Here is a 56,797-nt window from a genome sequence, read left to right on the forward strand (position 1 = left end):
AGCCATGGGTCCAGTCACCTTTTATATTGGTTATTTACAAGGTAGGGTCTTGCTTTATGTCCTAGATTTCAATCCTCCTACTTGTGCATCCCCATATCACTGGGAATAACAGGTGTGTACCACTGTGCCCAGCTATTCGTTGAGATCAAGTCTCAACTTATATGCCTGGGCTGGCCTTGAAATGTGATCCTGCATCTCTGATCCCAAGTAGCTGGGATTACAAGCTTGAACCATAACACCTACCTAAAATCTTTTTTTTAACAAGACTGAAGAAGTTTATTGTAAATATGTAAAAACCATATCACACTTTAATATACCACAACTAATCATTTATTATACTGTTTAAGAATAAAAGCAATTGCAGTGGTATTTCAGACTTATCATTTAACGCAATATATGCTCATAGACTCTAGACAGTATTTTAAAATATACAATCTCTCTGAAAGAATTCAACTAAACATAACATAGATAACTTTTAATGTAAGTAAAATGTTACAAGATATTAAAATTAAAGTCATCATAGGTTTGTCACAGCACAATATACAGAAAATTGCAAGCATCCTGTTCAGAGTATACAATCTTACTCTTGAGCAAGTCGTTCAATAACACGTCTGTAATCTTCTACTAGTTCCTGAAAGCTTTGTTCCAGCTGTTCATGTTGCAACTCAATTTCTATCTGGTTCATCTGATTTGTCAGTTCTTCTGGTCTGAGACATTTTCTCATTTTAGCAAGATCTCTCTGCTTTTTCTAAGTAACAAACAATTATTTGTTAGAAGAAAGAATTTTTTTTTACATTCCTATGATTTTAAGTCTTCACTATTAAAAGGAGGAAAAAAAAAAAAAGGAGAAGGCAACAATGCTCGATAGGAAATGTACTTATTACCTTACTCATGTAACTGTAACCCCTCTGTACAGTATTTCTACAATAAAAAACATATTTTAAAAAAGGAGGAATATGCCCAAACTTCTGTTATATAGCTATTTTCTTAGGGAAGGTTAAACATAAAGATAACTATGAATTATAAACGCTGCAAAAAGAGTTAACATAAGAAGATTTGGCATTTATGTCAAATGACAGGAAATATAAACAGGTGACAATTAGCCTCCTCCAAAACGTAATATAACTCTGGACAGGAAAGGAGGTATATAGTTCATGACAGAGTGCTTGCCTAACATGTATGAAGCCAGAAAAACTCTCTCTCATGCTCATCAGTGTTGGAAAACATTTCTTTAATAAATATATCAACTGAGGATAACTGATATGAAATGCAGAACAACCACTAAGCTACCTGACCTAATTAGATTAATTTTAAATTCTAAGGTGGCACTCTCCTGGCATTATGCTCATTGCTAGGATACCTTATCAAACGATATATTTATGGACACACTAATTTGAACAAACTTCAGAAAGATAAATGAAAAGTGTTATATAGCATATATACACATATTTTCAACTTATTTATTAATTTTTTATTTTGGCATTACAAGTTTGAACTTAGGGCCTCATACTTGCTAGGTTGGCAAGATACCTCTGAGCCATACTTCCATCCTTGTGTTGCAATCCACCTAATTTTAGGCTTCTCATCACTGGGATCATAGGTGTAGCCAATGAGAAATTTTCTAGCCTCCTTCTGATAGGGGTAGGGAAGGAAGGTTGAAGTCTCACAAATTTTTTCTGCTGTGGCTGGCCTAAAACCACTAGTCTCCCATTTTCAGCCTCCCAAGCAGCTAAGATTAATTACAAGTGTGAGGTACTGGTGCCTGGCCTAAAAAGTATGTATTAACTGAGTTTCTACTAAATTCTAGCTATAAAGTATCTTATTAAATCCTCATTTTAATAAGGAGATATAATAAGCAGAGATGTTTGCAATAGTGAGCTGGTATCAATTTTTGTGCAGAACAATACATGCAAGTGATGTCTTATACATATAAATTAAGGTCTAAAGAACCAGTTATGGGGGCTAGTTAGGTAGCACAATGGTATAGTACTTGCCTAGCATGCATGAAGCCTTCGGTTCAATTCCTCAGTGCCATTAAATAGAAAAAGCCAGATGTGGCACCGTGGTTCAAGTGGTAGAGTGTTAGCCTTGAGCAAAAGCAGCTCAGGGACAGTGCTCAGACCCTGAGTTCAAGCCCCAGGACTGGCAAAAAACAAACAGAAAACAATAAAACAGCTATGGCAGTAGTTCAAACCAGAGATTATGAAAGCCTAAATGGAGCCCTGCAGAAGAGCTGGAGTGGACAGGTTAAATTTAGGGGAGAAAGCACTAAGAATAACAGTTAAGATTTTTATTTCAGGAATGTGGCACTACTACAGTATCTAAAGCATTCATATATTTAAGATAAATGTTCTAGATTATCCCAATTGTTTTATTTATATAATGGAGTTGATTTTACATGGAGATGAGTAATCATGTATATTAACTTGTGTGATCCTAACAATTCTGAGATAGGTATTACATGGAAGAGAACAGGGATAAAGGAATGATATCACAATTAAAACTCTAACAGAAATCTTAACTCTTCCTCTCTGTCTCAAACTGCTTTTCAAAAGACAAATTGAAAAGCTGGGGCTGGTGACTCAGGCCTGTAATCCTAGATACCCAGGAAGCTTGAGATCTGAGGATTAGTTTGAAGCCAGCCTGGGCAAAAAGTCTATGAGACTCTTATATTCAATTAAGTAGCAAAAAGCAGAAAGTGAAGGTGTGGCTCATTTAAATACTAGAGTGCCAGACTTTAATGAAAAAGCTAAGAAACAACACCCAGGCCCTGAGTTCAAACTACAGGATGAACCCAACCCTCCCCTGCAAATGAACAATAGCAACCAAAATCACGACAGACTATTTCTTGGATTAGTTAAGGGATTCAAAAACATAAAGTTTAAGTAGGACTATTATGGAGGATTTCTATAATGGAAAGCATATTTTCACTTTTAGTAAAGTTAATTTAGTAAAGTGATCTGTACTCTATTCAAATCCTGGCATGTACTAGCTTTATTTCTGTTTTATACAGTAACAAGAATATAATGCTTAAGACTTTTGAAAGTCCTACCTTATATGGGCTAATTAGTCTTCTTTTAATATCCATTTCATAGCTTGTGAATTGCTCAGCATCACTCATGTCAGTTACTAGAAGTCGAAGAATTTCATAAACACGTCTAGCATGTTGCTAAAAAAAATGAGGAAAATAAAAAAGTAACGTTTTTCCAAAAGAACACAAAATATATTAATTATCTGATATGAGGAATAAATTGTGTTGAATATGAGAGAAAAAGCAATGAAAGAACCTGCATACAAGGACTTAGCAGTATAATGGGGATAACAAATTATTGAGGATGGTTTATTTAATGACAAATATGCACAGCCTGAGAGTATGAAAAATAGTCAAAGCCATACCTAGAGGAAAAAAATATAAAGCTTGAGCTGAATCTTTTCCTTCTTTTGTGGTACTGGGTAATGAACCTGGGGCCTTGAAAAATGTTAAGACAAGTTCTCTACCACTGAGCTACATCCCTACGCTGTAGTTGCAATCTTTTTTGTTGCTGTTGTTAGTGCTGTGGCTTGAACTGAAAGTCTAAGTGCTATCCCTGAGCTTTTATGTTCAAAGTTAATGTTCTACCACAGATCTCAGCCTCCTAAGTAGCCAGGACTACAGGCTTGAGCCACCACTCTCAGCTCTGAGTTGGATCTTTTTTTTTTTTTTTGACAGTAATGGGTTAAACTCAGGGCCTGGGCACTGGCCATGAGCTTCTTTTGCCCAAGGTTAAAACTCTACCATTTGTGCCACAGCACCATTTCCAGTTTCTTTTTTTTTTCTGTTTATATGGTACTGAGGAATCAATCCCTGGGCTTCATGCATACTAGGCAAGCACTCTACCACTAAGCCACATTCCCAGCTCCCTCTGAGTTGAATCTCAAAGGGACAATATCATTCTAGAAACAGGGGAGTCCATTGTGCCTATATGTGCATACATGTACACAGAACAGAGTATTTTGACATTAAAGCACAAAATTGGAATACAGAAGAGATAGAACTTATATACAACATTAAAGAGGTAGATTTCAACCCAGTAGTATCATATTCTTGGTGTGTGTATATGTGCATGTTGGTACTAGAGATTGATTGAACTCAGGGTCTAGGCTCTATCCCTAAGCTCTTCTGCTCAACACTAGTGCTCTACCACTTGGACCCAGAGCTCCACTTTGGTTTTCTGGTGGCTAAATGGAGATAAGAGTCTCACAGACTTTTCTGCTTTGGCTGCTCTGAACTGCAATCCTCAGATCTCAGCCTCCTGAGTAGCTATGATTAAAGGCATGAGCCATCATTGCCTAGCTAGGTATCGTGTTCTTCAATAGGAATGGAATATATACGTGTGTGTGTGTGTGTATATGTGTGTACAGACATATATATATATATATATACACAGACACACATATAAATTTGATTTTTAAAAGTAAATTACTGAGGGGCTGGGAAGGTGGCTTGTGGTAGAGTGCTTGCCTCTTGCATGCATGAGACCCTGAGTTCAATTCCTCAGCACCACATAAAAGCAGAAAAAGCCACAAGTGGCGCTTGGGCTCAAGCAGTAGAGCACTAGTCTTGAGCTGAAGAGCTGAGGGACAGCACCCAGGCCCAGAGTTCACGCCACATGATCGGCCAAAAATAAATAAATACATAAAATAAATTATTGAATATAATGACAGTATTTGCTCACCCCTCCTCTCTCCATTCATGTGTTCCACTCTGAATGTGTTTCAGCTTCCTGGGATTTGTTTTGTTAAGCAGTTTGTTAGCTATTCAGAGGAGTTACACCATTGAACTCCTCCCCCTACGTATACCATCCTTTAGGAATGGGATGGGGAAAGATGGAAGAGAATGGTCATAACCTGACTTCTAGAATTGAAAGCCCTTTGTACAACTTAATAAAAATAAATAAATTTTGAGTGATCAGACCCTACACAGTGACAGTTAAAGGGCAAATAAAAGGACTGGGGGTTGGGAGAGAGACATAGCTAAATAGTAGAGCACAAGGCCTTGGGTTCTGAAGACAGAGAAAAAGTAGTCAAGAGAACATCAGGAGAAATCAGGAAGTTCTAGAAGCAAGCTAAGGAGTAATAGGGCTTTTCTGTTTGTTACTATGCTTGTGTATTTTTTTGGTGAGGAAGTGAGTGTGAGAAGGCTGAGAAGACATATTAACTTACTAGAATGAATATGTGAGTCGAGTCTGGAAAACTGAGCACTACTTGGCTAGGCAAACAGAAAAAGGAAGTGTTCTCAATAAAGGAAGCAGTGTAACTTGGTGGTATGGTATACACCTATAATTCCAGCAGTCAGGAGGCTGAGGGATTTGTAATCCTGGCATTTGGGAATCTGAGGCAGGAGGATTGTAAATGTGAGGACAACTTTTGCTACATAAGACTTTGTCTCAAAGGCAAAAAGAACAGAAAACTCCTCCCCTCCCAGAAAAAAACAATGATATGGGAGCACTGGGTATAGTATATGTAAAAGAACTCAGAAGAAAGCTGTAGCATAGCTGGGAAATGGCAACAAGTTCTACAAAGCAAGAGAATGTAGGGAAGTCACAGGAAGTTATAGCAAGGTAGGTAGGATCCAGATTACAATGGGCTCAGTAGCCCTTTCAGAGTTTGACTCCCCCACCCCCTGTATAAAAAAAAAAAAAAAAAAGCTAATTAAAGAATGTGAGCCAGGCACCAAAAATGCTCATGCCTGTAACCTTAGATACTCAGAAGACTGAGATCTGAGGATCATGGTTCAAAGCCAACCTAGGCAGCAAAGTCAGTGACTTTATCTCCAATTAACCAGCAAAAAACAAAACAAAAAACAACAACAGCACTGTACTAGCTGGTCACTGGTAGCTCATGACTAAAATCCAGCTACTCAGAAGGCTGAGATTTGAAGACTGCATTTCAAAGCAACCTAAGCAGTCCATGAGACTCTTATATTCGGCCTTATATCCAAAAAAAAGTTGGTAATGGAGCTGTGGCTTAAGTGGTAGAGTGAAAAACCTAAGGGAGAGAACAAGGTCCTGAGTCCATGTCAAAATACCAGCACAAAAAGAAAAAGCTGGACTGGAGGTTGGCTTAAGTAGTTGCTGCATATTTTTTTTTTTTTGCCTATATTAATTTTTTCTTTTTTAACTTGAAAATACTGTACAGAGGGGTTACAATTACATGAGCAAGGTAATGAGTACATTTCTTACCAAGCATTGTTGCCTCCTCCTTTGTTTCCCCTTCCCATCCTTTCCCATCTCCTCCCCCCTTGCATACTTTTATAATCCAAATCCTAGCTTATTCTTCAAAGTTTAGATCAAATGCTATTTTTTCCATGAAATATCTTCTTGTTTATAACTCCTTTTTCTGAATTCCACTATTTTCTATTCCTATCTTGAGATATTTACCTCTTAGAAATTAAACAAATGTATGTTTCAGCTCTTCTCCCTATCAACACTGTCTCTAGAAGTATAACCGCTTAATTTTTTTTTTAAGCAAAAGAAAAATATGACTATACATCTTTACATTTAGTACAGTGATCTAGGTTTGGATCTGGAAAGTCACGTGTGTGTGTGTGTGTGTGTGTGTGTGTGTGTGTGTGTGTGTGTGTGCGCATGCGCGTATGTGTGCACACGCATGCGCATATGCTGATCCTGGGGCTTAAACTCAAGGCCTAGGCACTGTTGCTGAGCTTCTTGCTCAAGGCTAGTACCCTACCATTTGAGCCAGCTTAAATGGAAATAAGAGTCTCACAGACTTTCCTGCGCAGGCTGGCGTCACACTGTGATCCTCAGATCTCAGCCTCCTGAGTAGCTAGGTTCAGAGTATGAGCCACTGGCACCAGGATCATACATGTATTCTTAATGTCTTTACATTATCTTTAAGCTAGTAAAAATATTTAAAATTTAAATGTTTTCCTCCTTCAGAATAAAATACCTTATGGGCTGGGAAGGTGGCTCAGTGGTAGAGTGCTTGCCTTGCATGCATGAGGTCCTGGGTTCAATTCCTCAGCACCACGTAAGCAGAAGTGGTGCTGTGGCTCAAATGGTAGAGCACTAGCCTTAAGCTGAAGAGCTGAGGGACAGTGCCCAGGCCCAGAGTTCAGGCCCCAAGACCAGCAAAAAAAAAAAAAAAAAAAGAATAAAATACCTTATTTATTTTGAACTTCTGCTGGGCTTGTATTGCCATATCTTCATTAAATCCTTGCATTAGCTTTTCCCGGGAAAAACAGGACATATCTTGACAAAGCTTCACAAGCACAAAGTCCCGTAATTTCACATAGCTTTTGGATGGATCTTCCGCTAATGAAATAAAGCAGAATAACATTCCCTTAACCAATGTAACTCTATCATGTTATCTCAAGGTACATTTTAAAATAGGATATTATATATACAAAAATTAGAATATGAAATGACTATTTCTTAAAATAATTATCTTTGTCAAATAAAATCACAAGTATATTTTTGCAAAGATATTTATTTGTGCTGGGCACCAATGGTTCACACCTGTAAACCTAGCTACTTAGGAGTCTGATATCTGAGGATCATTAAAGCCAGCCAGGGAAGAAAGGCCATGAGACTCTTATCTCCAATAAACTACTCAGAAAAGGCCAAGTGGTGCTATGACTCTATAAAGGAAATACAAATAAAAACAACCCTGAAATACTACCTTACCCCAGTCAGAATGGCCTCTATCCTAAATTCAGACAATAACAAATGCTAGTGGGGATGTGGGGAAAGAGGAACCCTACTGCAGTGCTGGTGGGAATGTAAACTAATACAACCACCCTGGAAAGCAATCTGGAGAATCCTCAGAAAACTACTACAACCCAGCCATAGCGCTCCTAGGATCTACCCTGTGCAACAGGAATTAGGATATAACAAGGGCACCTGCACTTCCATGTTCATTGCTACACTGTTCACAATACCCAAGATAAGGAAACAACCCAGGGTGTCCTATTACAGATAAATGGATCCAAAAACTGTGGTACCTATACACAATGGAATTTTACACAGCCATTAGAAAGGATAAAATAATGACGTTCACAGGGAAATAGATGAAACTAGAACAAATCATATTGATTGAGCAAAATAAGCAAAGATTGGAGAGCCAAATGGCTCATGTTCTCCCTGATATGCAGATGTTAAAATTAAAATGCAATGAGATATGACTCAAGTTACCCATACCCATCTCAGGAGAAAAGCACCAAATTGTAATACCCAAGCAATGCTTCATTTGTATATAAAATAATAGGCATACTGAAAAGAACCCCAAAGATAAGGAAACAAAGGACCTCGTCTTAATTTGTCCTATCATTTTTTTTAGATGACTCTGTATTCTTAACCACATGTATAGTATATACATGTGTACATCTGAGGAAAGGTGGGAGCAGAGCACAGAATCAGTGGAAAGAGGGTGAAAAACTACAGCAAAGGGGCCCATCAGCTGCACTGGACATTGATGAAAGTGAACTAAGCAACTCAAGAGCAGTGAGAGGAGGGAGAGAATGAGAGAACAGTTGGTACTAAGCAAAAGGAAAGAAATGTACATTATTACTCGATTTTTTTTTTTTTTTGGGTCAGTCATGGAGCCTGAACTCTGGGCCTGGGCTCTCTCCCTCAGCTCAAGGCTAGCACTCTACCACTTGAGACACAGCGCCACTTCTGGCTTTTTCTGCTTATGTGGTGCTGAGGAATCACACCCACAGCCTTGTGCATGCAAGGCAAGCACTCTACCACGGAGCCACTTTCCTAGCCCCTATTACCTGATTTGTTAAAAAATAGTTTTATTGTTAAAGGTCATAGAGTTCATAAGCAAAGTAGATTAAGATAATGACTATCATTTTGAAGACTAAAAGGTGTTTGTGACTTTAAAATAATTTTTAAAAAAAGAATAAGGTGAAGGCTCTCAGAAGTTTCTGGCATTAGTCACAAGGTATTGGAAAAGAGATGCTGAAAGGGTGGGCAGACAAATGAAGAGAGGAACGGAGTGGGGAGAATGTAGTCATACTATTGAATTCATATCCTATGAAACTAAGAAAACTGAGGCCAGGGTTCAGGAGGGAAGGAATGGCGTAGAATGATGAAAGGAGTGACATTAAGCAAGATGCATTGTACCAATAAATTATAAACTGGAAAAAAATTATAAAGCTCAGGGACAGTGCCCAGGCCCTGAGTTCAAGCTCCATGACCAACAACAACAAAAAACTTAATCTCACATTCTTACATAAAGTTGCCAAAAGTTTCCCATTTTAAATGAATGATTTTAAACTGCTAATATTATATTTGTAGCTTAATATTAGGAGCCATAACTCAACTCATTCTTTAAGCTCTTTAACTAGAAGAATTGGTCTGAAAAAAGAATAAAGGAAGACACTAAATAATTTGTAACTCTCTTCCTTTGTTCCTGTGCTCCAAAGACAATATAAAGAGGAAATTTGATTAAATATATTCTAGATATGTAGTCAGAGATTATTCTGAAATTAAACTTTCTAAAATTTTTGGAAAATTAGGGCCTGTGAAGGTGGCTCAGTGGTAGAGTGCTTGCCTTGCATGCATGAGGCCCTGGGTTCAATTCCTTAGCACCAAATAAGCAGAAAAAGCCAGGTGGTGCTGTGGCTCAAGTGGTAGAGCCTAGCCTTGAGCTGAAGAGCTGAGGGACAGTACCTAGGCCCAGAGTTCAGGCCCCACAACCGAACAAAAATTAATAATTTTTTTGAAAATTAATTTTTGAAATTTCTAAATTTAAAACATTCTTATTTTCAAATATATCATATAATAACATGTGTTTACTTATCTTTTAAATTTTTTATTGTTATCATAAAGATGTTATACAGAGAGTACAGTTAAACAAATCAGATAAAGAGTACATTTCTTTTTTTTGGGGGGGGGGTGTCCGGTCCTGGGGCCTGAACTCTGAGCCTGGGCGCTGTCCCTCAGCTCTTCAGCTAGCGCTCTACCACTTGAGCCACAGCGCCACTTCCGGCTTTTTTTCTTTTTTGCTTATGTGGTACTGGGGAACTGAACCCAGGGCTTCATGCATGCAAGGCAAGCGCTCTACCACTGAGCCACCTTCCCAGCCCCAAGAGTACATTTCTTTTTGGACAATGTTGTCCCTTCATCTATCTTTATTTATTTTATTTTTTTGGAGGGGAGGGTAGGTTTGGTTGTGAGGCTTGAACTCAGGACCTGGACACTGTCCCTGAGCTTTTCTGCTCAAGGTTAGGGATCTACCACTTGGAACCACAGCTCTACTTTCTGTTTTCTAGTGATTAATGGGAACTAAGGGTCTCAAGAACTGCCCAGGCTGGCTTTGAATCAGATCTCAGCCTCCTGAGTAGCTAGGATTAGAGGCATGATCCAGCAGCGCCCCCCTTTTCATGTATCATTTTTAAAAGCCTCGCCATTGTTAGTAGACTATGTTTATGATAGAAAAATATTATATTTTAAGCCAGGCATGGTAGTGCTTGCCTGCAGGAGGGTGCTGGATGATTTGGAGATCAAAGCCAGTGTGTGAAAAGTTGGTGAGACCCTAACTCAAAAAACAAAAGGTGTGAAAAAATCCACATATAATAGTCTATAAAGGGACAAGAGCTAGGGACATTTAAAGCACAAATATAATTGCTCACAGTACGCTACTGATAGAGTAATTAATAATATGTATATATATGTATGTATTTAAGCAAGATCAATTTCTATTGCCACATGACTCCTTTCAGAATTCTGGAGGAAACAGTTGATTCTATCTATACAGTTGACAACCTTAAAAGGAAAACAATACATTTCATAAGGAATTCTCTGCCAATATTTTTACCTCAAAAATGAGTTCTTAAAAAAATGGGTGGTGCTGGGTGCTAGTGGTTCATGCCTGTAATCCTAGCTACTCAAGAGGCTGAGATCTGAGGATTGTGGTTTAAAGCTGGCCCCGGCAGGAAAGTTCATGAGACTCTTTATCTCCAATTAGCCACCAGATAACCGGAAGTGGCACTGATACTCAAGTGGTAGAGTGATAGCCCTGAGCTGAAGAGCTGAGGGACAGCGCCCAGGCCCAGGGTTCAAGGCCGACAACTTTACAATTTTGTTGGGGGGTGGGGGGAGAGAAGGATTGGATGGGGGGGCAGGGGGGGAGGATGGGAAGAGATGGGAAGGGGAAACAAAGGAGGAGGCTACAATGCTTGATAAGAAATGTACTCATTATGTTGCCCATGTAATTGTAACCCCTCTGTACAGTATTTTCACAATAAAAAAAAAAAAAGGTGGTGCTGGACACTAGTGGCTCACCCCTATAATCCTGGCTACTCAAGAGGCTGAGATCTGAGGATCATGGTTCAAAGCCAGCCTGGGCAGGCAAGTCCCTGAAACTCTGAGGGGCAGCGCCCAGGCCCAGAGTTCAAGCCTCACGACTGAAAAAAAAATTTAAAAATGGGTGGCAATTATATCACTAACAACCTAAGCCCCTGACTATAAATTTTAATTATTATTATATCTGCCTATATCAAGTAAGTCCAGTCAATACAAATAGCAAAGGAGATACAGCCAATGAAAATACATCTCAATGAGAACAGCTGATAAGCATTCTTAGTATTTTACAATGCTAAGAAATGCTAATACCAAGAAGAAATGCTAACCAATACCCAGTTGTCAAATGCAGAAGTCTTTTGGCATGTTTAGCTTTACTCTTTAGACTTCAGTTTCTACTGAATAATAGCAATGAATAAAGGCTACCATTATTGATGACTCTTCACTGAGATTTAAGAAATAAAATTCTTTATCTGCTAATTGGTGCTAAGTATCAAGGATTTTATTGGCTGGAGTAGACAGAAGAAAGTGGTTAAGAGGCTTCAGAGAAACAACCCCTGCTGGCACATTACCCACTAGAACAGACAAAGGCTACTTATGTGAACTCCAGACTAAAATCCCTCCAAATGTCCCTCATGTAGCACCAAGTCTAAGCTCTGTAACTAAATAGAAGCTAAACAACTTCAGCTCAGCTAAAAGAAGTGATATAGTTGTACCGTTTTAATATACTTTTACATGTCACTAGACTAGTAAAGGTGTCACATAATTTCAAACTTTGGATATAACCTAAATTTACTAATTACTCTTCATCTCCCAAGGTCCAGCCCACTTAACAGTAGCAGGACAACAAGAGGAAAAGGTTAATTCCACTCTATACATGTGGATCTCCCTTTAAAAACAACACTCTGAGTCAGGGGTACAGCTCAGTGCTAAGATGCTTGTCTGGCATTCACAGGATTTTGGTTAAATTTCCAGTATAGCAAACACAGCAAATATAACAAATACAGACAACTTCCTTCTAGTTTATAAATCTACTCAAACAATTTACTGTTCTAGGGAAACACTTTCCATTAGTCTATTTACAACTTGCTAGTCTCATAGTCCCTATTTTTTTGGTGTCTTTAAACAAATTAATAAAATTCCAAGCCAGGCAATGGTGGATCATGCATGTAATCCTAGTCACTAAGGAGGCTAAGATCAAAAGTCCATGATACTCGTGTGTGTGTGTGTGTGTGTGTGTGTGTGTGTGTGTGTGTGTGTGTGTGTGTGTGTGTGTGTGTGTGTGTGTGTGTGTGTGTGTGTGTGTGTGTGTGTGTGTGTGTGTGTGTGTGTGTGTGTGTGTGTGTGTGTGTGTGTGTGTGTGTGTGTCTTGGTCATGGGGCTTGACTCTGGGCCTGGACACTGTCCCTGAGCTCTTCAGCTCAAGGGTAGTGCTCTACCTCTTGAGCCACAGTGCCACTTCCAGTTTTCAGGTGGTTAACTGGAGATACGAGTCTCACAGACTTTCCTGCCCAGGCTGGCTCTGAACCTTGATCCTCAGATCTTAGTGGCTTGGTGAGCCACTGGCGCCTGGCTCCAAAAGACTCCTATCTCCAATTACCACTAAAAAGGCCAGAAGTGAAGCTGTGGCTCAGATGGTAGAGCACTAGCCTTGGGGGGTGGAAGGGCTAAGCTCAGGAATAGGCCATGATTTCAAGACCCAGAACCAGCACAAAAATTAATTAATTCCAAAACACTATAAAACAAGTTAATATTTCAACACATGTTTACTATTGTAGCTTTAGAAACAAAAAAAAAATATTCAACTTGGATGTGGCAATGTAAGCCTAGAATCCCAGCACTCAGGAGGCCAATGCAGGAGGATTACAAGTTTGAGGCTAGTTTAAATAGTAGGTTGAGGCTAACCTGGAAACAACCAAACACAAACAAAAGAGCAAACGTTTTGTGTATGTCTATGTGTAGATGCACTTGGAATTAAACTGAAGGTCTTATGCATGATAGACAAATGCTTTGCCACTGAGCTACAACCCTAGCTCACAGTGTACTCAAACTTTTTTTGTGTGTGTAGTGGTATTGCTCACTAGGCAGGCACTTTACTTAAGACATTCTAGCCTATATTCAAACCTAATTTGGATGAATGTCTGGTACAGGTTGAATAACCTTTTCTGAAATGGGTGAAGCCAAGAGTGTTTCAGTTTTCTGAAATTAAAAAATGGTAACCTCCCTGTTCACCTTTATAATAACACATACACACACACACACACACACACACACACACACACACACACACACACGCTTTGTATATGTATGTGTGTGTGGGTGTGTTTACACAAACTTTACCAGTTGAACATCCCTAACCTGAAAATGTAAAATAGTGAAGAAACTTGAACCTTTTTTTTTTTTTTTGTTCAGTCATAGGGCCTGAACTCTAGGCCTGGATGCTGTCCCTCAGCTCTTCAGCTCAAGGTTAGCACTATACCACTTGAGCCACAGTGCCACTTTCAGGCTTTTTCTGTTTATGTGGTGTTGAGGAATCAAATCCAGAGCCTCATGCATGCAAGGCAAGCACTCTACCACTGACTGAGTCACCTTCCCAGCCCATTTGAACCTTTTTAAGTGTCTTAGATTTTTGGAATATTATAGAATTCAGATTTTAAGATTAGGGACTTTCCATCTATACAGTATTTTTCATGAGGGAAGACAAAGTGGTTTTTCATATAATTAGCAACTTTATTTTGCTGTTTTGTTTGCTGGCAGTCCCAGAGTTTCAACTCAGGGTCTTATGTTTGCCTACAGGCCCTGCTAGACTCTTTATCACTTGGGCCAAACGTCACCCATGTTGCCTTTCAGATATTTTTCAGGTAGGGTTCTTTGCTTTTCTTGTACAGACCAGTGTGGAATGTGATTCTTCTACTAGATGCCTCCAGAGTAGCAAGGGTGACAGACAAATACTACCACATTCACATTATTTATTGAGATGGGAGTCTCAGTAACTTTCTGCCTGGGCTGGCCTCAAGTCTGGATCCTATTGAATTCTATCTCTCACGTAGCTAGGATTAACAGGCATGAACCACTATGCCCAGCCTTAATCAGAAACTTTTTTTGGGGGGGTGGTGGTGGTGGGATCAGTTGTGGGGCTTCAACTCAGGGCCTGGGTGCTGTCCCTGAGCATCTATGCTCAAGGATAGTGACCTACCAATTGAGCTACATCTCCACTTCCTTAATCGGAAACTTTATGAGCAACAGGTCTGAAACTAAAATGACAACATAAATGTTCCTAAGGCCACTGTGTTCCTTAGCAGCTGGAATGCTAGGGAGGGTAACTCCTACCTACTTCTTATTTACTTATTTACTTTTTTGAGACAATGTCTTGCTATGTATCCCAGGCTATCATCAATTCATGATTCTCCTGCCTCAGCCACCCAAGTGCTGGGATCACAGATTTATACCATCAGGTCTAGCTCTTAATACTACTTTTGTGGCTAACTCATTGTGAAAGGTATTTCCAAAATAAATAGGTCTAATTTTGCCTTATCTACTACAGTTATGAAAGTACTTATTTTAAGACTATAAAACACTCACTTTAGGAAATGTATATTCTTTTTTATTTTATTTTTTTGTCGGTCATGGGGCCTGAACTCTGGGCCTGGGCGCTATCCCTCAGCTCTTCAGCTCAAGGTGAATGCTTTACCACTAGAGCCACAGCACCACTTCTGGTTTTCTGAGTGGTTTACTGGAGATAACAGTCTCACAGACTTTCCTGCCTGGGCTGGCTTTGAACCTCAATCCTCAGATCTCAGACTCCTGAGTAGCTAGGATTACAGGCATGAGCCACCAGTGCCCAGCTTACAAAATACATATTCTACTCAGGAACTATTTACCTCAATTTTTTTCTCCCTAAGGTTTAAAAAAGTCTGTCTCTACATGAAAATGAATGCACGGGCACTTTTTACATGATGCAACTGTTTGTCAACTAAATTGAGCATAGTAAATTAGACCATACTTGCAGTGTATTTATACATGATCAAGATTTCCCCAAAGATATTTAGTTCATTATCTTCAGTTTGTTCAATTAAGCACTTCACAGTTAAAGATGCAAAGCAATCTTCACCAAGGCTCATGATCTAAAATGTAACCTGGAGGCATCTTTAACCACCTAAAGAGACCTGAGGGTATTGCTGTTAGTTTAAATGGTTACATCTAACAAAACACATAAAGAACTTACATACCTGTAATATCAAGAACTGAAGGAGACGTAATATAGTATCTATGAACTGTTTCAAGAAGTTGAGCACCATGGCCTTGACCTTGAAATGGAGTTAATATCAGCATCTGACTACAATAAAGAAATTATTTTAAAATTAAAATATCATGACAGCCAGTTAAAAATTACTGTATATTATGATCATTTTAAAGGTTGTGATTTTTTTTTTTGAATCAACCTTCAGGAAACCCAAAAATTGAGATACTCAAAATTGGTTTACTATGCCATACTGTTTCAAAGGAAACAATGAAATAAATCAGTACATAGGCAATGAATAATAGTGATTTTTTTAAACAAATCAACACTATTATAACAAGTATTGGAAACTTCAGCAGTTCCTTCTTCTGAAATAAAAGACAAGGCACGTGTTATACTGCCAATTACCTTACACGTGGCCGGGTTTTGTCTGGGTACACATAGTAATTATAGACTGTCATGTAGCCTACGGTCGCAAAGAGCGTAGCTCCATCCTTATTATACTTCTCAAATCTGCAGATAAAACAGAAAGCCAAGCAGGTCAATTACAGTCGCGCTCCCATGCAGTGTCCATTTTCTTTTCCATTCTCTGACTGAATTTTCAGTGTCAGCAAGCTACTCTGTGAGGGCCCAATGGGTACACCTGCTATGTTCTGAATGTACAATTCACTTAATTGGTGTGCAGCAACTTGGATAAATCAGACCTCTTTACATCACTTCAGTGCACTTGCCTATTATAAAGATGAATAGGTGGCAAGTAAAAGAAAACACAGGCAAAGCTCATTTTACTGTTTAAGCCTACATTCAGGGCCCTAACGGACAACAGCATTTAATTCAGCTCTATTCTCAAGGTCTCCCAAAGCATAATGAAGGAAAACTCAAGCCTCATAAACAATAGTTTTTCTTTCCTGGGAAAAATATCATTATACTGTCCCAATAATTGGACTGCCACAATTAAAATGCTGCCTTTGTGGAGGTAATAAGGTCTACTGTTGCTTTAGAACTGTACTTACACTAGAAAGTAGTGCCATCTTTCATCATCCACGTCAATAAAGCTAGCAGTTTCAATAAACCACATCAAAAAGGTCTGAAGCCTTTCATGATATTCTCGAAAGCCTCTACATGTCATGTCAGCCTAGGGAAAAAGCCAGGAAAAGTCAGGTGAAACTCATCACAGAGGTAAGTGAAAGTCTGTGGAACACAAAACTATCCTGTGGGAAAATGTTTAGAAGTCTCAGATTAAATGTGTACACAGACACAGACACAGACACACAGACACAGACACACAAGACACACAAACACACACACAATAGATGTTTTTAATGCCAACAAATCTTGTTTCCCAAAGCTAGAATACATCACTGAAAATAACAACAAAACTGCACACTGGTTTTAGGCAAATGGAAAGACTTTGCTATTTATATTTTTCTTTACCTTGTATATCTGAAATGTAAAGTTTTCTCCTCCCGTTGGACTGAGAACTGAGTATGTATGGAGTAAGGTTCCAAAGGGCTTGAAATCAACTTCCTTTTCCAGCAGAGAAAGAAAATCATTTGTGTTTGTGCAAAACCCAGGTGGAATGATTTGTCTGATTTTACCCTCAACATCATCGGCCTGCCATGAAGGATAAAGAACACAAAAGTTAGCAGTAAATTTGATTTTAGTTGAACATGTTTCTTTGCAATGCACATTACAAAATTTTAGTTCACAAATTAAACATGCAGTGAGTTTGAGGTGAAGTTTGTGTGCACAGACTACTGTCACATGAAACTGAGATAAGCGTAATATAAAAGTAGGTATGAGTCAGGTGGCCTAATATCAAGTAGAGAAACAATGGCACTGCTACTGAAATTTCTAGATCATGTATAAAAACACTGACTACCTCCTTCACAAAAATCTGAACTGGACAAAACAAAAGGCTGCCTATTATTTTATGTGTGTCAAAGAGACCATATTATTCAGGATACAAAAAGATCACCAGCAGTAGTGAGGTTAAAGCTAGAGTATGACTAAATGAGTATCAACTTCACAGTGAACAAGTAGACAGGTAACTCTCTCATATGTCAAACTAAGATGATAATTTTTAAAATATCCCCACTTAAGAAATATACAAATTTATGAATGAACATATTATCCACTCATCCCTATAACATAACAATTTTTATAAACCTAGATTTGTGATAGTATAAAAAACACAAGACTGGACAACAAAATTAAACCCCAAGACTAAAATTACCCTTGTTAAACGACCTCAATGAATGTTTAAAACTATCAGCTGAGCAGACTTCATAATCCTTTTCAAGACCCCAAAAGACCACTTGATTGAATACATTTACTACTTCTCTTTAACCATGAATATTTGATGAAGTCTTACAATAAAGTATTACTTCTTCTCACCAGGCAATAAAACTTAATGAATTGGTCTCAACTTAACAAAACCTTATCCCTCAATACAGTCCCTAAAAGCCTGACATTACATTCAACAAAATGAGCTAGCATTCTATTCAAACTTTTTCCTGAACAATGAAGCCAGGTTTTTACTTAATGGAGTTTGCCGTGAGTTCAGCTGTAATGTTTGTATTGTATCTATTTCCACAAGGACTGACACAAGAACACTTTGTGTTAACTTACTAAGCAGCTCTTTCATACCGTTTACATGCATGATGGGTATTAGTTCTAAACCAAGACCCTTGCTACTTAGCATTCAAAACAGGGAAATTAAGATGCTTAGAACAAAATACACTACAAAAGGCTAATACAACATGCTACTAATTCCTGTCCTTTCAACCATCTTAACTAAGTAGAAGCAATGCACCTGCAGCTGAATACACTTTATTATCATTCAGTTACATTTTAGGAGAGAGAACGAAGGATTGAGTTGATCACAAACAAGTTTTATTTTCAGTGCTTTGGTACCACCAACATTTATATGTAATTTGTTTATAGCTATAAAAATAAGAACTATTATTTAAAATGTAGTTCTTCACCATTCTGCCCAGCAGTTTATTTCTAATACATACAATCAATCCATTTATTCTCATGATCAAATAAAGTAAGTCTAACAGTACTATTTTTACTTGTCCTAAAGTATACACTATTTGATAAATATTCCTTTGAAAGTGTTATCTAATGTAAAGAGACCACCTTAAGCATATCCTTAATAACTGTACCAGGAAGTTATTATGAGGGATGGTTCCAATGGATTTGTGGTATAGAAGGTAAGTCAAAAGTGACGGATAAAAGTAATATAATTATAGCTCAGGTTTTTAAATGTCATAAAAACATTTTTAAATAAAAGGAGTTTATAATCTGTTAATTTTTTAAAAATCTGCACAAAACATTCATGGCATGTACCACTTTAATCTTCAATAACTTTCTTTATATGTCCTGTCTTCTAACCATGATCATTCATGTCAAGCATGATCAAGTCACTTTACCTATCTTGCATCAAATGTACTTCAAAGGCTTCTCAGAAACAATGTTAAGTTTCAAGTGGCAGTTCTGGTGGAGGAGAGAGCTACCCAAAGGACTAAGCTCCAGAAAGTTGAAAGAGTTAACATTTAACCTTCATCCTTCAAAAAATACTTATTGGAATAAACATCTTCAAATAAAATACTCCACTCTGGGCAAATCTGTATGTTATTTTAAGAACTTTTATGGGGAGCAAAAGCTAAGTTTTAAAGCAAGGAATCTGTTTATGGGTATGTAAATGTCTTATTTGTATGTATCTCATTTATTGATATAAAACACAACTTAAAATCAAATCTAGAATTAAGAAGCTGGCCTTATTAAAAAAAGTCAACTAAAGAAAAATGTCTGTGGAGTTGTCTTTTATGACGTTCATTCTTCATTTTGGATATACTTGTCAGATAATAATAAAAACAACACAGGAAAAAATATAATCAATGTAGAATTAAAAAGAACTGAAACTTTTAGATCCTACGCTTGTGATTAAAAAATTAGACTCTAGCTGGGAAGGTGGCTCAGTGGTAGAGTGCTTGCCTTGCATGCCTGAGGCCATGGGTTCGATTCCTCAGCACCACATAAGCAAAAAGAAAAAAGCTGGAAGTGGTGCTGTGGCTCAAGTGGTAGAGTGCTAGCCTTGAGCTGAAGAGCTGAGGGACAGCACCCAGGCCCAGAGTTCAGGCCCCACGACCGGACCCAAAAAAAAAAAAATTAGACTCTATGTCTGAAGTGTTCTTGTGTCACTACCTTCAAAAATGTTAATTCTAAATTTCAGTTAAAATCAAGTAAAAATACAGAAAGAGTGGCTGGGCACCAGTGGTCCATACATATTCAGGAGGCTAAGATCTGAAGATCAAGGTTTGAAGTCAACCAGGGCAAGAAAGTCCTTGAGATTCTTCTCTACAATTAAGCACAACAGAAGCTGTAAGTGGCTTAAGTAGTAGAGAGCTAGCCTTGAGTAGAAAGTCTCAGGCAGAGTCAGCTCTCAGATACTGAGTTCAAGCCCCAGGACTAGCACTCTCCCTCCCACCCCCCAAAAAAGGAAAAAGAAAAAATATATAAAAACACTAAGAAGCTGGACACTGGTGGCTTACGACACCTTTAATCCTAGCTACTCAGGAGGCTGAGATCTGAGGGTTAAGGTTCAAAGCCAGCCTGCAGGAAAGTCTGTGAGACCCTTATCTCCAATTAACCACCAGAAACCCAGAAGTGGCACCGTGGCTCAAGTGGTAGAGCACTTTCCTTGAGCTGAAGAGCTGAGGGACAGTGCCCAGACCAAATTCAAGCCCCATGACTGACTAAAAAAGATGAAATTCACAGGTAATTCATAGGCAATATAAACGTATCCATGTATTTCAACTTTTTCTATCAAATCTCTCCCAGAAATACAATTAGCAAGACTGAACAATATTAGCTACATACCCTTTCACTGAAAATATTGAAACTACTCCAAGGCAAGAAATATTAATAAAAGCAAAGGACAAGGACAAAAAAGAATAAATCAACATATCAATAATCAAGTTTATTGTATTTATAAAATTCAGAATAATTGTGTTTCACTCAAAGTAGATGTTTAGTGAAGTGATTTTATAGGCATCTTAACTATGACTAGAGAATTTCAGGAGTAATTAGAGAATCAGCTTGGAAAAAAAAGGATAATGGAAGATTAATGACAAACAATTATAATAAGCAATTTTTTTGTGTGTATGTGGGGAAGTGTGAAAGGTTCTGGGGCTTGAACTCAAGAGACTCGGTGTGATCTCTTAGCTCAAGGCTAGCACTCTACCAATTGAGCCACAGTTCCACTTCAGGCTTTTTGGTGGTTAATTGGAGATAAGAGTTTCTAGGATTTTCTTGCCTGAGCTGTCTGTGAACTGCAGTCCTTAGATCTCAGCCTCCTGAGTAGCCAGAATTACAGGTGTGGGCCACTGGCACCTGGTGAAAGTTAATTTTTTTGAACAGACTTTCTGTGTATATGAACTCTCTAAAATGTATGATTTTTTCATATTCCAAAACAATGCTACCCAGGTATGATAAATAAAAATTCAAATATTACATGTAGTAGTTTCATACCGAATACACACCCAAAATTTTGATTTTTCACTAAAATTACTTCTCAAATTTTTTCCATATTAAAAATAATATTTTCCATATTAGTACCATTAATACTTAGGCAATGAATGGGGTTCTCTCATCTATCACTTCCAATTCATTTCAAACCCCAATAGCTCTACCTCCAAAGAGATCAAATATCTCCTCTTAACACTGCAATGCTCTGGTCTTCTTTCTTTCACTTCTGTTTCCTACAGTGCATTCTCTATATAGCAATGAGAATCACCTTTACTTTTGTGCCAGTCTTAAAGTTTTCAGGTCCTAGGGCTTGAACTCAGGCCCTGAGTGCTATCCCTAAGCTCTTTTGCTCAAGGCTGTGCTCTACCACTTGAGCCAGACCTCCACTTTCTGGCTTTCTGATGGTTAATTTGAGGTAAGAGTGTCAAGCAATGTCTTGTCTGGGTTGTCTTCAAGCCTGGACTCTCAGATCTCAGACTCCTGGGTAGCTAGGATCACAAGCACAAGCCACCAGAATCAGAAGCTGAGTGCCCAAGGCTCACAGCTGCAATCCTAACTTCTAAAGAGGCTGAGATCTGAGGATCACAAATCAAAGGCAGTCTAGGCAAGAAGTCTGTTAGACTTTCTAATTAACTACTAAAAAAGCCGGAAGTAGTGCTGTGGCTCAAGTGATAGAGCATAGCCTTGAGCAAAAGAGCTCAGGGACATCAGTCAGGCCCTGAGTTTAAGTTCCATATCCTTATACACACAAAAAGGTAAAGTACATTTGCATGACTTTCTTCCACCAGCTTAAAACTTTCCAAGGGGGCTGGGAAGGTGGCTTAGTGGTAGAGTGCTTGCCTTGCATGCATGAGGCCCTGAGTCTGACTCTGTACCATATACGCAGAAAAAGCCGGAATTTGCGCTATGGACTTATGACCTCTCAAGGAGGCCCCAAATGATCTCTCGAGGCTTGCCCTGCTCTCCTCTGCTCTGGCAGGCTTTCTCCTACTCCGTCCTCTACTCTACTCCCTTCAGAACTCCGGTTTTCCCTTTACTCTCCTCACCTCAGGACTCCCGGTCTCTTCCAGTACCCTTCGGACTGTTTTCCTCTGGACTCCGGTCTCCTCCAGACTCCTCTCTCCTCTCTCCAGACTATTTTTCCCCTAACCTTCCCCAGCCCCCACCCGGGGCCTCAGAGCATGCAGCCTATATATAGATAGGCTGAACCCCTCCCCTACTAATGGTTTCAAATCGCCATTCATGCTCCTCCCCCAAGCTTGCCCCCGTCCAATCCCTATAGGCAGCTTACCATGTGGGGTTCCATGCCCCACTCACCTCCAGTAGCATGCCCATGCCCCGCCCCCTTTCGGTGGTATGCCCCACCCCTTTCAGCGGTATAGCACGCCCCGGTGAGGCGGTGACTGTCAGCCTCTCAATGCCCTGGGTTGTTATATTATGGCTTAAGTGGTATAGTGCTAGCCTTGAGCAAAAGAAGCTCAAGGGCAGTGCCCAGGTTGTGAGTTCAAGCCCCAGGACTGGCAAAAACAAAAAAACAAAAACAAAAAAAACACCTTTCAAAGATTACCAACTACTCTTGCCTCTCACAAATACTGAAAAAAAAACCCTTAAGATCATACACAATCTAGCTGTGTCATCTGTTTAACCACTCCAGCAAAAATGTTTCTTAATAATAACCAAATTAAATGTTTATTATTTACCTAAGTTCTATTATTGTAGTATCTTTGTTTTATTTACCACTGCATCCCTGGCAACAAGAACACAGAACTGTGGAATGAACACTCTCACTGCTGAGACAGAAGAGGCAAGCCCATTACTCCTACATTCACTGACAATCTTATTTTTTTAATGGGGGTGAGGGGAAAGAGAGATAACTTTTGCCTGAACACTATACAAATGATCTTTGACCATTACAAAAGATTGATTCCTGATAACTGTCTACAGTATATCAAATGGGAAAAAAACTTTTTCAGAAATGGAGCAATTAGAAGCAAAGGTAAATACATAGTGATTTTCATTTCACATGGTATTTGAAAGATTTATCAATAACCAAGTCTATTGACTTGATCCTTTGGAAGAAATCAATTTAGCTCTATCAGCTCCAACTTGGGAAAAAACCCTGCATATGATAATGAGTTTTATATAATACAAAGAAGAACATTATTTGCCTCTTAAGAATTGTGAGCTGGATACTGGTGGCTTATGCCTGTAATCCTAGCTACTCAGGAGGCTGAGATCTGAGGATCATGGTTCAAAGCCAGCCTTGGGCAGGAAAGGCCGTGAAACTCTTATCTCCAATTAACCACCAGAAAAACAGGAAGTGGTGCTGTGGCTCAAGTGGGAGAGCGTTAGCCTTGATCTGAAGAGCTGAGGGGCAGTGCCCAGGCACAGAGATCAAGCCCCAGGCCCCAAAAAAGAAAGAATTGTGTGGGCTTTGGTGGCTCATACTTGTAATCCTAGCTACTCAGGAGGCTGCAATCTGAGAATTGTGGTTCAAAGCTAGCCTGTCATGAAATTTTGTCTATAAGACACTTATCTTCAACTATACATGAAAATTCTAGAAGTGCAACTAGAGAACAACAGGTACAGGGCTGGCCTTGAGCACAAAAGCTTAGGGACAACATCCAGGCCCTGAGTTCAATTCCCAGAACAGTCACAAATATAAAAATTTAAAAAAAAATTTTTTTAAAGAATATCTAGGGCTGGGAAGGTGGCTCAGTGGTAGAATGCTTGCCTTGCATGCATGAGGCTCTGGGTTTGATTCCTCAGCACCACATAAGCAGAAGAGGCCGAAAGTGGGGCTGTGGCTCAAGTGGTAGAGTAGTAAGTAGCCTTGAGCTGAAGTACTGAAGGACAGCGCCCTGGCCCAGAGTTCAGGCCCCATGATGAAAGGGGGGGGGGGGGACAGGGAGGGAGATGATGGAGGGAGGGAGAGGATGGAGAGAGGGAGGGAGGGAGGGAAAAAGGAAAACTTAGTTGCGCTTGGGTCTGGAGATGTTAACTGTCTAGTGAAAAAAAAAAAAAAATTGAGGCTGGGTACCAGTGGCTCATACCTGTAAACCTAGCAATTCAAGAAGTTAAAATCAGAGGAACGCAGTTCAAAGCCAGCCCAGGCAGGAAAATCCATTAGACTCTCCAATTAATAACCAAAAAGGTGGAATTAAAGCCGTGGCATTTGTGGTAGAATGTAGTCTTGAACACAAAAGCTCAGGGACCATACCTGGGCTCTGAGTTCAAACCCCAGAACTGGCACAATAATAGTAAAAAAAAATTGTTTTTAAATTTAAAACTATGAAGACAACTTAAGACCTATTTCATACTATGCACAAAATTCATGTTATACATAATTCCACCAAATTTATCAATATAATATGTATATCCACATATGGTTCGTTAGAGGAACACCCCTCTCGAAGACTGTAGTAAATTTATGATCTAATAGCACAAAACATGGACAAGTAAAAAAATATATAAACAACAGATATGTGATAAGCATAAGAGCACAAACCCATTTGTACACATCACATTCCTAAAACCTTTTTTTTGCCAGTCCTGGGGCTTGAACTCAGGGCCTGGGCACTGTCCCTGAGCTTCTTTTGCTCAAGGCCAGCATTGTACCACTTGTGCCAAAGTGCTACTTCTGGCTTTTTCTGGTTTTTTTTTTTTTTGGGGGTCCGGTCGTGGGGCCTGTACTCTGGGCCTGGGTGTTGTCCCTCAGCTCTTTAGCTCAAGGTTAGCCCTCTACCACTTGAGCCACAGCGCCACTTCCAGCTTTTTTCTTTTTGCTTATGTGGTGCTGAGGAATTGAACCCATGGCCTCATGCATGCAAGGCAAGTACTCTACCACTGAGCCACCTTCCCAGCCCTGGCTTTTTCTGTTAATGTGGTACTGAGGAATCGAACCCAGGGCTTCATGAATGCTAGGCAAACACACTACCACTAAGCCACCTCCCCAGCCAATGTGAACATATTTTAAATATATATTATTATGTATTATGGATGATGCCATTGTGACCATCTTCTATTATGATATTAGCTGTGTGTCTTAGAGCAAGGTCTCTACAATAAAATAAAGAATTAAATTTAAAAAAGGCCAAAAAATCCAGTTCAATAAGAAACAGGTGCATTTAACCAAAAAAAAGGTTAAGGTATAGGGCTGGCAAAAGATGTTAATGAAGAAGTTAAAGGCAGTTTAACTGCCCATGTGATACTATGTATGCATCATAGTCAACAAACAATACAAGATTACTAAACTGGCTAAATTCATACATGTAAAGGACATAAGATTTTATAAGTATGAATCAGTGACAAGATTGAACTTAATTTAAAAAATCAGTTGTGAATTGCTGATTCCTGTTAATGTCTTTAAATGAGGAATGTCCAGTAAAAGAACAAGTTTAAAATACGTAATTTTCTTAAGGCCTTCAAAGATTTATGAGGGCCTATAAAATAAGATTCATCCCAGCCCAACATGCCCAAAGTCTCAACCATAACATAGCATAACATAAGCAGTCTAAATAAAGGCTTACCTAAAATTATCAGCTCAAAACCAGAAACCTCATCACTTAAATTATTGTAAGTTAGATTCTAGGTATGATACATTGTATGGCAAAATTCTTTCTATCTGCGCACCTATAAAACTAGAAAATAAGTTAATACTTCTATATGACAATTGGTAAGGAAGAGAGAATAGCAGTTACAGATTTTCTCATCCCAAAAAGGAGAAAAATACAAAGAAAGGAGTCATTGGGCTTGGCTCCCGTGGCTCATGCCTGTAATTCTAGCAACTCAGGAGGCTGAGATCTGAGGATGGAGGTTCAAAAGCCAGCCTGGGCAAGAAAGTCCTTGAGACTCTTATCTTATACCACAGAAAATCAAAAGTGGAACTGTGGCTCAAGTGGTAGAGTGCTAGCCTGAGTAAAACAAGTTCAGGGACAGTGCCCAGACCCTGAGTTCAAGCTCTACAACCAACAAAAAACTTCACTGGTATCAAACAACTAAAAAAATTCCATTGGTGAAAATTCCATTAGCTTTCAAAGTCTGAGCAATAATTACAGCATGCAGCTCCACCCTCATTCATTCTCCCTTATTTGTTTAATCTTCTGTGTGTGTGGGTGCATATGTAATACACCAGAATTGGGGTTTGAACTCAGGTGGTCTCACTTGGCTTTTTCACTCACAGCTAGTATTTTACCATTTGAAATACACCTCCAGTTTAGCATTTTGCTGGTTAGAGATAAGAATCTCTAAGGCTGGGAAGGTGGCTCAGTGGTAGAGTGCTTGCCTTGCATGCATGAGGCCCTGGGTTCGATTCCTCAGTATCACATAAGCAAAAAGAAAAAAAGCCAGAAGTGGCGCTGTGGCTCAAGTGGTAGAGTGCTAGCCTTGAGCTGAAGAGCTGAGGGACAGCGCCCAGGTCCAGAGTTCGGGCCCCACTACCGGACCCCCCCAAAAAAAAAAGAATCCCTAGAATTTTTCTGCCTAGATTGGCTTAAAACTTCAACCCTCTGGGTCCCAGAGGCTAGGTCAGTCACCAGCACTGCTCTCCCACTTTTTTTTTTTTTTTTGGGGGGGGGGCAGTTGTATGGCTTGAACTTGGCCCCCCCCCCCCCACATTGTCCCTGAGCTCTTTTGCTGGGGGCTAGTGCTCCATTACTTTGAGCCACAGTTCCACTTCCAGTTTTTGGGTGATTAATTGGAGATAATCTTAAGGACTCCCAGGCTGGCTTTGAACCTTGATCCTCAGACCTCAGCCTCATGAGTTACTAGGATTATGCCAGCCTTCTCTCCTTGTTTTGAAGGCACATGTTTATAACTAAGGAACTATCTATGGAATGTGGAGAATTTATTGGCTTTTCTTCATTTTTCCCTCAGTCCTAGCTAGTCTGCTGTTTTGATTGTCAATACCACTCACAAATGTTATGAAGATCCTCCATAGATCTTCCTCAGATCTCTTATTTCTGACTTTGAACTTTTTTTTTTTTGGTCAGTTGTGGGGCTTGAACTCTGGGCCTGGTCGCTGTCCCCCATCTCTTCAGCTATAGACCAGTGCTCTACCACTTGAGCCTCAGCTCCACTTCCAGCTTTTTCTGCTTATGTGATGCTGAAGAATCAAACCCAGGGCCTCATGCATGCAAGGCAAACACTCTACCACTGAGCCACCTTCCCAGTGCGTGACTTTGAACTTTAAAAAGGCTCATAGTTACAAGTCTAATCTCTTTAGCACTAGCAAAGGTTATCCTGCCACACCTTGGCTTTTGCTCCAGAAGCAGTTAATCTCTGAATTTTAGTGTCTTTCACAATTTGGATGAGACTTTTTCAAATCCTGGACACTCTTTGCTTTAACAATTCTTTCTTCAATTTATCCCTTTTATCTCCCATTTCACCATAGCAAACAAATTAGGTCACACCTTCAATACTTTGTCTAGTATTCTCCTGAGCTAAACATCTAAATTCAGTGCTTTAAAGTTCTACCTTCCAGGGCAGGAAGGTGGCTCAGTGGTAGAAGGCCCATGACCGACAAAAAGAAAAGAAAAAGAAAAAAGTTCTTCCTTCCACATTACTGCAAGACACAATTCAACTAGGTTTTTTGTTGATATATATAAGGCTCCCCTTTTCTCCAGTTCCTTACTTTCTTCTGAGCACAACAGATCTTTTTTTTTTTTGGGTCCGGTCATGGGGCCTGAGCTCTGGGCCTGAGCACTGTCCCTCAGCTCTTCAGCTCAAGGCTAGCGCTCTACCACTTGAGCCACAGCACAACTTCAGGCTTTTATCTTTTCGCTTATGTGGTGCTGAGGAATCGAACCCAGGGCCTCATGCATGCAAGGCAAGCGCTCTACCACTGAGCCACCTTCCCAGCCTCAATGTTCTTTATATTTCAGGATAAGCTTAAAACTCTTTTTTTTTTTTTTTGGTCCGGTTGTGGGGCCTGAACTCTGGGCCTGGGCGCTGTCCCTCAGCTCTTCAGCTCAAGGCTAGCGCTCTACCACTTGAGCCACAGCGCCACTTCCGGCTTTTTTCTTTTTGCTTATGTGGTGCTGAGGAATCGAACCCAGTGCCTCATGCATGCAAGGCAAGCGCTCTACCACTGAGCCACCTTCCCAGCTGAGCACAACAGGTCTTTAAAGTTCCTTTTTTTAAAAGCCTAGAGCCTGTGGCTCATTAGTATAATCTTAGTTACTCAGAAGGCTGGGATCTGAGGATCTCAGCTCAAAGCCAACCCAAGCAGAAAAGTCTGAGATTCCTGCACAAAAAGCAGGACTGGAAGTATAGCTCAAGTGGTGGCGTGCCAGCTCTAATCAAAAAAGGTGACTGAGAATGTGAGGCCTTGAGTTCAAGCATCAGTACTGACACACAAAAAATTTAACTGCTGCAGTTATTTAAATTCATTGTTATTTTAAAACCTGAAAGTTTCAAAGTACCTGAGGACTGTTCAACTGGGTACAGCATTGTCAAACATTTGAAAGAACCAAATTTAAGTAAAAATTTATTATAGATGAAATGGCACTTTAAATAATTGTATTTTTTATTAAAGTACATTTGGTATTCTAAAAAGATATGAAAAACTGAAATAAAGTTTCTGTTTTCATCAAAATTATGTTTATTATGTTTATTATATAAATATTCTATAATAGAGAGGGTGGGGCAAAATGGCAGATCAGGAACACCCATGGTTTCTACTCTATAAATGGAAAGAATATGGTAACACAGGTGAGACTAGATTCTGAAGAGACAAAACAAGAACCAAAAACTATGAAAGAAGTGGTGAGGAGGTAAGAAACTGCTGAGAAACAAATCAAGAAGAACAGCAAGGAGTTCAGATTTGGTCCCTCTCTCCCTGACTGAGGGAGGAAAAACTGAAGACTGTTAATTCTATCTTGCTGCAGGAAAAGCCCACACCAGAGCAAGCCTTCACTCTAGTACAGAGATTTTTGAGGCAGCAACTACTTTGGTGTGGGAGGCTAGAGGTGGTAAAGTCAGTCCTAAGAGGTGAAGACAGAGAGGCTGGGAATATGGCTTAGGGATAGAGTGCTTGCCTCGCATGCATGAAGCCCTGGGTTTGATTCCTCAGTACCACATAAACAGAAAAGGCTGGAAGTGGTGCTGTGGTTCAAGTGGTAGAGTTCTAGCCTTGAGCAAAAGAAGCTCAGGGACGGTGCACAGGCCTGAGTTCAAGCCCCAGGACTGGCCAAAAAAAGAAAAAAAGGTGAAGACAGAGAAGAGTTTATGTGTGACAGGGCCCTCTACAGAGAAGCTACATTGTCAGCTTAGATGCCAGGGGTGGCAGTTTTGATACCTGACAATGTCTAGTAATGGAAGGTTTTGATTCCCTGCCAAATCATACAGCAGAGAAGAGACATGGGTGTGGCAGCCCATGTGTCAGAATATATAGTTCAAAACCCCAGGGCAGAGGTGCCATTAGAGGCAGCTGGGACGGCTCTACCTTTCCCAGCTAGAAGAGAATCCCTTTGACTCCACCTTTCCCAGCCAGAAGAGAATTCCTTCTCCTGAGACCAGAGAGAAAATGTAGATTAGAGCCTGAGTTTACAACATGTTCACTGTTCAGGGACTGCTCCCTAACTCCAGGTGCTGACTGTTGAGTAGGAGAAAGCCCTCCCATTGAGACAGACTTCAACTACATGATTTCCAATCTCTGCACACTACAGTCTGTCTGTCTACAGAAAAAGCAGAGACACAACATAGCCAACAACTGAAAACTCATATTTTATTTTATTTAAGCCTGTTTTGTTGTGGTTTTGGTTTGTTTTGTAAACATAGGCCATTTAACTTTTTAGTTTTTACCTTTTAGGATAGGTTCATTTATTCCCTCCTGTTTACTTTAGTTCTGCTTTTTCTTTCCTTCCTTTTCTCTGAAATCATCATGGCCAAATGACAACACCTAATTTCAGTTTTAAGTTGTTTTTTTTTTTTTGTGCTGGCCTTTTGTGTTCAGGAGATAGTACTTTAATACTTGAACCATAGCTCCATTTTTGGCCTTTTTGGTGTTTACCTGGCAATTACGAGTCTCATGGACTCTCCTGCCAGTGCTGAGTTTGAACCAGGATTCTCAGATCTCAGCTTTCTGAGCAGCTAGAATTACAGGTGTGAGCCACTGGCACCTGTCTTAAATTTTAAATCTTATTTTCATCCCCTTTCATACCCCTGACCCATTTATGCTTTCCTTCCATCTATAAGCAAAACTCCTCTTGATTGTATTTTCTTTTATCCCTGTTTCCCTATCCCTAATCTCTCATTACCTACCCCCATCTTGTACAAAAATCAACTACAAATGTATCAAACAACTCAGAGTAAGACCTGAAACATTGAGAAATCTCTGGAAGCTATTATAGGCACAGTTAATTATTTTCTAAATAGGACCCCAATTACCAGAAATCAGGAACAAGAACTGACAAATAGGATTACATCAAATTCAAATTAAAAATGTTTCTACAGTGTAAGAAACAATTACCAAAACCAAAAGACAACCCATAGATGGGAGAAAAATCTTCAACAGCTATTCAACAGCTAAAGTATTAATATCCAAATACACAAAGAGCTAAAAACAGTCTAATAGAAAAAGAACAGCGCCCAAGCTCAGAGTTCAAGCCCCACAACCGACAAAAAAAAAAAAAAAAAGAGAACAATCTAACCAATAAATAAGCAAACTGAGCAACCAGCTGTCAAAACAAGAAATTACTCAAGATGTATTGTACTCATTAACTGACATGTTGAAATAATCCCCCTGTATAACTTCTTAAAGATATATTGTTTTTAATTAGGAAAAAAATCTCATGACTAATGCATGAAGAAATGTTCCAACATCCTTAGCTACAATAGAAATGCAAGTTAAAACTATAGTAAGGTCCCATCTTATCCCAGTGAGAAGGGCAATCACCAAAAAAATAAAAAATGCTGGTGAGAATTTAGAGAAAAAGGAACCCTCACATCTAGTGTAACCACTACATTACGTTTTGACCATATCATTATTAAACATATATTCAAAGGAGAGAGCTGAGTGCTGGTTGTTTACACTTGTAATCCTAGCTACTCAGGAGACTGAAATCTGAGAATCACAGTTTAAGAAAGTCTATGAGACTGGTTTCCTATAAACTACTGAAGAGCCAGAAGTGAAGCTGTAGCTCAAGTAGTAGAGCACTAGACTTGAACAAAAGAAGCTCAGGGACAGCTCAGATCTTGAGTTCTAGCCCCAGGGCAGACAGAAAAAAACAAAGGAAAGTAATCAATATACAAAAAAATTCAAGAATTTACCTGCAGCCAGGTGCCTGTGGCTCATATCTATTAATATTTAGGAGGCTAAGATCTGAGGGTCATGGTTTGAAGCCAACCCAGGTACACAAATCCAAGATTTACCTCCAATTAACCAGAAAAAAATTAAAACTAGAGGCATGGCAAGAATGAAAAAACCTGAGTGAGAGCATGAGGCCCTGAGTTCAAGCCCCAGTACTGGTGGCCCCAAACAAACACATGTGCACACACACAAATAAGAAATGTCCTCTTTACCTGCTTATGTAACTGTAACCCCTCAGTATATCACCTTCATAATATCAATTAAAAAAAAAAAAGCAAGGTTTCATGTTAGCATTTAGATGTATAGCCAATAAAACACCCAATTGCTTGATAAACTAGCATGTCAGCAACATGGGGAGGGAGGGGGGGCTTGAACTCTGGGCCTGGGCACTGTCCCTCAGCTCTTCAGCTAGCACTCTACCACTTCAGCCACAGCGCCACTTCAGGCTTTTTTCTTTTTGTTTATGTGGTGCTGAGGAATCGAACCTAGGGCCTCATGCATGTAAGGTAAGCGCTCTACCACTGAGCCACCTTCCCAGCCCCTGTTCCTCAGCTCTTCTGCTCAAGGCTAGAGCTCTAACACTTGACACAGCGCCACTTCCGGTTTCCTGGTGGTTTATTGGAGATACGAGTCTCAGGGACTTTACTGCCCAGGCTGGCTTTGAACAGCAATCCTTAGATATCAGCCTCCTGAGTAGCTAGGATTACAGGTGTGAGCCAGCTGCCTCCAGCTCAAAGCAGGCTTTTTGAAAAACTTAGAAAATAGAACCTGTTATAAGTATTGCCTATTTATAGTTATCTAATGCACATTAGAATAATACCTTACAAAAAAACTTGACTCTAATGCCAGCATAAAAGGTGACTATAACTCTTGAAAGCATCATCTCTCATAAATGTCAACATTGCCAGTTTTTGCTATTTTTCCTTAGTCCTGTAATAGATCACTTTGTTTGGACCACTGAAGCAATTTGTCTTGAAGGTCCATAAGGTATGAACTTATTGGTGCCCAAGCTCTGCGATCACATTTACACAGCAAGATGTCCATCCCTGATGGCAGAGGAGCCTGACACAGGTAGAGGCTGCACATCTCACAAGTTGTGTGAGCAAACACTCATTGAGGCATGGCAGTGGAATTTTATTCTTCTCTTTTAGCTTCTGTTCATGTGTTTGCTAAACATGTATAGTTGAATCTATATAAGCTAAGTTCAACTCTTTAGCATCTGAAACTCTATTTTCACACTCTTGTATTTTTTGTTGAAATAGTCACTAACCAAAAAAAAAAAGAAAAGAAAAATATCTGCATATTCATGTCAACTGCAGCACTGTTTACAACAGGTAAACAATGGAATCAGAAAAGGTTTTAAAACAACAAATGAACGGATAAAGAAGATATGGTGTGTGTATTCATACATACATACATACATACATATGTAATGGAAAATTACAGACTTAAAGAAAAATGAAATCATGTCATTTGCAGGAAATGGATGTGTTGGGGAGTATTATGTTGAGTAAGATGAGCTAAGCTCAAAAAGCTAATACTGTATTCTCATTCTTAAATGTTAAAGGTAAAAGATACATATACTCATGGACATAGATCTCTCACACACACAAACATACACACACTTATATACAAACACACACAAAAAATATAATTCTAACTATGGGTCTGTGGGAGACTGAAGAGAAGAAAGAAGTGATAAAGAAAGATGAAGGATAAATAACTTTGAAATATGGTATAAATATATAAATATGAATAAGGAACCTCAATGAGCAATAGTGTTTTGCGAGGGCAGGGGAAGGGAAAACTAATAGAATGGATTATTCTGAACAAAAGGTAATATATGCAAATGTGAAATGTCTGTAAAATTAATATATAAAAGAAAAAATGAATGACAGGAAAATAAAATAGGCTCAGATGGGATAGTAGGTACCAACAGAAGAGAAAAGGACTAAAAAAGAGAATAAACAGGAATGGATATAGTCTATGTAGTTTATTTGCAAGTTTGAAAACCAAACAACTAAACCTAGTAACACTATTTTAAGAGGAGGAAAAGGAGAACAATGGTGGGGTGGGAGCATGGAAGGGTTTGGTCAGGATACACTGACTTCATGTGTGGAAATGTCATGATGAACTCTCTTTGTACAACTTATGCCATATGGTAATAACAAAAAGAAAACAAACATCAAAAAGAATATAAGGTTTCAGGCTAGAAATGTGGATTAGTGGTAGAGGGCTTGCCTAGCACGTGTGAAGCTGGGTTCAATGCCTCAGTAGCACATAAACAGAAAAGGCTGGAAGTAGTGTTATAACTCAAGTAGTAGAGTGCTCGCCTTGAGCAAGCCCTAAGTTCAAGCCCCAGGACTGGCAAAAAAAAAAAAAGAATATGTTTCTTTCCCACATTCCTAACTGCAATTCCAAGTTCTAATCTGCCTTGTCTTTAATGCTTACATTTCTATCAAGTCTATTCAAGGCAACACATTTTTCTATCACTCACCTGAAAATTCTGTGTACATTACACATTTCCAGAGTTATTTCTAGATTTTTAGTTATGTGTGACAAGTAGCACCCTTACTACCTAATATGAAAATCTGTACTTTTCCTCTGACTACTGTAACAAATTATCCCAAACTTGGTAACTTAAAGACATTTATTCTCTCTCAATTTGGAGGCATTCTATCATGACAATTTTTCTTTCTTTTTGTCTGAAGTGCTAGACATTTGAACTCAGGGCCTCATGCTTGCTAGGCAAGCAATCCTACCACTTGAACCAAACATGCAAACCTTGTCAGCAAAGTCTAAAGTCAGGACCACTGGGTCATATATAATTAGGGATCTACTTCTCTTTGGAGGCTCTAGATTCTTTTCTTAACTGCAAAAAGCCTTTCAGTTGTTTTTTGGGAGTTTTTTTGGGGGGAGAAGGTAAGACAAGGTTGTTATATAGACCACTCTGGTCTTGGATTCTCAATCCTATGTTCACCCTGCCAAGTACTGGAATTATAGTACACCTGTACCCTTGGTTATTTCTTTCAGCTTCTAATGGCTAGGCATTATTTGGCTTGTGGCCACATCACTTTACCACTATGGTCACACTGCATTCTCCTTTTCTGTCATCATATTTCCTTCTACCTCTTTTTCATAAAGATACATTTAGGGCCTACCAGATATTCTAAAATAGTCTTAATCATATCTACTGTGGGTTTTTTTTTTGCTATGAAGTAGTACTAATGTAGGTTCCAGAGACTAAGAGATATGCTTTGAGAGGCCATTAAGCAGCTACCACAGATACATATGTGTGTGTGTGTGTGTGTGTATTTTCCAGAGACTAAGAGATATGCTTTGAGAGGCCATTAAGCTACCACAGATACATACGCGTGCGTGTGTGTGTGTGTGTGTGTATGTGTGTGTGTGCGCATGTGTGTTGGTCCTGGAGCTTGAACTCAGAGCATGGGTACTGTTCCTGAGCTTTATTCACTCAAAGCTAGTGTTTTACCATTTGAGCCAAAACTTCACTTCCAGCTTTTCTCTTTTTTTTTTTGGTGGTTAATTAGAGATGGAAGTCTCATGGACTTTCCTACCCCAACTGGCTTTGAACTGTGAGCCTTAAATCTCAGCTTCCTGAGTAGCTAGCATTACAGGTATGAGGCTCCAACACCTGCAGGAACACTTTTTTGTTGTTGGTGGTGGTTGTGGGGCTTGAACTCTGGGCCTGGGCACTGTCCCTCAGCGGTTCAGCTCAAGGCCAGGGCTCTACCACTTGAGCCACAACGTCATTTCCAGCTTTTTCTGTTTATGTGGTGCTGAGGAATCAAACCCAGGGCCTCATGCATGCAAGGCAAGCACTCTACCACTGAGCCACCTTCCAAAGCCCTACTTTTTTTTTTTTAATGTCTCATCATTTGCCTCCTTTAGAAACACTTTTCAAATGGTTTTATAATAATCTTAATTACCAATTTTCAATGTCAAAAATTTTATGGAATTAGAAATGCAGCAAAATAAATCTAAAGTATCTATATAAAATAGCATGAAGATATGTGCCTATCATCCTACCACTTAGGAAGAGAGATAGGAGGAACCAGAGTTTATGGTCAGATTGGGGCTACATAGCAAGATATGGTCTCAGAAAAGACAGAAAAGAAAAATTAAGTGTCAAATTTAGGTATTTCCCTCTATCGTTCTAGGGAAGAATTTCCCTGTCCACTACATTTATTTAAAAAAGCTAGGAAATAAACTTCTCATCATAAAAGTGAAGGTTTTATAGAAAAAGTCCACCTAGGAAATATATATGCTAAAGACCATATTCATTTTAGACAACTTACAGGCTTATACTATTTATACGAGGAGGTAAATATTTCCATAACTAAAAACTGAATATGTGATTTAAAAACTTTTGTATTAGCTTTTCCTTCCTCAAACATTAAAACTTTAAAATGTCTCTTAAACTCAACTGGAAAACAGTTTAAAATAAATGTATTTCTGTTCTTACCTCCACACAATCAAAATTTTCATCAACTTTAGATGCATATTCAACACGGAACATTGTTGACAGGCTACCAGCAATATAGTATAACAAGATCTTGAGACCCTTGTAGCCAAAAGCAGTTTCACTGAAATGAAAAAACAAAAGTCACTAATAAAAAAGTATTACCCGCTAGGCTGTGGTGGCTTATGCCTGTAATCCTAACTACTCAGGAGGCTGAGATCTGAAGATTGTGGTTCAAAGCCAGCCCGAGCAGGAAAGGCCATGAGACTGGCACTGTGGCTCAAGTGGTACAGTGCTAGCCTTGAGCTGAAGAGCTGAAGACAGCTACCAGGCCCAGAATTCAAGCCCCACAACCGGGTGGGGGAATGGGGGTGGGGGGAAAGTATTACCCATATTTACACACTGGGGAGCCTCATAGACAGTTTTAATTTAATTTTGTTTTGTGTGCCAGTCCTGGGGCCTAGACTTGGGACCTGAAGGCTTCTTTGAGCTTTTTTGCTCAAGGCTAGTACTCTACCATTTGAGTCACAGCTCCACTTCCAGCTTTTTGGTAAGTTGTAAGAAATTGCCCTGTGTCAGTGTTTCATGCCTATAATCCTAGCTACTCAAGAGGCTGAGATTTTAGGATTGAGGTTCAAAGCCAGCCCAGGCAGGAAAGTCCCTGAGATTTATCTCCAATTAATAACAACAACAAAAAGCTGGAAATAGAGCTGTGGCTCAAGTGGCAGAGCACAAGCCTTGAGCAAAAAAGATAACTGATAGTAGCCAGGCTGAGTTCAAGATCCACTCCCAACACAGGGGAAAAAGGAAGGGAAATCCAAGTAATAGTATTTGTTGTGCTATCCTAATTTTCTATAATCAGAATTTTTTAAAATAAGAATAAAAAGAAAATACTATTTTAATAATACAATGAAGGTACAGGAAATCAAAGAAAGTGCTGAATACTTAGGTAGGTATCTTTAGAGTTGTTTCTAAAAATATATTTTGAATTATTATTTAATTATAGAATAACAACTAGATTTTTCTAGCTGTAGGTGAGTATATGCTATAATAGAAGTAATTTAATTTGATAAGAAATGTACTCATTATCTTGCCCATGTAATTGTAACCCCTCTATACAGTATTTTCACAATAAAAAAAATAGAAATAATTTTACAAAGAAGTAGAAAAAATAAGACAAAAAGCAAGTATGGACTTTAAAACAAGGTTGTCTGAATTTTAATGCTAACCATTCATATGTCCTCTGGCAATTCCAGCAATGTACAATGTAGTAAATAATCCCACAGCTAACGTGGCTATCAGAATTAAATGAAACAATGTGTTTACTGCTCTAAGATGGTAGGTATTATGTAGACTGCTGTCATCTATCTATCTATCTATTATATTCTAATATATATTTTAAAATATATACATAAAAAGATATACATAAAAATATATTTAAAAATATATACATAAAAAAGAACAGTAAAGAAAATAAAATGAGGGGCTGGGAAGGTGCTCAGTGGTAGAGTGCTTGCTTTGTATGCATGAGGCCCTGGGTTTTATTCCTCAGCACCACTTAAGCAGAAAAAAACAGAAAACCAGAAGTGGGCGCAGTGGCTCAAGTGGTAGAGCACTAGCCTTGAGCTGTACAGCTGAGGGACAGCGCCCAGGCCTAGAGTTCAAGCTCCACAACTGACAAAAAAAAAAAAAAGAAAGAAAGAAAGAAAGTGATTTCCAAATCTTAAAGAAGAATGGAAATTTTTCTTATTGCTAAAATCATTTGTCAAGTATTTTACTAAGTTACTTACTCATCCCCAAAGAGTTGATGGGTATACTCAGGAAAGAAAGTTCTAATGTCATTCTCAAGATCTTCAGGAAAACGAACTGTTTAAAAGAATTAAAAATACAGCAATATGAGATAAGCATTTCTACATTAAGAATTTTACTATAGAATACAGCAAACCTTTTTCCTACTTAAAATATCACTTCTCCATTACATGATTTATACTAGATTCTCATGAGATTAGAAAGCAATGAAAATTATTAACTTTGAAAATTTCAAAACATCAACATCTTATAATTCTAGAATTATAAGTCTAGGAATGATACAAACACTTTTATTTAGTTTTTATTGTTCTGTATGTTTAAATGCAATTCAGAGTAAGAAGAAACATAAAAATCTATGACATCTGGAGGGAATAAAGCTATGAATCATATGAAGTCAGAATGTTAAAAGAAATATTCTGAGAACAGATATATCCTGAATTTGATGAACTCACTATCATTCACTATAATGAAGTAACTAGCATTACTTTCTTCTTTCTTTTTTTGTAGAATTGGGGTTTGAACTCAAGGTCTTGTACTTTGGTAGGCACTCTATCACTTGAGCTATACTCACAATCTTTTTGCTCTAGTCATTTTCCAGCTAGGGTCTCACTAACTTTTTGCCTACATTGCCCTTGAACTGTGATCCTCTCAAAGATCTGCCTTGAATTTCTCTCCCAAATAGCTAGAATTACAGACACGTTCTACTATAACCAACGCACATCATTTTGTTTTTTGACTGCTAGATGTCACTAATGCTGTTGCGTTGCCACCCATTCACAGCTCCACTGGAAACAACATTGTGTGGGGCTAGGGATATAATTCAGTGTAGAGTGCTTGCCTAGTACAAGTAGTCCCTAAGTTCAAACACAACAATGTAAACAAATAAATTTAAAATGCTACAATGATGTCAGGTGCTGGTGGCTCATACCTGTAATCCTAGCTACTCAGAAGGATGTAAAAGCTAGAAGTGAAACTGTAGCTCAAGTGATGGAGCGCTAGCCTTGAGCAAAAAGAGTTCAAGCCCCGTAACTGGCACACACAAAAAGCTACAATGACATCCTTATATACAATTTGCTGTATTTGTATACTTAGTAGTAGAAAAACCAGCTTACTGAATTATTTTTCAAAAAGAATAAGCGAGCTGGGCACTGTTGGCTCACACCTAGCTCATACTCCTAACTACTTAGGAGGCTGAGATCTGAGTACTGTAGTTCAAAGCCAACCTGGGCAGGAAAATCCATGAGACTCTATCTCTAATAAACTACAAAAAAAGAAGAAGAAAAAGGAGGATGACGAGAAGGAAGAAGGAAGAAGGGAGGATGAGGAGGAAGAGGAGGAGGAGGAGGAGGAGGGAAAGAAAGAAAGAAAGAAAGAAAGAAAGAAGAAAGAAAGCCAGAAGGGAACAGTGGCTTAAGTGGTAAAGTGCTAACCTTGAGCAAAAGCAGCTCAGGAACAGTGCCCAGACCTTGAGTTCAAGCACACACACACAAGAGTATATAAGTGTTTTTAAATATTTCCGACAGCAGCTATATCAACAGCTTTGTAACCTAAAGGCCTGTGAATAGTATATTCTCAATTGTGATTTCTACAAATATAAGATAGAGATGGGTATTTTTTGTTACTTTTATTTGTATTTATGAGAACTGATATTACCATTTTCCTGATATAATTTAACTTATGATAAACAAAAACTTTTATCAAAAAAGCTCATAATCATGGCTGGAGCTAATACATAACTCAAATGGTGATTTTCTAACATAATCTTTAAAACATGGTTATGAAAGTTAAGGCAAAACTACAGTTATAAAAGTAAAAAGAAGATTAAAAACTGTTCCAGTCTACTGGAGATGATAAAGGAGATAACCATAAACAACTGCAAACCATGATTTTAATTTAGGGACTGCCAAGAGCTGGAGGGTAAGGTAAATGAAGATTTACTACTTATCTGGTACTATTTTAGAAATAGTAGTGTTGGGGATTGGGAAGGTGGCTCAGTGATAGAGTGCTTGCCTTGCATGCATGAGGCCCTGATTCCTCAGCACCACATAAGCAGAAAAAGCCGGAAGTGGTACTATGGCTCAAGTGGTAGAGCACTAGCCTTGAGCTGAAGAGCTGAGGGACAGTGCCCAGGCCCAGAGTTCAGGCTCAACGACCCACCAAAAAAAAAAAAAAAACAGTAGTGTTGGTAGCACACTATAAAAGCTATTAGCTACCTAATTATAGACTTGAAAACTGATAAAAATGAGCCGTATGCCAGTGGTTCATGCCTGAATCCTAGCTACTCAAGATACTGAGCTCTGAATACCACCATTCTAAGTCAGCCTGGACAGAAAAGTCCCTGAGACTCTTATCTTCAACTAACCAAAATTTTGGAAGTAGAACTGTGGCTCAAGTGGTAGAATGCCAGCCTTGAGCAAAAGAGCTAAGGAACAGTGCCCAAATCATGAGTTCAAGGTTCAGTGCCAGCACATACACACACAAAAAAGTAAAATTAAAAAAAGATTTACTCTTCCTACAATAAACTACTCCACAGCATCCATTCCCTATGCAAAAGGGTACCTATCGGGGCTGGGAAGGTGGCTCAGTGGTAGTGTGCTTGCCTAGCATACATGAGGCCCTGGGTTCAATTCCTCAGTACCACATAAGCAGAAAAAAGCTGGATGTGGTACTGTGGCTCAAGTGGTAGAGCCCAGAGTTCACACCCCATGACCAACCAAAAAAGAAAAAAAAAAAAAAAGGGTACCTGTCAACATATGGAATGTGAAAAATCTGCTACAAGTGAAGCAATAAACCTTAACTGCATTATTGGTATGTGATCAAAAGTTAAATTACTCCATTCTTAGCACTTTACCTGTCACATAAATTTCAATAAATATTTGGTCAAAGAGGGTACAGATAAGGAAGAATGAAGTGTAAGAGAAATATCAAAGACTGGTTTGAGGAAACAAAGGTATCTGCTACTGACTGGAAAAGTTAGAATGGCCAGACATGTAATATTTGTTCATATATATGAATTTAAGGTGCACAAACTGGGTTTTGATATAGGAAAATATATACATACTTGGAAGTTTTTCCTAAAATTTCCCTGCACATCACAAATAAATATAAACAATAAAACCAAGTGTGTTGGCACATGCCTGTGAGCCCATCTACTCAGGAGGCAGAGACAAGAGGATAACAAGTTCCAGGCCAGCATATGGGTTAGTGAGACTTGATTTCAAAAACAAATATATAAATAAACATTACGGGGCATGCCTCAAGTGGTAGAGTGATTATTGTCAGGTGCAAAGCCCTGCACTCAATCCCTAGTAGGGCAAGGAAGAAGATGAAGAGATCACAATTATAATAGCTACAAAATAGATAAAATGCTTAGGAATAAACTTAATAATTATCTATGAATAGTTTATAATTCTATAAATAAACATTAAAGAGGCCTGAAAAGACATTCTTACTACTAAAAACTGTAAGGATTCTGCACAGCTTAAGCTGAAAATATAACAGAATCTCAATTTAAGAAAATAAACAAAAATTCTCTTGGGAACCTAATAAAAAGGTTCATATGGAAAAATAACAGATAAAAGAAAACTCTTAAAATAAAGAGTTGTGGGGCTGGGAAGGTGGCCCAGTGGTAGAGTGCTTACCTGGCATGCATGTAGGACTGGGTTCAATTCCTCAGCACCACATATATAAAAAAAGCCAGAAGTGGTGCTGTGGCTCAAGTGGTAGAGCACTAGCGTTGAGCTGAAGAGTTGAGGGACAGTGCCCAGGCCAAGAGTTCAAGCCACACGACCAACAAATAAATAAATAAATAAGAGTTGCAAGGAATATATGGAAGACCCACTGTGCACTATTGACTTGTACACTTTTTTTTTTTTTTTTGGTCAGTCGTGGGTCTTAAACTCGGGGCCTGGGCACTGTCTCTCAGCTGTTCAGCTCAAGGCGAGTGCTCTACCACTTGAGCTACAGCGCCACTTCTAGTTTTTTGGTGGTTAATTGGAGATAAGAGTCTCATGGACTTTCTCCTGCCCAGGCTGGCTTTGAACCAGGATCCTCAGATCTCAGCCTCCTGAGTAGCTAGGATTATAGGTATGAGCCACCGGCACCAGGCTGACTTGTGTACTTTTAAATGATAAAGATTTAAAAGCTGGGAGCAGAGGTGCCCACCTGTAGTCTCAGCTATTTGGGAGGCTGAGGGAGAAAGATCACACATACACCGGGAGTTTGAGCCTGTTTAAACAGTGAGACCCCCATCTCAAAAAACATCTCAAAAAACAAAATTTAGGGGTTTTTAAACCACAATTTTAAAGTTTCCTTTAAAAAAAAGGAAACATCTTGATCTCATTAATGATTATATAAAATACAAATTAAAATAAGAAAACTTTTTCATTCACGTCAAGAGGGACAGGGGTTTTGTGTTCTGCTTTAAAATATGCAGTACTGACAAGGAAATAGGTAAATACTGGCAAAAGTATGAATATTATTTTGGAAGGCAATTTGACAAAAGGAACTTAAGTACAATATGTTCATTCATTTTCATCTAGCACAATGATTCTCAGAAGGGGGAAACTAAGGTTAGATTCATTATCCCGATGTTTGACAATATCTGGTGATATGTTTAGTAGTTAAAATTGGAGAAGTATTACTGGCATCCAGTGTGTAGAGACTAGGAGGAACATGATGGTAAACCTAATACAATGTATTAGACGGCCCATTAAAAAACAGTCAATAGCCTGGCGCAGGTGGCTCGTACCTATAATCCTAGCTATTCAGGAAGCTGAGATTTGAGGATCTGGTTCAAAGCCAGCATGGGCAGGAAAGTCAGTAAGACTCTTATCTCCAATAAACCACTAAGAAAACCAAAAGTAGCACTATGGCTCAAGTGGTATAGTACTAGCCTTGAGCTGAAGACCTGAGGGACAGCACTCAGGCCCAGAGTTCAAGGCCCACAATCAAAAAAACAAAAACAAAACCAGTCAATAAGCCTGGTGCTGGTGGCTCATGCCTGTAATCCTAGCTACTCAGGAGGCTAAGATCTGAGGATCACAGTTCAAAGCCAGCCCGGGCAGGAATGTCCCTGAGATTCTAATCTCCAATTAACCACCAGAAAACTGGAAGTGAAACTGTGGGTCAAATGGTAGAGAACTTGCCTTGAAATGAAGAGCTCAGGGACAGCACCCAGGCCTAGCATTCAAGCCCACAACCAACCAAAAACAAAACAAAACAGTCAATAGTGGTAAATTGGAGAAATTCACCCTAACATTTCAATTTGTAGTCAGATTAGACATTCACACATATATGTTATAAAATTATTGTTTTAATTTCTGCACCAGTCCTGGGGCTTGAACTCAGGGCTGAGGTGCTAATCCTTAGCTTCTTTTACTCAAGGCCAGCACTCTACCACTTGAGCCTCAGAGCCACTTCCAGCTTATTCTGAGTAGTTTACTAGAGGTAAGAGTTTCACAAACTGTCCAGAATGGCTTCAAATGGGAATCCTCAATCTCAGCCCCCTGAGTAGCTAGGATTACAGGCATGAGCCACCAGCACCCAGCTAAAAAGGCCTTTTTTTTGGTTGGTCATGGGGCTTGAACTTTGGACTTGGGCACTGACCCTCAGCTCTTCAGCTCAAGGCTAGCACTCTACTACTTGTGCCACAGCGCCACTTCCAGCCTTTTCTGTTTATGTGGCGCTGAGGAATCAAACCCAGGGCCTCATCCATGCGAGGCAAGCACTCTACCTTCCCAGCCCTAAAAATGCTTTTTTTTTCCCAGTCCTTGGGCTTGAACTCTGGGCCTGGGTGCTGTCCCTAAGCTTCTGAGCTACTGCTCTACCACTTGAGCCACACTGCTACTTTTGGCATTTTTTAGTAGTTTACTGGAGATGAGAGTCTCACAGAGATTTTTTTTAACACATAATTTGACATGAATCTATATGTAGTCACAGAAAACTGTATTTAAGGTCTTGTTAACCTACCTAAAAAAGCAGCTACACAACAGAATCCTTGTTTTAGAAAGGTTAATATATGGGGGTTGGGAAGGTGGCTCAGTGGTAGAGCGCTTGCCTCACATGTATGGGTTTGATTCCTCAGCACCATATAAGTAGAAAAAGCCAGAAGTGGCACTGTGGCACAAGTGGTAGAGTGCTAGCCTTGAGCTGAAGAGCTGAGGAACAACACCCGGCACCGGTGGCTCACACCTGTAATCCTAGCCACTCAGGAGGCTGAGATCTCAGAATTGCGGTTCAAAGCCAGCCTGGGCAGGAAAGTTGAGACTCATCTCTAATAACCAATCAGAAAACCATGAGTGGTGCTGGGCTCAAGTGGTAGAGCACTCACCTTGAGCTGAAGAGCTGAGGGATAGTACCCAGACCCAGAGTTCAAGCCCCATGACCGACAAAAAAAAAGTTAACATGGGGGCTGGGAAGGTGGCTCAGTGGTAGAGCGCTTGCCTTGCATGCCTGAGGCCCTAGGTTCGATTCCTCAGCACCACATAAGCAAAAAGAAAAAAGCCGGAAGTGGCACTGTGGCTCAAGTGGTAGGGCACTAGCCTTGAGCTGAAGAGCTGAGGGACAGTGCTCAGGCCCAGAGTTCAGGCCCCACAACTGGACCAAAAAAAAAAAAGTTAACATGCACACACAAATCTAGATATTTTAAGTGTAGTTGAGGGTTTAGGAAACTGTTAGCTTCTTCATCAACTTCTTTCTATATGTTACATTTCAAAATTATTTTCAATAAAAATAACATTTATGGATTATTTTTATAGTTGTTTATGTGTATTTAACTTATCTAGTCTTTAAAACCATCATAAAGTGGGCTGGGAATGTGGGCTAGTGGTAGAGTGCTTGCTTAGCATGCATGAAGTCCTGGGTTCAATTCCTCAGTACCACATAAACAGAAAAAACTGGAAGTGGTGCTATACCTCAAGTGGTAGAGTGCTAGCCTTTAGCAAAAAGCTCAGGGACAGTGCCCTGAGTTCAAGCTCTAGAACAAACAACAAAAATCACAAAGTACCATTAACAATATTTTACATTTGAGGAAAAAGAACCATACTAACATAGTATGAACTAAGTTACAGCACAATATATTCTTAGTAATTTTGTCTATAATTGTTCATTCATCCACTCATTTATTTGCTGGTACTTGGGCCTTGAACTCTTGCTCAGTCTCTTCTGCTCATGGCTGGCACCATTTGAGCCCAACCTCAAGACACGCAATGTGTTTTTTGTTTTTTTTGGTCGGTCGTGGGGCCTGAACTCTGGGCCTGGGCACCGTCCCTCAGTTCTTCAGCTCAAGGATAGTGCTCTACCACTTGAGCCACAGCACCACTTCTGGCTTTTTCTGTTTATGTGGTGTTGAGGAATTGAACCCAGGGCCTCATGCATGCAAGACAAGCACTCTACCACTGAAGCCACTTTCCCAGCCTCCCGCAATGTATTTTTTAAACATTTTTATCACATTGAAAAGCAACTTAATGCCTCTTTGCAATTACTCTCCATTCCTACCTCCAGTCCTAGGTAAAATACTAATTTACTGTGTTTTTATAGATTTTCCCTCCTCAGTATTTCATGTAAGTATATTCATGTAAAGGCTTTTTTTGTTAATTTTGTTTTGTACAGGTCCTGGGGCTTGAAATCAGAGCCTGAACACTGTTCCTGGGCTTTAGGCTAAGGCCAGCACTCTTCCACTTGAGCTACAAGTCCACTTCCAGCTTTCTTTGGAGATAAGAGTCTTATGGACATTTCTGCCTGGGCTGGATTCCAACTGCAATCCTCAGATCTCAGCCTCCTGAGTAGCTAAGATTATAGGAATGAGACACCTGTGCCTAGCAGTATGGTGTTTCTATTTGGCTTCTCTCAATTAACATAATGTTCTTTTAGGTTTCTCCATGTAGTCAAACTTCATCCTTTTTATCTTCCGTATTCTACTGTACAGATAGATTACATTTTATTCATTTTTTAGCATATATATATATATATATATATATATATATGTATATATGGGTTGTTTTCATTTTTGGTGAATCTAAATAATGTTACACGGATATAAGTGTAATTTCTCTTCTTTATTTTGGGGGTGGGCCACTGGGATCTGAATTCAAGGATTCTCTCTAACTATGCAGGGCTTGAGTCATATCTCTAGTTCTTAATTTTCTTGTATAGATAGATATCTGGAAATAGAATTGCTGAGTCATAGTTAATTTATTTTTAAATTTTCAACTGCCAAACTGTTTCCTAAATGATCTTACATTATTTTACACCAGCAATGCACAAGTGATTTTTTCCTCTACATCTTCACCAACACATTATCTCTTTCTTTATAGACAAAGAAGAGGCTGAGACACTACATACACCTGACTTTTTGCCACAATGTCTTTCCCATGTTAAACCTTACTGGAGAAAGGAAGAAAACAAGCCAGATTTGATCTTCAATAGGCTAGGACTGTTTATTGTCAGTGAGGAGACCTTCCCATGGGTATGGAGGTTGTATGAGGGGCTGGATTTGGGGTCAGGCTTATATGTACCTTAACAAAGAAGCAGAAAATAAAAAATAAGCTCAAAATGGAATGCTCCACCTGGGTTGGGAGCTAAGGGTGGTATTCTAGACCAGGCCCAGAATAGAATGCTCAGCCTGGGGTGAGGGGGCTTTCAGCCAAGCCAAGATCAGAGTGACATGCCTGCTAATAAGCATGTGAACATGAACCTGGTGTTTTGCTTGACCTAGGGGACTAAGGTGGGAGTCAATCCTTCATATTCCATCTTTAGATACATTAAAAGTTTGGACAGAGAAGGGAAAGGCAAGTCTTTCATATAAGGTCTTTGGATACATAAAAATATTGGGCTGAGAGGAGAGCAACACAGAGTTATAAGAACAAAGCAGATTCCCATCACATACCATCTCATAAATACCTACCTACTCCATAACATAAACCAAGACTGCACAAAATCTGAATGAGCTCAATGTTTCTACATAAAATTCTATGTCAAACTTTAAAAGATTAAATAGAAATATACAACCACATAGATAAATATACACCACAGTCACCTAGAAATTGTATACATACCTAATTTCAGTTCAATTGCTGTGTTGGTGTTACATTTGTATTCTGCCAATTTTTTTTCCACTGCACTCTTATATTCTACCAAAAATTTCTCCATAGCACCAAATCCTAAGAGAAAAGTTTTAAAGTTTGGTTTAAAGTGATTTAATACATAACTAGAAGTAGGATAAAGATAGGATTTAAGATATCAACAAAGGGTGACACTCATCAAGACCCGCTGTATTCATAAACTATAACTACTTAAATTTTAAGAAGTTTGAAAGTACAAGTCATTTTCCATATACTCCTCAATACATAGTACATATGAACATTTCATTACAAAACAAAATAAGTGAAAAATGGTTTTTTGGCAGTAGTAGCATTTTGAACTCAGTTCTTAAAGGCTCTTCTGGTTGGGCCAAATACTTTCAAGTGCCTTTTGGTTTTGTTTGCTTTTCAGAGAGGGGCTCTGACTTTTGTCTTGGCCTCAAACTGCAAGTCTCTTACCTGTATCTCAAAGTCCCACCATACTTGACCCTCAAAAAACATTCTGAAACCTAGATGCTGGTGACACACAGTTATAATTCTAGCCACTCAGGAGTTCAAGATCTGAGAATTTTAGTTTGAAGATAGCAGACCAAACGAATTTAGGACTCTTTATATCTGTGTAACCAGCAAAAAGCCAGAAGCAGAGATCTGGCTAAGTGGTAGAGCACCAAGCCTTTAGCAGAAAAAGCTAAAGGATAGCACACTAGCCCTGAATTCAAGCCCCAGTACTGGTGCTTTTTAAGAACAAATCACAAGCTGGGTGCTGGTGGCTCACGCCTGTAATCCTAGCTACTCAGGAGGCTGAGATTTGAGGATCACAGTTCAAAGCCAGCCCAGGCAGGAAAGTCCACAAAACCCTTATCTCCAATATACCACTTGAAAACCAGAAGTGGTGCTGTGGCTCAAGCGGTAGAGCACTCGCCTTGAGCTGAAGAGCGCAGGGACAGCCCCCAAACCCAGAGTTCAAGCCCCACGACTGACCAAAAAAAAAAAGAACAAATCACTTCTGGGATAGCCATGGTAGCATATGTCTTAGGGGTCTGAGGCAAGGGGATCTGGAGTTGGGGGCCAACCTGGCTTACATAGGTAAGCCTTGTTTCAGAACAAAAAGCCTGGTCATAAGGCACAGGTGGCTTATGCCTCTAATCCTAGCTATTAAGGAGGCTGAGATCTGAGGATCAAGGTTCGGAGCCAGCCCAGGCAGAAAAGTCCAAGATTCTATTTCCAATTAGCTAGCAATAAAGGCAGGCAGGAGGTGTGGCTCAAGCAGTAGAGCACCAGCCATGAGGAAAAAAGCAGAATGAGAGCATGAGACCCTGAGTTCAAGCTCTGTATGGCACAATAACAAAAACAAAACCCTGAGACTAAAGAATTTACTTTAAAAAATACATGTATGGGGGCTGGGAAGGTGGCTCAGTGGTAGCATGCTTGCCTCGCATGCATAAGGCCCTGGGATCAATTCCTCAGCACCACATAAGCAGAAAAAGCCAGAAGTGGCGCTGTGGCTCAAGTGATAGAGCACTAGTCTTGAGCTGAAGAACTGAGGGACAGTGCCCAGGCCCAGAGTTCAGGCCCCACGACCAACAAAAAAAATAGTATGACCTAAGCAACACAATTTGTGTGAAACTGTATATTAACTTAACCTCAAGTCTATAAATAGGTACTGTATCAATTTTTCATTAAAAAAATTTTAGTTGAAAGGACCCAACCACTAAGTAGTGAGGTGGACATTTAAATGTTGATGTCATTTTTGATGAATTTTGATTTTTTAATGTAATTCTTAGAAACATGTACACCTTACACAGTACGTATGCTCCCGCTCACCTTTTACGGTAACACCAGTATCATACAGTCTCTATCTGTAAGAACAATTTTCATGCAGACCTCACTTTATACCTCGTTCAAGCTGCATTACCTATAAAACTGAAATGTTGAACTATCAGTGATACTACTGCTAGGGTACAGGGATTAAAACTGATTACTGCCCATCACTTCAAAAGATAGGTGGGAGGGGACAGGGCATACTTAGAACCACAAAGAGTATCAATTCAAGTACAAAGAAAAAGCAGTTTTAAATTTTAAACATTGTAAACTGATGGGACTGAACTTAAAAACAGACAAAGTAGAACCCAAGCTAACAGTACTTCAGTCATATTCGTTTGAATATGAAAGAAGGGGGCCACGTCTCTCCCCAAGGACAGCTAACTACGATTTTGGAATATTAAAGTGGAAGGGATAAGGAGGTGATTACAAAGTGGGTCAAGATGGAAGTGAATGCGCCAGCTCAAAGTTGGTTGTGGAGGAGACCTGCAAGAGGAGGATTTGAGTATGAAAATCAGCTGGCGGGAACACAACCAGATGTGGCAGCGCTAAAACACTCCTGCAAAAGGAACCGGAAAACTAGCAGGCCCCCAGACGTGTGGCACTGAAATGAAGTCCAAAACGCTTTTCCCCACGTCTCGGGTCCTCGGCCCGGGCCAGGTTGTCCGCAGACGGCGCAAAAGCCCTGAGCGGTGGGGGCGGGGGCGCGGAGCGCGGCCGACCAGACGCTAGGCTCGGAGTTCTGAGCTTCCCGACCAAAGCCGCCCTTCTGGAACTCAGGCTAGGGACCGAAAGTTCCAAGCGGGTACTGTCACAGCCGTTCCAGCGTTCTTTTCCAGACCTGCCCGCTTTCTCTCCTTGGTAAACTTTTTCCCGGGAACTTACCCGCCATTTCCGAGCTGCGAGCGACCGCGGCTGAGGAAGGGCGAATCAACCCGCGCGCTCCCGGGCCGGAAATTACCTCACTATCTGACGTATTTTCCCCCGCCTTCCTCCAGGGGGATGTTGACCAATGAAAGGGAGAGTATTGGGGCTCGCGGTAGCGGAAGTGCCTCAAGAGGCGGGGCTAACAGTGAAGAGTGCTCCGAGGGTTGCCTAGCCACCACTGGGGCTGGCTGTTGGCTGGTTGCTTTCCTGAAGTGGAGGATCCCGGAGGAGGGACAGGGACCCTACATGTTGAGGTGCTCACTGATCTCGGGGAGTTTCTTTGGTCTTGACGTGACTGAGCAAACTCCTTAAGGCTATTTTCGTATCTCCTCTTCAGAGATGTCCTGGAGACTGAAAACTTTCCCTTTGGCCTGAGCTATAGATACAAATGACCTAATCCTGCCTAGGTAAAAATGTGGGCATTTTAATTTGAGGAGAAAATTTCACTTTACTTTCCTTATTTGATCCTTCTTTTGCCGTTAAATACTTTTAACCTCGGCTTATCGGTGGATTTTTCTTTGGTCTATTGGCTGGGTTTTTCGTTTTGCGTTTTGGGTTGGTTGGGTAGTCTGGGCGCTAGAGCCATGCATGTCTAAGCAACATTGTGACTGAGATGTACGTCCAGTCATCACATTGGGTGATCTAGAAATACTCTGCTTTCTGTGCTTCAGGTTATTAGGCAACTATTTAACTCACCAAAATGGTTACCAAAAACACCTCCGAGTGGCCTGATTTAGTTTTGCATGTTTGAAGTTATGGTTTGAACTCCATCCTAGTAAGATGTTACCTGATTTTGGTCATATGCCTTGGTATCATTTATTTCTACCAAAGGATAAGCTATGGGCTAGGAATGTGGCTTAGTGGTTGAGTACTTGCCTAGCATGCATGAAGCCCTTGGTTCGATTCCTCAGCACCACATAAACAGAAAAGGCTGGAAGTGGTATTGTGGCTAGGCTTAAGAAGCAGCTCACTAAGCTGGGCACCGGTGGCTCAGGCCTATAATTCTAGTCACTCAGGAGGCTGAGATCTGAGGATGGTGGTTCAAAGCCTGCCCAGGCAGTAAAGTCCATGAGACTCTTGTCTCCAATAAACCACCAGAAAACCAGAAGTGGCACTGTGACTCAACTGGTAGAGCTAGCCTTGAGCTGAATTGCTGAGGAATAGTGCCCTGGCCCAGAGTTCAAGCCCCACGACGGACACACACAAATATTTCTAAGATGAGGACTGGTGGTTCACACCTGTAAAACTAGCTACTCAGGAGGCTGAGATCTGAGGATCCTGGTTCAAAGCCAGCCTGGGCAAGAAAGTGCATGAAAGCACTGACATTTTTTTTTTCTTTTTCAGTCATGGGGCTTAAACTCTGGGCTTAGGCACTGTCTTCAGCTCAAGGCTAGCGCTCTACCACTTGAATCAAAGCGCCATTTCTAGTTTTTTCTGCTTATGTGGTGCTGAGGAATCAAACCCAGGGCATGCAAGGCAAGCACTCTACCGCTGAGCCACCTTCCCAGCCCCAGCACTGACTTTTAACTAGAGGCTAAATATATCTGCTAGGACTGGGAAGGTGGCTTAGTGGTAGATTGCTTGTACCACTGGGCACAGTACCACATAAATAGAAAAAGCCGGAAGTGGCACTGTGGCTCAAATGGTAGAGTTCTAGCCTTGAACAAAAGAAGCTCAGGGACAATGTCCAGGCCCTGAGTTCCAGCCACAGGAATGGCAAAAAAAATTATATATGGGTGTGTGTGTGTGACTAAAAGTTTATATCATCTACGTGTCTTCATATTGTTTCTTTTTTCTTTCTTTTCTTTTTCTGGGTAGGTCTTGGGGCTTGAATTCAGGGCCTGGGCATGTCCTTGAGCTTTTTTGTTCAAGACCAGCACTCTACCACTTTGAGCCACAGCGTTCTCTGATGGTTAATTGGCAATAAGAGTCCTATGGCTTTCCTGCCTGGGGCTGGCTTCGAACTTTAATGCTCAGATCTGTTTCCTGAATAGCTAGGATTACAGGTGTGAGCCACCAGTGCCCAGCTCTCATACTATTTCCTTACTGCCCCAACCTTTAGTTCAGACTCTACTGAACTCTGAATGTAGACAAACAGTTGAGAGTCATTTTATTCAAGACTTTATTTACTCTGGTACGGAGCCTTGAACTCAAGGTCTTGTACTCTCTTTTAGTTTTTATCTGCTTAAGACTGGCGCTCTACCACTTGAGCCACATCTCTATTTCTAGACTTTTGTTATTAGTTAAAAATAAGAGTCTGACAGACTTTTCTTTCTTGGCTGGTTTGAACCTTGATCCTCAGATTCTAGCTTTCTGAGTAGCTAAGATTACAGACAGATGTGAGCTACCAATGCTAGCTATCCAAAATGTTCCTAGATGGTTAACTTGGCCTGTTGCTTTTTGGAGCAAATGTGCATTTCTTCTTTCCCTAACTGCTTCCATCTCAGAGCACTGAGAGTTCTTTAGCCCTATCAAAAGGCCAAGATGCTGGGCACAGGTGGTTCATACCTGTAACCCTAGCTACTCAGGAAGCTGAAATCTGAGGATCACAGTTCAAGGCCAGCCTGGGCAGACAAGTCCCTGTGAGACACCTTTTTTTTTTTTTTTTTTTGGTTCGGTCCTGGGGCTTGAACTCTGGGCTTTTGGGCACTGTCCTTGCACTCTTCAGCTCAAGGCGAGTGTTCTACCGCTTGAGCCACAGCACCACTTCTGGTTTTCTAGTGGTTTATTGGAGATAAGAGTCTCATGGACTTTCCTGCCCAGGCTGGCTTTGAACTGTGATCCTTAGATCTCAGCCTCCTGAGTAGCTAGGATTACAGGTGTGAGCCACCAGTGCCTGGCTTCCTGTGAGACTCAAGTGGCTCAAGTGGTAGATCATTACCCTGAGTGTAAAGAGGCTCAAGTTCAGCACCCAGATTCTGAGTTCAAGCCCCACAACCAACAAAAAAACACAGGCCAAGATATTTATGCAATGTGATAACACCAGCTGTAAGTTACCTGTTTTAGAGCTAGAGTTTACCCTACTGTTAACTACCAAGAACAAAAAAAGATATCATGACCAACAACAACAACAAAAAATGCTTGTACACAGAAAGGAAAACATCTTTGAAAACTCTAATTATAACCAATGGACAATTATCAGACTTTAGCTCACTCCTGTCTCTCAAATAAAAATCAGTAAAATCTGCTTCTTTCCTTTTCTCAGCAAGCAGCAACCTTATTCCTTTATAGATCTGCTATCTCCCTTCACCTTGAGCTCATGTCCCAATAAAGGAGTCATGCCACTGGATACCAGTGGGTCATACGTGTAATCCTAGCTACTTGGGAGGCTTAGATCATGAAGACTGCAATTTGAGACAAGGCAAAAAATATACACAAAATCCCTTTTTTTCTTTTTTCTTTTTTTTGTGAGCCATGGGCCTGAACTCTGGGCCTGGGCGCTGTCCCTCAGCTCTTCAGCTTAAGGCTAGAGCTCTACCACTTGAGCCACAGCGCCACTTCCAGCTTTTTCTGCTTATGTGGTACTGAGGAATCAAACCCAGGGCCTCATGCATGCAAGGCAAGTACTCTACCACTGGGCTACCTTCCCAGCCACAAAATCCCTTCTTAATCAATAGCTGGACATAGTGACATTTTCTTGTCATCAGAGCTACTGAGATTGCAAAGTTTGCCCTTCCAAGCCATATGAGGCAGAAAAATCTCCATGAGACTCTTATCTCCAATTAACTACTCAGAAACTGGAAGTGACACTGTGGCTCAAAATGGTAGAGTAGTAGCCATGAGCAAAAAGAGCTCAGGGACAGTGCCAAGGCCCTGAGTTCTTCAAGCTCCATGACTGACAAAAGGAAAAAAAAATGATGCAACTAAAGCTGCTAGCAAAATAGGAACAAAACTAACCCAGGACTACTAAAGATAGTAAAGAATAAGGCAGAAATCAATGAAATAGAGATTTTTAAGTCTATACATAAAATCAATGAGAGTTGGTTCTTTGGCGGGGAGGAAGCAATAAAATTGACAGGTCACTGGCTATATTGATGAAGAAGAGACTCTGATCAACAAAATCAGAGATGCCAAAGAACAAACATCCAAGAGATCAAAAAGATTATGAAGGACTACTTTCAAAACCTATACTCAAATAAGATGGAAAATCTAGTAGAAATGGATAAATTACTAAGGCATACAAACTGCTTAATGTGAACGAAGAATATATAAACTACTTAAACAAGCCCATAATGTGCAATGAGATTGAGAAAGTAATCAGCAGTCTTCCAACAAGGAAAAGCCCAAGTCCTTTTGGATTTATGACTGAATCCTATGAGACTTTTAGGGAGTTCTCTTGCTTTTTTGTTAAAGTCTAGCTTCCTGCCACTTGAGCCATACCTCCACTTCCAGCTTTTTGCTGGCTAATTGGAGATATGACCCTTTCAGATTTGTCTGGGCTTTGAACCTCAATCATAAGATCTCAACCTCTTGAGTAGCTAGGATTACAGGCATGAGCCATCAGTGAGGCCTGGCATCTTTTAGGTTTATCTGCTTCCCTTCTTGCCTGATTCTTAAGGACATTCCCTAAGCGAAGGAAACTATTTACTATAGTATTGGGTTGTATTCTCATTTATCTAATTTGATGTATAAATATTAATGCAAATTTTAAAAATGCAGCTTGCTTAGTTATGTGTGGTAACCCATGCCTGCTTACCAGCACTCAAGAAGCAGAGGCAGGAGAATTTTGAGTTTGAGGCCAGTCTGAACTACATAGCAAGATCTTATCAAAAAATAACAAAGCAATCTGGGCAGAGGTTGAGTAAACCAGGTATGGGTGGGTCATGCCTGTAAACCTAGCTCCTCAGTAGGTTGAGATCAGAGAATAGTAATCTGAAGCAAACCTGGGCGGAAAAGTCTGTGAGACTCCTATCTCCAAAATATTATCCAAAACAAAACAAAAAATCCCAGAAGTGGAATTGTGGGTCAAGTGGTAGAATGCTAGCTTGAGCAAAAGAAGCTCAGGCCCTGAGTTTAAGCTCCAGGACTGGCAAAAAAAAAAAAAAAATGAGTACTCTCAAAAGGCTCCTAAAACCTGTTAAAATATTAAGAAAATTTTATAACATTATTATGCAATATCTGTCAAAATATAATCACAAGAAAGACTAGAAAATTTTCCTCTCTAAAGTAATTGTAACTGCATATCCACATTTCCTTGTATATATAGAAACCTAGCTGAGCTAAATTGTATGTTTTATTTTATTTTTTTCCTTTGCAAGCAAACTTTCAGACTTTCATTCTCATATTTTAAAGTTCACCTTGTTCTTTTGAGTAAAATACATAGGACCATACAAGAGAGATGATAGATGTCTAATTTGGTTGTTTTTTTTTTTTTGGTCGGTCGTGGGGCTTGAACTCTGGGCTTGGGCGCTGTCCTTGTGCTCTTCAGCTCTACCACTTGAGCCACAGCATCACTTCTGTTGTTCTAGTGGTTTATTGGAGATAAGAGTCTCAAGAACTTTCCTGCCCGGGGCTTTGAACCACGATCCTCAGATCTTAGTCTCCAGAGTAGCTACGATTGCCACCGGTGCCCGGCTTAGATGTCCAATTTATTCACTCAACTATTATCAATATGATTTAGTTATCATATATTTGGCTTTTCTTTCTGTTAAATAAAATAAGTTATATACCTCATTAAATACAAAATTACAATTTTATTTACTGTATAATTGGGCTGGGAATATGGCGTAGTGGTAGAGTGCTTGCCTAGCATGCATAAAACCTTGGGTTCCATTCCTCAGTACTGCATAAACAGAAAAAGCAGGAAGTGGTGCTGTGGCTCAAGTGGAAGAGGGCTAGCCCTGAACACAGAGAGGCTCAGGGACAGAGCCCACGTGCTGAGTTTAAACCCCAGGACTAGAAAAATAAATTAATAAATAAAAAAAAGTAAAAAGAATTGGATGTAAGGTCATACCTAACCACAAGTGAATTTTACCTTATTTTATGTTTTTTATTATCCATTTACTAAAAGTAGATAAACACTTTTTTAAATAATTATTTGATAGACAAGAACAAAAGGTGCATTTGAAAGTTCATTATTTGGTGAAAAGAATGAACTAATTTTATGCTATCTTGTCCATATATATTTTCCAATGGTGTCCTATAAGAGTTGTGATTTCTAAAAGAATAGTCACCATAAACTTTTTATCTCTTTTTATCTGCTAGTAGCCTTAAGTTAAGAAAGATTAAGATATTCCTAGATATGAGGTCATATATAATAAATAGTTCCAAGGAATTCTTAACTCATTCTAGTGTCCTAAATAGTCCACTGTGCAAGGAAGATTTCACAAATTAGAGTCCTCACACAATTATTACAAATGACACTATAGAAATTGGAGTTAGAAATAGAACAGGTTAGGGTAGATGATTTCACATCAGGTGGGCCCAAGGAATCTTCACTGGATTGCTCAAAGATATGTTCTCTGAAATATCTGCAATATTAACAATTATATGTATGGGCTCCCTGGAAACTGAAATGATTGCAGATAATGGGAAAAGATAATCATAATACTCAGTTTTTAATGGAAAAGGGAGGAACTGAGGGATCATACTCTAGTGTGCTTCTTTGAAATACTGTAGTGTTAATCTTTGAAAAACAATCACACATGAAAAAGAAAACTCACAGATAAAACATCTTCTACTTGGAAGGCTACAGAGGTTAGCTAAGTAGCAAGTATTCTAACTAAACTTATTTTATATCTTAAACAAGCAAATAGTAAAAAGAAGTACCATACTAGGTTTAGTTAGATATATGATCATTAGTGACCGCATGTAAAATTGAGAAAATTCAGTTATTTCCTCCAGGCTTTGTTTAATGTATTCAGATTACTCATACAATTCTACTTATCCACATACATACAATTTCAATTTCTGATTTATTCACTTAGCTTTATAACCTCAGTACTGAGAATATTATCTCCCATTAACCAGCTAGCACTCTACCACTTGAGCCACAGCGCCACTTCTGGCCTTTTTCTTTTTGCTTATGTGGTGCTGAGGAATTGAACCCAGGGCCTCAGGCATGCAAGGCAAGCACTCTACCACTGAGCCACCATCCCAGCCCACAACTGAGTTTTTAAAAAGCTGAGGGGGGAAAAAAGCTAAGGGAGAGTGCCCTAGACCCTGAGGTTAAGCCCTAGTACTGGCACAAAACAAACACCCCCCAAAAAAACAACAACAAAAATCTTGGTTGCTTTAGCCAGTGATGCATGCTTGTAATCTCAGCTATTAGAAGGCAAAGGCATA

General features: G+C 39.7%; 1 protein-coding gene across 2 annotated transcripts; it reads right to left on the reverse strand.

The window, feature by feature from the left end:
• Positions 1–307: 307 nt before the first annotated feature.
• Positions 308–49,539, reverse strand: Hat1 (histone acetyltransferase 1). Of its 2 annotated transcripts, XM_042694195.1 has the most exons (12): positions 49,472–49,527; positions 48,590–48,688; positions 46,742–46,846; positions 37,667–37,742; positions 35,880–36,000; positions 16,984–17,163; positions 16,563–16,684; positions 15,958–16,062; positions 15,539–15,645; positions 7,162–7,313; positions 3,053–3,169; positions 308–748 (listed from the first exon to the last, which is right to left on the reverse strand). In XM_042694195.1, the coding sequence occupies exons 3-12, from the start codon at positions 46,833–46,835 to the stop codon at positions 581–583; spliced, it is 1,242 nt and encodes a 413-aa protein (XP_042550129.1). In that variant the 5' UTR covers positions 46,836–46,846; positions 48,590–48,688; positions 49,472–49,527; the 3' UTR covers positions 308–580. The 2 variants fall into 2 exon arrangements, with proteins under 2 accessions (XP_042550129.1, XP_042550128.1); XM_042694194.1 differs by lacking the exon at positions 48,590–48,688 and having other exon boundaries at positions 49,472–49,539.
• Positions 49,540–56,797: the final 7,258 nt, after the last annotated feature.

Source organism: Dipodomys spectabilis, unplaced genomic scaffold (genome assembly GCF_019054845.1).
Source record: "Dipodomys spectabilis isolate Male_0828 unplaced genomic scaffold, ASM1905484v1 ptg000174l, whole genome shotgun sequence".
Lineage (NCBI taxonomy): Eukaryota > Metazoa > Chordata > Mammalia > Rodentia > Heteromyidae > Dipodomys > Dipodomys spectabilis.

Coding starts and splice junctions, on each gene's coding strand:
- Hat1 (XM_042694194.1), bottom strand. Junction 37,743..46,741: donor AGCAATTGAACTGAAATTAG/GTATGTATACAA, acceptor TCTTTTAAACAG/TTCGTTTTCCTGAAGATCTT. Junction 16,063..16,562: donor AGATGGCACTACTTTCTAGT/GTAAGTACAGTT, acceptor TTTTATCTGCAG/ATTTGAGAAGTATAATAAGG.